This window comes from Spea bombifrons, chromosome 5, assembly GCF_027358695.1.
Source record: "Spea bombifrons isolate aSpeBom1 chromosome 5, aSpeBom1.2.pri, whole genome shotgun sequence".
Lineage (NCBI taxonomy): Eukaryota > Metazoa > Chordata > Amphibia > Anura > Pelobatidae > Spea > Spea bombifrons.
Window position 1 is genome coordinate 89,179,234 of NC_071091.1, and position 72,089 is coordinate 89,251,322.

The following is a 72,089-nucleotide window of genomic DNA, read 5'->3' on the forward strand; positions in this document are numbered from 1 at the left end:
AATTTATTAAGAAACATGCGTTTTCAACCCACCATATTACCATAATGCTAATTAACAGGTTAGAACAAGACATATAAAACAAGATCCAATGGGACATGGGTCTAAAAAGGATATACGTGCTTTCATGCATCTCAGGCTTTCTACTGGAACAATATATATATAATTAGTATTATTTTATGTGGCTTTAAGAAGTTGAGTATGCTCTGTAGTGTCTGGATGCTCAGTATGTCATGTGAAAGGATACATTCAGGCTTGTTGTTCTTAAAGGAGTTGTGTGTATGCCCTCATCAGTATGATATTACAACCCACAAACCATGACAACAAGATAAGAAAGAAAAACAGTGATTTTTTTTTATTTTTCTCCTCAGCTCGGTAAAAAAAAATTAGGAAGACAGATACTGTCTAACACTCAGCATCAAACAATGAAACTGTCAGAATAATCTCCAAACATTTCTAACAGAGACAGACAGGAAAGATAGAAATTGAATGGCAGAAGTCTGTGGCAGTGAAAGCATAGTTGGGGGATGAAGTGATGTTACACCTAGTGATGAAGTGATGTTACACCAAGTGATGAAGTGATGTTACACCAAAAGGCAGGCAGGGGAACGGAATCTATAGTCGGCATCTTTCTTTTTAAAACAAAAAAAAGATAGCTGACAAACCACGGAGAAGAAATTGGAACAGGGATGATCTAGCTTTTGTCCACTAAGTCTTGTACCTCCTAATTTTACATATGTCGACTGAAAAGAAGGTGGTTGTGTTTGATGGGGAATGGCAAAGAAACCTATGACATAACTTGGAATCGTCTAAAGTATCCAGGGATCTGGAGTAATTTTTAACCATTCAGCAGCTGTCAGGCCGGTATTTTTGGTTTTACGAAGATAATATGTTAAATAAAACTATGACTGGCGCCGTGTATTAGTGATGATGCTTGCATCTTATTTGTGTTTTGTGTTCAAATAGTGTTCAAAGTCAAAATTAAGAAATAGATATAGAATTAAAGAATTGTAAAAATATATATATATGTATATGCATAGCTACCTTGAAATGTATATTTCTTTCAGTGATATATGTGATTATAAATATTGCATTCCTTAGTTGTACAATTAAAGAAGGATCTTGATAAATCTTTTGCTTAGCATTTTTTAATCTGTTTTTACTGGGTTTGGGTATACCTTTCCTCAAAAACTCCAGAGAAGAGAAGAATATTTATCCCCCCTGGTTTATAGTCGCCTTTTTTTTTTCAATGGGCTCATTTGGCTAACATGTCAACACTTGCAGGTGCATTGTGAGGAAATTGATTTATGTTAAAGTCATGTGAATATATTTCTTAGCAATGAGTCCGTTACAGAGCACAAAATTAACAATACAGCTTTTGTTTTCTCTTTTTTAAATTTCTCATATTTCTTCCTCTCATTCTGCAAAAATGCATTCTAATCCGAGAGTGCATTCTTGTTCTTTCATTAATCCTTCTGCTCTAAATGTTTCGCATGAAAACGTAAAATCAGATGGCTTTATGGGTTCCAACTGTAAAATGGGGTCATCCTTAAACTTGTCATCTGCTGAAGTATCAAGTTCCATCCTTCACTCAATTACACAACCTCCAAAATGTGGCAGTTTGCCATTTGTTTTTCAAGTTTAAACAAACGTTTCTTCAGTTTCAGAAGCCTCATTATGTATGAGCCGAATCCAGAACTTATTTTGAGATCATGTGGGAAATGATAATACCTTTACCATACTGCATTAATTTGTTCTGCACAGTTTGAGAAGTATTAGAAAAGAATATATTGAACTATTTATAGAATAATTCACAGGCTGGAAAGGATGATGTACAAAATATTTTTTAATAAATCTCTACAGCCATATCTCCATTATCCACAACATTAGAAAAATTATTATAGGCCATGAACTTTATATGTCTAATGAAAGTAGGGCAGTTTAGATTAAACATGGTTAAGCTTAGTTAGTAAAATACTCATCCTATAATCAAGGTCATCTTTTATTCAGACCTCAGATCCAAGGTACTTGGATGGTATCACCAGGGCCAGCCTTAGGGGTGTGCGACCTGTGCGGCCGCACAGGGCGCCATGGCAACAGGGGCGCCTGCCCGGGACCTAAATGAAAACATCTGGGTTTTTTTTTTTAACTTTATTTAACATCCTCTATGTTAAATAAAGTTTTTTTTTACTTTATTTAACACGGAGGATGTTAAATAAAGTTTAAACAAAAAAAACAAACGGTGTTTTAATTTAAGTCCCGGGCAGGGGCGTCGAGCGGTCGCTCGTGAAGTTTTCAGCAACCTATCGGCGCCCCTCACTCTCCGTGACTCCGTCGCGGTGCCGGGGTTTCATGCTGAGCACCGGAATTAAGTAAGGATTGGGAGAGGGGGTAGATAGTGAGAAGGGGCAGGGGGTAGATAGTGAGAAGGGGCAGAGGGGGGAAGGCAGTGAGAAGGGGCAGATTTTTTTCCTTTCTTTCTTTTTGGGATGGGGGCGCCAGAGGAGTAGTCCGCACAGGGCGCCAGAACACTTAAGGCCGGCTCTGGGTATCGCAGTTTCATGGAAACGTCACAAGTGAGGCTAGATGGCTGTGACAGCTAAACACAGCGATGGGCATTTAAAAATATGCATATCCTTTCCTTACATAAATGTGTGAATAAATAAGTGTTTACACGTATATACAGTATGAGTGAGTGGCAGAGAGTGACTGTGCATATGAGTCTTATAGTCAGGCCTTTTCTTTCATTAAGATCAAAATTTTAGGGGGTCGTCTTATAACCAGGGTCATCTTATTATCAAGCAGATATGTTATACATTCTAAGATGGCGTTTCATATAAACTGGAAGAATGCTATCACTTTATGTGGATTATACATGATATGTGAACTATATAGAAAAGGGAACAGTATTAGCCCTACCATTTTAATGTAAAATTATATGTACATACCGTACAGTCTTTATGTATACACTTATAACATTTAAAATATACATACACATTGTGTTGTAACAGGGAATGGAGCCTCACTGTGTTGCCTAATAAGCTACAAAGGGTAACAGGCAGGACCGGGAAACTCCAAAATATTAAAGATTCAGTGACCTTTCCACACTGTTACCCCACTGATATCTACTCTTACATAAGTGCGGTGCTTGTCTGTCTGTTGGATAAATACATTTATATTTAGAGCTTCTACCCATCAAGGAGCATGTGAACTTTAATAGCCAAGAAAATATAACATAGGTATTTCCAAAACTTAATGGGAATGCTGTCTGGGTACATACTAAAGAGGGTTATCTTTGGTGTTGCTGGTATTGGTTGTTTAACAGTAAGTGAGGCTGCCTGAAAGGCCACCTCAGGACAAGCTCACCAGATACGTAACATTGACCCCTTTTTGCAACAACAGAGTAGTGACACATTAGGAAACATTGCATGCAATTTGGTAGGTGTAAGGTACCATCGATATAATATTCTTTTGTTATTGCCATACGATTCACACATTTGTTTCCATTTGAAACAATCGCCCTAATTTTCCAGAAGATCCAGAAGAAAGTTGAGATTCCGCGTTATAACATATTGTGATTGCTTTTTTTGTCCAAGGCGCATGAATACACAGTGCTCCTACTTGATGAGTGGGAACAGTGTCTCCACAGATTGTCTTTTTTTGCCTATGTCCCATTTCTGTAGGAAGCAAGTGCTGTCTTCCACTGAGCTAATCATAGGTGTGGCACCATTTTTCACAGGAAACCCCATCTATACTGGATGCCTTGACTATGCAGTAGTGCTTTGATGGGGCAAGTGCCCTGTGTTTCTCCATTGTTTTAGGGGTTAAATGAGAATATAGCTGGAGATTCCCAAAGTCATTCAGCTGGGTCATCTGTCTATGCTCTTGTGACATGTTTTCCTTTACATGATAAAAATGTACCTGCATAATTATAGGGGAAACATGTACCAGCTGGGTCATCAGTGAGTCCGATCTCATATGATGTGTTTGATGTCGGGGTCTATTACACTGAGAATCAAAAAAATAAATTCTCTAACAAAATATGGTAGCTCACCAGTGAAATCCTCTGGAGTGCCCCTAATTCTTATAACTATATGGCAGGATCTGTCTTTAAGGTCCACCAGCTTCCATTGCACTTGCATTACTTTGTCTTTCAATAAGTTTTACGTAAAACCCATTTTATTATACTTCTATAAGTCCTGCATTAGCTCCTTAAGCAACTATTTAAATGTGGCAGTAAAGTCATCCTGGTTATTGCTTTCCAGTTAGTTGGCACTACATGTGGAGTTTCGTGAGCTGACGTTTCCTGCGTCCTGTGTGCCTCCATCTTGCTCTGCTATCTCCAAGGAAGGTAGGTCTCGTTTTTTTGGGTTCTTGACTGAGAAATAACCACTAGCTGGGGCTATGCTAACAAAAGTGTAAGCAAGAATGCTAATCACCTCTGCTAGCACCAACAACAGTATGTTCTTTGGTGATGAAGTGCTACTAACAAGCATGCATCATAGTCTGTGCTGTAACCATGCCAAAATGTTTCATATGTAAGCAACCAAGAAATTAGGTTTGTGGTAGCCTGCACTTTCAAGATTGTGAATGGTTTGTTTATCATCCTTATATTCTACATTTGATCCAGGTAATTGGGAATAAAGATCTAAATTTATAGATAGGAGCTTTGATAAATAGTTGAGTCCCACATATGTTTTCCAGCCAATACTTCTAGTAGAGCAAGCTCAACTTATTCACTTATTATAGCAATTCTAAATATCTATTTTCTTTTGTAAAGCTTATTAGATAACAGCCAATGATAAGCTTTTCATGTTTCAGTCTAAAATGTATTGATTTCTATTACATTTTTGTAGAGTTCATAAAAAATGAACCCCAAATAATGCATTAGGTCACATCCACTTTTGGATGGATAAACAGACTATGTTATGTTTACTCATGTTTCCCACAATGATACTGCTAGAAAGACAACACAAAGGCTGGCGAGATTGCATTCCATAGTTTACACCGGTATTTCCACTTATCACTGGCTTTTTGTGTAACAACCATAGTATGCCAAATATTTCTGTAGCCGCTATGTCAAGTGGTCTAAGTTCCCATAACAACATTAGCATTAGGAGTTTGGTGCCCACTCTAGGGACTTTCTCAACAGCTGAAAGTTTTTCATGAGACCGTATAAAGGGCAGCAAATTATCTTGTAACATCCACAGTGGGATGAGAAGTTTCAGTCTGACTCCCATCACTTACAATTTGAAATGGTTATCTGGCGGATGTAAATTATGAATCATATATCAGTAAAATTCCTACATTACATCATACAAACCTTTTTTTAATGTATCGCACAGTAGATATATTATTGGCGAATGTTGACGGTAGAGTACTATTCATTTTTGTAGACCCTGTCTCCTTATGCACCCTTGTGTCTTCTCTGAATTAGGAATGATTAAACATTATGTCTAGGGTTGGTCCAAGGCCAAATGGCACCAGGCGTGACTACTGCAAGTTCATGTGATGCTGCATTACATGACTTCTCTGAATGCCTGCATGTGTGTGCACGAATACGAAAAAGCCATGAAAAAGGTAAGTCTGGAACCCACATCTTCTTTCTGGGCTCTACCTCTGAAACCAGGGCTGTTGTCGATTCTAATTCCTTCTGATTTATTTACCCCAGGCAGCTCCCTGAGACAACTGTTCATAGATTACTACAGAATCTGCTAATTTACAAACAGCTAAAATAATGCCTTGGGATACCATTTGATTTATCTCATCTACGTAGAATCTGTGTTTGGATTGATCCAGCGAGGTGGATTTTTTTGATCTGAAACTGTAATTTGTGTGGATTTCCACTTCCCTGAGATACTTGAGATATGTAAAGATTACAGGCACTGTATATAATACCTAAATCTTAAGAAAATATCCCTCTGCATACATGTAAAATGATCTTGATCAAAGTTATAACTAGGACATCTTGACTTTTCGCAAATAGCCCATTAATAAAGACCATTTATTATCTGCTCTATTTTTCCGGTAAATTCAGGAACTGTTTACTAGTCTATAAGTCAAGATTTATAGTAATCTCATGATATCATGTTATGATATTGTATGCATAAGACTTATTTTAAATAGTTCAAGCATTGCAGTGCCCTTTTTATGTTTCCCATGCCTGCCAATATATAAGACATATAGTGATTAAGCAATTGCGTATAGTTGTATAATTGGTTTCCAGGCCAAACAGGCACCAGCTATCCTTGTCACATAATTAGGTCCCAAGTACAAAGCTCCATTTAAGTGGCTTAGCTGAAGCCAGATTTACAGATAATGTTGCAGAGAACGCATTAAAATGTAAGAAACACCTGGCAAGGATGTCCATCAGTGCATTTTTTCGAAATAGTAGAAAGCTGCAATTTTGACACAAATGGGTCCCTTGTGGAAATAAAAAAACTTCCGTTACCTTCGTTCTTTCTGAAGACAAACGTTTTGGTAAATGAATATGCTGTTTGGTATCCAAACTCATTACTGCTTTGTAAATATAAAATGTGTCTTAATGTATACATTTTATAACCACAATATTAAAAGCATTGGGGGAACCTACACTTACAAAGATGTATGCATATACTGTATGTGTGATAGAGAATGTATACAGTGACGTATACTGACTAAGACCAACTAGGCCTTGGGCAGCAGGAATGGCGGCAGTCCCCCTGGTTCGCAACTGCGAGACATGTCACCCTCTTGGGCAGTAAAGCCCCCAGGTGTCCCGCTGCATAATAAGCCGGTTACAAAATAGAGATCTTTGATGTGTATATATACAGTATATATTAATATATATATATACTGTGTGTATATATATATATATATACTGTAAGTGTTCAATGACATACATATATCTATTTTATATACACACATACAGATATCTATTATATATATATATATATATATATATATACCTACTTCATATCTATGTATATAGGTATCAAGTCTCATTTGGATATGGGTCACGGGTTACATAACATATGTGCACAATAATAATAATAATAATAACACTATTATCCTTAACTCTTGCCTTAATAGCTACTCAAACTGATTAGCACCTCCTTAGATATATAAGCTTGTATTTGTTTTACACTTCAAATTATGTATTTGTAAAATACTCTAGTTGTTTCATATCTATTTACCAAGTTTTGATTGCCACCAACATATGGAATTCTTCATCAGATTTAGTGAGAGCTCACTCTGGACATCATAACAACAGATATTTTAAATCTCTCACCATGGGATCACCAACTAGTTGATTATCTGTCATGATTTTCTCAGCTTTCTTCTACTTGTGATTACATTTGTAGTTTTCCCAAATTGTAAAAAGACATGTGATACACTTGTATTTAGTCATTATGGAATTTATTTACTCAAGGGAAAATAAAGTGCTTTTCCTTGGAGCATTGATAACTTTGATAAGTAGGTGTCCACACTTGGCTTTTTCACATTGGCAAAACCAAAGCTGAAGATTACTATCTTGGAATTCCAGGGACATCTGCGCTTTATTGAAAAGTGAGGAAATAGTAGCTCCAATGGGCCTAATTTTCATTATGAATTTTAAAGTGTTTGGAAACTGATTGGGTTGCTTTTCATAAAACTATACTAACTAAATTATGGGGCACATCCATATACAGTGGATATAAAGAGTCTACACACCCCTGTTAAAATGCCAGGTTCTTGTGATGTTAAAGAATGAGACAAAGATAAATCATGTCAAACTTTTTCCACCTTTAATATGACCTATAACGCGAACAATTCAATTGCAAAAGAAACTGAAATCTTTGAGGAGGGGGACTCACAGTAACCTGGTTGCATAAGTGTGTACACCCTTAAACTAATACTTTGTTGAAGCACCTTTTGATTTTATTACAGCAATCTGTCTTTTGGGGTAGGAGTCTAATAGCATGGCACATGCCAATATTTGCCCAGTCTTCTTTGCAAAAATGCTCCAGTTCTGTCAGATTGCAAGGACATCTCCTGTGCACAGCCCTCTTCAGATCACCCCACAGATGTTCAATTGGATTCAGGTCTGGGCTCTGGCTGGGCCATTCCAAAACATTAATCTTCTTCTGGTGAAGCCATTCTTTTGTGGATTTGGATGTGTGCTTCAGGTCTTTGTCATGCTGAACCTCCTCTTCATCTTCAGCTTCCTAACGGACGCCTGAAGGTTTTGTGCCAAAATTGCCTGGTATTTGGAACTGTTCGTAATTCCCTCCACCCGGACTAAGGCCCCGGTTCCAGCTGAAAACAGCCCCAAAGCATGATGCTGCCACCACCATGCTTCACTGTGGGTATGGTGTTCTTTGGGTGATGTGCAGTGTTGTTTTTGCACCAAACATACCTTTTGCAACCTTGGTTTCATCAGACCATAACACATTTTCCCACGTGCTTTTGGGGGACTTGATGTTTGTTTTTGCAAACTTCAGCCGGGCTTGGATGTTTTTCTTTGTAAGAAAAGGCTTCCGTCTTGCCACCCTACCCCATAGCCCATTCATATGAAGAATACGGGAGATTGTTGTCACATGTAGCACACAGCCAGTACTTGCCAGGAAGTCCTGCAGTTCCTTTAATGTTGCAGTAGGCCTCTTGTAAGCCTCCCTGACCAGTTTTCTTCTCGTTGTTTCATCAATTTCTTGGTAATGCCTCTGTTGTGCCATATTGTTTCCACATGATGATGACTGTCTTCCATGGTATATCGAATGCTTTGGAAATTCTTCTCCTGACTGGTATCGTTCATTAATGAGATCCCTCTGATGCTTTGGAAGCTCTCTGCGGACCATGGCTTTTGCTCTGAGATGCAACTAAGCAAACGTCAAGTAAATCCTACTAGAACAGCTGAACTGTATTTGCGATTAATCCGAGTCACTTTAAATCATGGCAGGTGTGTAATGACTTCTATTTAACCTGAGTTTGAATGTGATTGGTTAATTCTGAAAACAGACACAGTCCCAGTTATAAGAGGGTGTGCACACTTATGCAACCAGGTTATTGTGATTTTTCTTTTGTCCCCTCTCCCCAAAGATTTGTTTTTGAATTTTTCATGTTATAGGTCACAGTAAAGGTGGGAAAAGTTCTTGCATGATTTATCTTTGTCTCATTCTTTAACATCACATGAACCTGGCATTTTAACAGGGGTGTGTAGACTTTTATGTTATTAGTTGATAAAAACACCTTAACATTATTTCCATGTAGGAAAATGGCTAAACTATTACACATGAGTAGCTTTAGTTCCTAAAATATAGGAGGATATTGCAGCCACACTGCCTGGGGAGCACTGATTATGATGCTCCATAGTGAGAATGGTGGTGTCAGAGAGTATGGTTGGGGGTGCGTCCCTAGGTCATCTCTGCATAGGCTGTCAATATATCATATATCTTGTTGTATATCGCTGCAAGTGCGGAGCAAAATGCCACATGACACAAAATGACAAAAAAATCAGAAAATGAACTATTGCCCTTGGGGTACTTCTGATTGTATACATGAGTATTTGTGGATAAACATAGAGACTATTGGCATAGATCCATTGCTGATCGGTATGTTTGTCATATAGACGGTTTAAATTGGGGGTGTATTGTGTTACTGATAAAAAGACTGAGGGGCACTAGTCTTACTATGTGAAAAGTGTCCAATATCACCCAAAGTAGGTATAAATAAGCCATAAGTCTTCAATGTGCTTCTATTTGCAATGGAATGCAGTTTGTGAAGTGATTATCAAGTAAATATGCAGCAATGATTGATTTCGAACACTTTTGAGCATTCATTTCCCAGTAAAACTAAGGTTACTTGAGAAACATGTGTCCTTTATTTCAGGCAATCTCCATGAACAAATCTCACTGATTCTACATTTTTCACAGACAATGGAATTTACTGGGTCTCACTTACAAATCACAGATGTGCAGTCTATGAGGAAGTCGCTCCGTAGTTACATACATGTCATGTCCTTGCTTCACGCTCCCAAGAGACATTCTATTTCATTCACTGAAAATGGCATCTCATTCATGTTCCATTTTTGTATTCATAATATCAATAACATTTCAATTTGATATGATTTATTATGTCCGAGAAAAGTCTGGCGTTATTGGCGTGCTGCTTGATTAGCAGTGATATAGCAAGGAAATTAATTAGGTTCCAATGTAACGTATTCCCATCTGCATAATTAACAGAGTTTACATTAGGGTTACTGATTTACAGATTATTCTTATTCATCATCATTATTAGTTTAAGTAATGGAACAGTAATCATGAAGGTCAGAAAATGCAGTAAAAAATATCTGTTCTTTAAATATAAATCAAGCATGGAAGTCTAATGTGTTTCATATGTAGGGTGTTTATTCAGAATAATTCAGTAATAAAATCTGAACCTTGAGGACTTGGGAACAACTGAATTAAAGTATTTTAAAAGGGGTAAAAAAAAAACCCTTTCACATATTTTTATATATTCTTAGTTGTTATATTTCATTAAAAAAAAAAACATCAAGATATTTGTTTTGAAAAACAAATTTAAACCCCATAATTTTCTCTTGTGTGTCTATCACATATATATCTATCACATATCTATCACCTAATATTGTGTAGGTCTCCTACATGGACATGGACTCCACTAGACCTCTGAAGGTGTGTTGTGGATTGGACTTATTTGTCCAGCACATCCCACAGACGCTTGATTGAATTGAGATCTAGGGAATTTGGGGGCCAAGCCAATACCTTGAACTTGTTGTTGTGTTCTTCAAACCATTTTGTGGCAAGGCTCATTATCCTGCTGAAAGAAGGCAATACCATCCGGGAATACCGTGTCCATCAAAGGCAGGTAGGTGGTAGGTATCAAAGTAACATCCACATAAATGGCACAACCCAAGGTTTCCCAGTAGAACATTGCCCAAAGCATCATACTGCCTCCGCAAGCTTGCCTTCTTCCCATAGTGAATCCTGGTGGCATGTGTTCTCCAGGTAAGCGACACACACGCACCGAGCCATCCACGTGATGTAAAGGAAAACGTGATTCATCTGACCAGGCCATCTTCTTCCATTGCTCTATGGTCCAGTTCGTATGCTGACTTGCCTATTGTAGGCACTTTCAGCAGTGGACAGGGGTCAGCATGGACACCCTGACTGGTCTGCAGCTACGTAGCACCATACGCAACAAACTGTGGTACACTGTGTGTTCTGACACTTTTTCCACCAGAACCAGCATTAACTTTTTCAGCAATTTGAGCTACAGTAGCTCGTCTGTTGGATTTGACCACACAGGCCAGTCTTTGCCCTCCACGTGCCGCAAGCCTTGGCCACCCATGACCCTGTCTCCAGTTTACCTCTTTTACTTCCTTGGATCACTTTTGATACTGACCACTGCAGACCCGGAACACCCCACAGTTTTGGAGATGCTCTGACCAAGTCCTTAACCATCACAATTTGGCCCTTGTCAAAGTCACCCAGATCCTTATGCTTGCCCATTTTTACTGCTTCTAACAACTTTGAGAACAATATGTTAATTTTAAGCCTACTATAACCTACCCACTGACAGGTGCCATGATAACATGGTGTTATGGCTGATTGGTGTGTGTGTGTGTATATATATATATATATATATATATATATATATATATATATATATATATATTTGGTCTCAACACTTCTTTTAGTCAATAATGATGTCAGGTAGAAATCAAATCTGGACCAAAAATCAAAACAATCCCTTAAAATATTGGGAAAAAAAAGAATATAAGACAATATTTACGTAAGAGTTGTTTTATAATTGGAAAACAATATAGCTGTTATAATGCCCTGTCTACAGGAGTTTGGCTATTTTTTGGCTATTTTTTTTATGTAAAAGGCGATTGTTTCCGATAAATCAATTGCGTTTAACATTGATCTGCAATTGTAGTTATTGTATTCTAAATGTTGCTGATTATTTTAAAAAATAAATGTTCTGAAGTGTTTCGATAGCTCCACACACCAAATTGCACACACAGTCCCATACACACTCAGTCCCATGCACACATTATAAAGATAATATATATATATATATATATATATCATATATCATATTTATTAGGTCATATCCCGATGCTTAGACTCATTCGGAGAGGGTCGCTCTCATATATTGGTCAGTCTGATCAATATTGTGAGGCAGCGCCCCATGAGATTTAAAATTGTGAATCTTTGAAGAAAATTCAAATCACCTTATCTGTCATCTTAGCTGTTTAGACCTAATTTGTACACTTTACTAAAGTAAAGGTGGTTAAGCTGGTTTCTTGCTCAGGGGTTTCTATAGTATTTTGCTCACAGCATTTCTTCGTATATCTATGAAACTAGGCCTTGTAGCAATCATTTATTATTAGGAATACAAAGTTGCGTCTCAATGAATATTTGTCTGCTTTACCCATTGAGCAAAACATCAAGACATCATAGTCCTTGTCTGTTTACCTCGCTTATACTCAAATACAGGAAATTTAGATGGTACATAAACACCAGTCTATGAAACTTACCGGTAAAATAAATGTATCCCATACATTGCGTTTTACTTTCAAATGTACAATGCTCATTAAATCTCTAACTCTGGAGTAAATTAATCATCATGTACGTCAAAGCTCTCTTCAAATCATCTCTTCAAGTCGGCATGTAAATGTCATTAACAATTCCGATCAACTCTTAGTAACACGAACGAACATGTGGGATGTGTGACAGAAACAAGGGTAAATCTATTGTTTGGTGCCAATAACAGCTAGAAAAATCCAATGTGTTATTCCAAATTAAATTATTATTTTTTTAAATGTATAAAGATAACGCAATGGTTTCTATGAAATGAATTTATCCTAATGCCCCATTATACTATTTTGTGGAAGATTTTGAATGGCTGAAACTCTATAACAGTGGTGTTATGGTGCAGGTGCAGAAATGATATGTTACACTCCCGGGAGAAAGTTCTGCTTACTGTAAAATATCTATCAAACTTTATAGCAGCCTGTGCTTTTTCAATGTTTTTTCTATGGGAATTTTTTCACTCATTTTCCACTCAAAATGTATTTTGCAGACATGCTGAGTTAGTATGGAATACCGTGCACACATTATACAAGAGTGCTGAAGGAATCCTGCACTATTTTTTATGAGGTCATCAACATGAGTTTAAGTAGGGCAATAGGCCAAACCTGGTTCACACATCAGTTCATTAATTCACACAGCTGTCTTGAAATTCAGAAACATGTGCTTTGGGCCATAGAGAGGGGGTTAAAGCTTTTTAGACAATATTTCAGTCTGTGGTTCATGATGACATAAAAAAGTAGGCGCAGACAACTTTAAACTCCCTGTGAACAGTGTAACTTGCAGGATACAAATACAATCAAGAGTATTAAACTATTGACTCAAGGCCGGTGCCGATTTACTGTTCAGAGCTGTCCTAGGCTTAGCCAAGGGCTGCCCCATCTCCCCTCTTATTTACCCCACCATTCTGAGCACAGGGATATGATAACACCTGAGAACATCCAGGCCCCAGCTACCCGAGCCCTCCCTATTCGGAATGCTGGTAGGCGGTCTTGCTGTTGTCATGGGTGGTCCTGCTGACCAGCTATTCCGCTGACGTTGCATGTCAGTCCAGCCCTACGGGCAGGAAAACGCCATGATTAGAGCGGAAATGGGCGGGGTATGCCGCAACACCGCTCCTGCAACCTGGAGTTTCTCAGCGGTGACCCGGAGAAGCAGGGCTTCACCCAGAGTCTCCGGGCAAATGTCATGCATAGCCTGGAAAAAGTAAACTATAGAGGGGTCATTCAGCTCCTGTGGAGCACCACCATTGAAATAGTTTAAAAAAATAAAATAAATTACAATTCTGCCATTCTGCCCCATATATGCCACTGTGCCCCATGATATGCCTTTTGACCCCCTATGTGCCACTCTGCCTCCAGAAATGCCTTATACCCCTATATGCCACTCTGGCATTTAGGGGGTTGAAATGCATATAATGGGGCAGAGTGGTATTAAGGGGGTTAAAAGGCATATCATAGAGCACTCTGCCTACAGAAATGGCACCTCCTTCCGGCTGCAGGGGAAGTTGCCTATGCGAATCGTGTAGACGTCTACCCGCTGCCCCGAGTACACACCAAGGAGTCAGAAGCACCGGTAAGTTTTGGGGGGGTTAAATGGGGGGGCATAAGACAGGACGATCCAGGTCCCCTGCAGCACTGCGGGGGATCTGGATCTTAGTCTCATAGTCAGACCTATTTGAGGTCTGATTATAAGACGACCCCGATTATAAGACAAGGGACAAATAAACCTTGTCTTATAATCAAGCAAATACGGTAATTTTTATGTACATGCGTGTTTCGTTGATGTCCCTTCAAGACCTTATAATGCTGCTGGAACGAAGGACCTTCAGATATGTTTTCTACTGCCATCTTGTGCAGAGTTCAGATATAACCACTTTAAAAAAAAATAAATAAATAATGTAATGTGCATTTTGATTTAGATTGTCCAAAAACATCTTTCAAAAATATAATTTTTCCAAAATGCTTTAAAATACATTATTGCTAAAATACATTAATAAGTGGTTAATTTAGATTTCTATTTCACATTTTTCTCAGAAATTTAAAAGTGTAATGTATAATATGCATAGACGATATTAAAATGTAGCATATCCCAATGGATGCAATAGAATGTTGCTACGCACATGAAACGTGGAATCAGGATTTAGTAACAGGTGGCACTTGATGCCCGAGTATCTAAAAGAACCCAAGATTTCCAATGGGGCATAGTTTCACAACTGTAAACATTCAGGGTTACGGCTAGGTAGGAATGCTAAGGAGCACACCAGTATGCAACTGTGGTGGTCCCAGGACCTCTCCATAGGCTGGGCTCCTATACAACTGTAATGACTGGAGTCAGACCTGATCGCCATATTTACTGATGTTACATGCAAGGTGTGTGTTTGACCAACAAAGTTGAACACTCACAAAATGTTCAGCATGACAGGTGAAAAGTTAAACCAGTCCCTCCACTCATTCTTCATACCCTCAATAATTGACTTTAAACTTCTGACCCTTGCCTAAAGAGCCCTTAACAACATAATTTACACTATATCCAATAACTGTCCTGTCTCTTCACTGCCCAGCGTTTTGGGCCTATCTTCACTTGTTATCATTTGTCCATCTCCAGGATTTTACCAATGCTGGACCTATTTCTCTGACGTTCCCTGTCCTGTTTCATCGCACGCTCCTTTACTTAGTCAAACCTTAAATGCTTGCTAAAAAATGCACTTGCTTGGGAAAAACATCTATTGTTTCCACTGTTGAGATCTCCAGGCCACTTTCTTCTACACATGACCCTCACTACAATCAAATCATCTCTACCCAAGTAGTCCCTCGCCCTCAGTAGCTGTATGATTCCCCTCAACCTCTTGTCAATTTTTAATTTTAATATTATTGATAGATTCTATATCAATTACAATATGAGAACAATTGTCACTCTATAAATAAAATGTAATTATCAGTATTAATGCTATCTGTAACAGGCCATGAAAAAAATATTAATGTATTTGGGCTCCATGTTTCTAGATGCAGCTGGATAGATTAATTTGTCATCCTCTGCAATTAAATAATTCCAAGTGTATTCCACATAATTATACATATGACCAATGATTTGTGACTATTGAATGGATCGGTTTACAAATATTAAAAATCAGGACTGTGATGACTTCTGGCTTTAGAAGGCAATATTATATATATAACTGTGACATGTTTAGTGAAATGAATAATTTCATGTATTATTATTCATGCCACTTAACTGTATCTTGCCCACAAAACAATATTGAGAAAACTGAGCCTGTAGTTAAATATACAATTTTAGTAAGACAACATTTTAGGAAAGACAGAAAGACATTGGCTTTATTGGCATCTGGAGTTCCTCCTTCATTTGTGTGGAGTCTTTAATCAAAGGTGATATCTTTTTTTGTGGCCAACATAGAAATAGAGACCTTGGTGTCCTCTTTTGATTCTGTTTGAAGAAGAGACCTCTGTACAGGGGCCCCAAAACATATGTGACTCTACATTTGTTTTCTATATTAGCCCAGTCACCTTAAGGGAAAGACTGTAATCTAGGGTGACCATATGCAATGTTTTCCAGGAGACATATAATTTTTACATATTGCTGACCAACCCAGATAAAATGCTGCCCTGTGGGATGTATAGACTTATGGAAGAGAGCCAATTAGTCAGTTATACAATTTGATACTACAGGGCAGCATTTTATTTGGGCTGGTCAGCAATATGTATAAATTATGTGTCCTGGAAAACATGGCTGATATGTTCACCCCAATGGTGAAATTTAAGAAGTCAGCATTAAAATGTAACATTTAAATGTTATCTCGTCTGATATTTTAAGGGCCATCCCCGGCAAGTTTCCCTTGCAAGATCTGGCCCTCCCTATTGCATATTTCAATCAGCAAGATGACATTAAGGAAATCTGATGGATTTAAATATATAATGGAAGGCCTACCACACTCATCAGGAAGTGCGGTATTTACAAACAAGCTGCATCTGTCACCTGATTTGCTGCCCATTCTCTGTAATAGTGCATTGACTCAGAGGCCCAACAATATTGCAGAACATGAGTAAATTTTTCCAAAGGAACATCAGGGTAAATCTATGATGGATGTTTCTTGACATTATTGTAATCTTTGTTAATACAACTAGATACCTCCTAAGAGTCTTGGATTTATCAGGAGTCCTGCAACCCCCTTGCAGCTGCCTACTGTCCTTTATTTGTGACAGTAGGGATCATAGGCCCTGAGATCATCTGATCTGGCCTAAGGAGCTGTAAAATAAATGGAGGTTTGTGCTGTTGGTTCTAACTGTACAGCGGGTGGGTGACCGCACACCAACCCTGCTCGCTCACAGGACCAGCCTCACCTCCTCTTGCCACACACCCAACACAGCTGTTCTGAGTTGGACACATGTAATGTTGGGGGGAAGCTGTTAACCTTTTCTGAGGACATAGCACATATAATAATGGCCAAAACACCCATACAATTATACGCTGCTAATGTCTGTCTAAAATGGAAGACAATGTCTCAAACTGGTCTCTCTTAGACTCTCTTATTATGTCCATCCAGTTGAATGTAGTATTTATGTTACCAGTAAGTGGTTATGTTGTAAGAAAACCAAATTCACCAATATTTGCCAAAAAGCATTTTATTGATATATTTTTTTTCACATTACAATCCACTGATTTGCATTTTGTTAAATGATAAAAATGTTTATTTTTGAAAGCATTCTTACTTTACAGCATTTTACAGCACAGTACTGCATATATCAAGAGTCCTAGTGATATGCTGCTGAATTTAAATATGGATTACAATATATTTCCATAAATCAAAATGTTGGCAGTTAATCTCTGATCTGTATTGTTATAATAAATCCACCTGGTGACATTTATGTAAAGGAGCTAATGCAGTGATGCCCCGGCCTTGGGCACCATAATTGGTTAGTCATTTTGCCATAAATGTCTTGTTATTGCCCTGAAGCAAAAAAAGTGCAATGTGAAAACCAGTAACATTTTGTATTCCATCATTTTACCATATACTTTAATAACAAATAAATAATGTTTCTTTTGCAAATAACATAGTGTACATTTCACATTGTAAATGTAGGTTATAAAACATGTAGTCTTGTGTAAGTAAGCATTTCTGCTATTTAAAGTAATATATTTCATAATTTTGAGGTACCTTTTAGACGATTAATATAGTCATAGAGTAAGATGTAGAGCTGCATACGTTTCCAAGGCTCAGAGTGAGTACACTTCAGAGTGAGTACACTTCAGAGTGAGTACACTTACATACTTACAATACAAATGGTGTCATTGTTGGGTTAAGAGGATAGACATAGACTGACAGTCTGTAGTTAACATGTGTTACTCCAAAAGACACGTGGAGGCACTGTATTATCGTACATATGGGGCTAAGCTTACATTCTAAAGTGAATTGATGAGCTAGGTAAGAACCACAGGTAACATATTACAGATTCAAAGAACTTCTACGCACTGACAACACAGTTCTTCAATGTGATGAAGAGATAACCCCTCTCCTCTGCTGTTTTTATCACTAGTTGCCGAGACTGTTTGTTCTTGAGATTAATTGATTTTAGTATACCAAGAGCCAGCAATGCCACCTAACAGATGTCACAGAAAACGTTCACATAAAACTTGCATTCATTATGTTACAAAATACATGTTTATATTATATGCCATATTCTTAAGTAAACGACTACCTATTATGAGAGACGTTTTTTGCGGACTGTAAGAAATCATTTTTATACTTTTATTTTGTTCTGCACATTTTAGGCCCGAATGCAACTTGAGTGCTAGGAACATATGGTATCAATTAAGCGACGTAGCTTAGAGGGTCTTCTGTGGAATGCCGGTGTATCATATGACTGTTCCAATAGGATTCCTTTACGTATACCCTAACCAAATGTAAAGGGGTATAAATAGGCATGACTACAAGGACAAGGTCTCTTGCTACGCTCTCACCTTCATCTCACCAAGAATATTGAGCCTACAGTACCTTTTATTACCATTTGTTCCAGCACTGGTATTGTATGAATTGATAATTTGGTATCTAATAAACCTGATTAATAAGACATAGAAGCTGTGGTCTTGATTGCTGTTTGATCACTGGAGAAATTTAGATATTCAAGACAAAGAATATTCTAACACGGACTATTGCAAAAACGCAGAGACGGGAAAACATTTGGGATCCAGTTAGTAATTCAGCACATTAATATTTGATGGTGTTGATACACTCTAGCAAACAGTTGCTGTAATTTAAACACCTTTGCATTTAACAGCCTTAACCACACAATCCCATTTACTCTCTTTGCGGTCCATTTTCTGCTTCTTCATGTTTTTGCTTTGAAAGGGATCATTAGTATCCTCTTCTTCAGCCTCTGATACAATTTCCATTTTCTGAATTATTAGCTTAATAAGTTCATGCTGCTTCTGCATGATTAACGACAGATCTTTTAACCTAAACACACACAAATAATAATCAAATAGAGGTAAAGCAGTACCTGTAAGCTGCATGGAGAGCTACATTTTCAGGAAAAACTAGAATAGAATAGTATCTAAATATAATTAAGCATTTACAATATTTTAAAAGTGGTGAACCAATAAATTAGCATTAAATGTGGATTTTTATTTTTTGTTACCTTTAACTGCACATATTATAAGAGGTAAAACTGGGAAGCGATGCGCTGCTTTCAATTTTTTTATTTTTTCATACTGAATAATGGATTATATAGATGCATATGGTTTAAAAAGTTCCACTTGTACTAAAAACCCAATTTATAACACAGAGAAATTACAGTTGTACAAGGATATAGCAAAAATGTTGAAAACATCGTCCACAAGTGTCCTGAAGGGGTTAATATAGTAACGTTTGTTCTTCATGTTAAGGGCTATGAGCTGAATTTGGCAACATGATCTGACACATACAGTAGATGCTATCTTCATCTTTTCTGCCTTATGAATTATATCAGTGGATATTTGACCATGCTAAACAGAGATAAAGAAAAAAAAAACTGCAAAGCATCCTAAAATGCAACTAAAGCCAAAAATTTATCTGCAGATGTTGTTTGTGAATCAATGTAACTTTTAAATGAAAAAAAAAACCAGACCTGTTTTTTTGCTTAAAAAGTTCCATCTCCACTGTTGTGTCACTACTAGGAATTTCTGCTTTAAAGTTCTCACAAGTGAGAAAATACTTAAGAAAAGTCTGAAAAAACAAGAAACCCAAACCGTTACATGTATTTTCTAAGATAAATAGTACCACATATGAATTATACCAATATCATGAAGCGTAATGCTGTTCAGAACATGCACAAGACTACACACATTAAAGGAACTCCTCAACACACACAGTATTCATGAATTGCCTCCCATCGATACATATTAGTTAATAAATTAATAATAAATGAATTACTGACTCAGTTGGAGTAAGTCATATGTGCTAAAGGAGCAGCAATAAAAAGATGCACTAATGTGTGCTTTGGGGGAAAGTGGCACCACAATTCATCAATAAGTAGGGGATTGATGCAGTTCACCAAGACCAAGAAATCAATCTTTTGTGCACACATGGGATGAGGGTTGGTAGGTCTATACTTACAGAGTTAAAAGCAATTCCCCAAATTCTTGGTCTGTTAGGGTACACAGTAATACCGACTTGATCTACATGCTTCAAGAACCAGTAAGGCAGCTTCTTCTCCAGATTTGTATGGAGGCTCACCTTATTGGAAAACAAACATGATCACTTCAGTTTAGAAACATCAGCCCATCTTTCCACCTGTTGCGAAAGCGTTATGTCCAGGATAGCCTAAATATACACAGTACACCCATTGTTAGTTTGACGTTGTCCAAAATGACTTGTTCTCCAGCAGGCTTCCCCTTCTGGGAACCAAAAGGCAGAGCTACACCAATGGTTGTTGGCTATATTCAAATATTAACAATAAATATTAAGAGCACAACCCAATTTAAATCATAATGTGTGTTGCTCTTCCAGGTGCCCTCAAACCACACTTTTACATCAGTAACAGCTCTCACATGGATACACTGGGTATCTAAAATCAAGACTTTTTGAAGAGTATAACCTGCATTGCTATCCTTTTCAGTGCTGCATTTCGTTGTACTTCTGCAATATCACCAACAGCCAAACCAATCTAAAATATGTAAAACACAAAAAGGAGTAGTTAGTGCAAGTCAACCAAACGTTATTTAAAAGTTGCCATATTTTCCAATATATAATATATATATATTATATTATAAAAACCCAAGTCTCAAACGCTACAAACTACATAATAAATATAGACGCGCAACCCCTTTATGTAAGCTTTTATCCCGTGTGACAAAAATACACAGAATAAAATCTGATTTGTTGGTTTATTTAACATTGCTCCAAGTCAGTTTATGTTACAAGATGACATTCCCCAGTAATCATGGCTCCTAAAATATTACTGCTGGCATTTTATATTTTATTCTATGAATGTACATTTTAATTTGTCACCAAAAACAAAACTGTCTGACTCCTTAGTTTAGTCTGTATTGTCAACCCCCGGACTCACAAGCAAGTTCATAAGGAGGATTGGAATCAGCAATGTGAACATGATGAGATGGAGGAAGGTGAAGAATGGGTATTCTATTTGGTTGTCAAGCAGAGGATGAAGAAATCCATCGTGATAGTTAATATCTCCCAGCATCATGGTGAACGTCTGCATTAATGCCAGGTAAGGGTTGCTGAAGGTTGTCTGAGAGGAAAAAAAGAAGTACAACTTATTTATATGAACATATGATACGTTATGGCAGCTCCCTTGATATAAAATACACAGAAAAGCCTCAGTCACATAGTATATTAGCGAATTGTTATTCATATCTCACTATTAAAGGCTTGTCTTTAAAAACTCAAAACATTATTCTTTACAATACATTCTTTGAAATAGAACTCTCTCTCTTTCACAGTTTTTAGCATGAATGTAGTCCAAACAAGCAGGCAGTGTAACTGTTTTGGGAATATTTCGTTTAAAGTATTGCAGAAATATGTTTTCTGGTTCTGACACAACTAGCGTGCCTAACCAATTCCCTACCCCATCCCCTCTCCCAACCACTACACAGGCATACAATAGAAGGGAGGGAATTTAATGCTCGCTCAGAAGTCTAAGGGCAAATTCCCCCGGGTGTGCTCCGAATTCTTTAAACAGGACTGGTTCAACTTGGGTTGGCTTGTTATGGAAAGAGGGATCTCAATGGGGTCACATAGCATGACGTTATGAGACTCCATGTTGGTAACATGGGTGCTATGTGCAGCCTCGTGCTCTGCCAGGGGGCTTCACCTGTGTTCCAGCCTCGTGCTCTGCCAGGGGGCTTCAGCCGAGTTCTGTCCATGTGGGCTATCCAGCTACAGCGCCCGGCCGTGGACTTTCCTAGCTCTGTGTACCCTGCCAGTTACCCATCCCCTCCAAGATCCACACACTATTCACTCCGAGATCCATACCCAATTTGCTTCGGGATGCGTACCTTATTTGCTCAAAGATCCGTGTCCAAAGTCTGTGTGCTGCCGTGCCATTGTGTAAACCAGTTCTATTTGCATATACCTGATCTGCCAGTATACTCCAATATGGACTATAGCCTACATATGCAGCCTTGTGTGTGTGTTTTCTGCGCCTACCTATCAGTCATTATGCATCATGGGGTACAGACAGAGCTCCTGGTATCCCCTGCACCTGGACTCCTCCTTGGCTCGTGTCCTGACAGCAGGGCTCAAGTCATGGTCCAAGAGTGAGGTGAGTGAGCATGTGTACATAAATATTAGGATTGGGGAGATCAGTAATGTCCCTTTTAACTGGCCAATTAAAGCTTTTAAAGGCTGTGCGAAGTCACACTTCACAGTTTCCTTTTGTCATGTGCTGCACAGCCTCAAAAACTGAAGCTCTGGGATATGACATCATATCCTGGGTTTGGCCTAAGGCAGAGGCAAAAGGTGCCAGCCCAGCTTTGATGCAGCTGCTAAGCACAGGAAATTGAGATCATTGTATAGACTGTGTTATGCTATACACTTAAGGTAATGTTTGTAAAAAGCAACCCAAAAATCATATCAATTCAATTTTTGAATTTGAATTTTCCAGAGAGTACATTAAATACCTGGAGAGACTTAATGGGTTAAAGGCAATGCAGTCCCATTTATTCAGCTCCATGGTAAGCAATACAGTCATGGTTAGCCAAGATGTGTACCTATAGTAGGGCAGGCTAAGCAATGTATGTAAATATAGTGTGTCTGGAGCCTCAATAATAATGCATCAAATAGATGCGTTTAAATAATATTTCATTGCTGGGTATGCAATGATATCAGTTAATATAAGCAACTTTATATAGGTTTGTTCATCATACACATCTTTTAAAAGATCTTGTGGGATTTGTGAAAAGTGACAGATCCGCTTTAATGAAATACAACATACCATTAAAAAAAAAGTAAAATAGCAAAGCAGAATTTGACAGTTGTTGCATACTAACCTGGGGATAGAGCAGAACAAAAAAGCTCAGCCCAAAGCCCAAAATTAGAAAAAAGAAAAGAACCACAATTCTCAGCAGAGTTCTCAAGATCTCCCAGAACATTACAATATAAATTCCACAGTTTTCAAACCTAAAAGAAATGTAGATTGTTTTACATTACAAAGCAATTCATAGAATGTTTAAATATTTAAGTTCATTTCACGTGTTCTAAACTAGAACGCAGACTATAGACGCTGTATTAATATTTTTACACCCTTTGGTCAAAAACGGTAATCCAACTCTGCTTACTCTTCTTTTAAATGCATTCAGCAGCTAGTGTTCCACATTCTTTTGCAAACACACAATCATTTTTTCATATGTGTATTTTGTGGGGATATGATGGATGGGGAACATATTATCTCCTATTGGTGACACAGTGCATCCAACTCTGATCTAACACACTTAAAGCATCGTTCCTGTAATCCTCAATAAATGTGGTAGGACTATTATTATAACACTGTACCTTTGAAGATATATTAGAAAGTTAACCCATGATGCAAATACAGCCATTGAACCGAATTGCCACTCCCAATGTCCCATGGTTAGCGTTGGCCGCCATAACGATGACACAAAAATAATGCTTGAAATATATATTGCCCAGTCTATAATATTGCTGCTGTCCATCAGGTACTTCAGTTTCTACAAATTAAGGACAAAAATATTATAATACTGTTTATTTAGAAGGTCTGTAGTAGTACGAACACATGCTATCAATTTATGTTTTTCTATGTATAAATCCCATTACACCCGTCTACAGTGTAAGTATGTGTATACGCCATGTATGGAGGATGTAGTCATTCTATACTATTGTTATTTAGTTGGCTAGCTAGTAATCTACTGAACATTAACAAACACCAGGTAAATCAGCTAAGTTGTCACAAACACTGTATGATATAAATGTTAATAAGGAACACGTATGCACATGACTAATTTATCTTTAGGGAAGCCAATGACAATTCTAATTACCCCCCCCCCCTTTGACCTTATAATATTAAGATATGTTAACATACCTGTTGAAAGATCTGTATAAGCTCTTTTATGATTCCTAAGGAACTCGTGGTAAGTACAATGCCCATGCAAACTCTTGTGAAATACCTATCCTGGAAACAATACAGTTAAATGAATTATTCATGTATTCTAAATTACAGAATAACATATACATATATATATATATATATATATATATATATATATATTAGCATCCATGCCATCTGATCTGCATAGCATAAATAAAGGTTTGTTGGTATAATTATGATTATAGTAATTTTAGAATATTTCTCTAAATATTTAAGCGGTATATTTCAAATAGTGCTAATGAAAACAATGTTAATAATATATATATGTACATACCTTCAGTTGTAATGCTCCTGGCTTTTGTGTCACATTCGCATTGAGGGATTCTGGCCTAACAGCATTCATGACCAGCAGGGTTAAAGGTATTAAGCCCAGTGAATAAAATGCCAGGTTTAGGAGATGTGCTTTAAATCCATAAGCCATCCTAATAAAAGAAGATCATTAGTGGATTTATTTGCTTACACTGTGGACCTCATTTTATCACTCACAACATAATTATTCTATCAGTTTTAAGCCAGAAAATGCAGCCCTGCTGCTACAGCTGCCCTCCTACTCCATGGTGTAACTATTCATGCCACTGCTTGAAGTTAATGGAAGCACTTACTACAAATGCATATATGGGATTCGGAAGAATCGTCCCAAGCATTTATAAAAGGGAACAACATGAACATTTTAAGGGACCACAACACAGCCATCAAGAGTGTCCCTTTAAATGTTTAAAGATGCAAACTATTGGAACGGTTACAGTCTTTAAGATGTACTGAAGAGTAAGAAGTGATACATTAGTAAACGTTTAGCATTCCACTTTCTTACTGTAGGACAAGATGTCCTTTTCTTCATGACGAAGATGGATGGATGTATAGATAAAAAATCTTTTCTTTAAACATTTTCATATCTCTACATATATGTTCATTTTACAGCACCTTTGTAAATGTAATAAACTTGTTTTAGTGATCTGTTTTTTAAATACATACCATTTCATAAGCAAATACTCTTTACAAACTGGATGAGAAAGCAGCTCTACACGGTTATGATTCACCATGGCCTAAAAAGAATACCAATTCAACTCTGAATATACTGTTTTAAATATTCAAAGTCATATTTGACATCTAGTATTTTTTGCAACAATTAAATTATAATTAAATAAGACATCACAGAAAATTCTCATACAGTGCAGTTATTTCGGTTTAACCTATCATTCTAAATAGTTTGTCTATAGGTTGCTTGTGTTTACATTTCGTCATATCTTATCAGATAGTGGGGTGTAATCAGTAATATAATATATAATGCAGTGCTTTGAAAAAGTATTTTCCCCTTCCTGGTTTCTTCTATTTTTGCACATATGTCTCACTTAAATGTTTCAGAGCATCAAGCTAATTTTAATATTAGAGAAAGATAACCCGAGTACACACAAACTGCAGTTTTTAAATTAGGATTTTCTGTATAGAAGGAAAAAGGCTACCCAACCTTACCTTCTCTTTGTGAAAAAGTAATTGCCCCTTAGTTACTAAATCAACTACTTAACCATATGTAATTGTAAAATGGGTAAATTTCACTAGACACACAGGCATGATTGCTGCCAGCCCTGATGAATGTAAACATCAATTAAAAAGAACCTGTCTTGCAATGTGAAGTAGGTAAAAAGGTCTCAAAAAGCAGCACATGATGCCACGATCTATCAGTCTGGAGAAGACTACAAAGCCATTTCTAATGCTCTGGGGCTCCAGCGAATTACGGTGAGAGCTTTTATCTACTAATGGAAAAAAACTTGGAACAGTGGTACACCTTCTCAGGAATGACCAGCCTACTAACATTCCTCCAAGAGTGCATCAACAACTCATCCAGGAGGTCAGAAAAGAACCCAGACTAATGAAAAGAACTGGTATCTATGGGAGTTGCAAGGCAACAACCACTGCTGACCAAAAAGAACTCAAAGGTTCATCTTACACTTGCCAAAAAATATCTTGATGACCTCCAAAGACTTTTGGGATAACATCCTGTGGACTGGTGAGTTAAAAGTGGAACTTATTGGAAGACATGGGTCTCATTATATCTAGCGTAAAGCTAACACAGCATTCCACAATAAGAACATCATGCCAACAGTCGAAGAAGAGATGGTGGTAGTTTTCTACCAGAAAATCCTAAAGGAGAATGTCTGGCTTTCAGTTTGTGTCCTAAAGCTCAAGAGCAGTTTGGTGATACACTTGGACCATGATCTGAAGCACACAAAAAAATCCACCTCTAAGTGGCTCAAAAAAGAAATGAAGGTTTTGGAGTGGCCTAGTCAGTGTTCTGACTTGAATCAGATTGAGATGCTGTGACATGATCCTAAAAAGCCAGTTCATACTTGAAAACACTCTAACGTGAATTAAAACAATTCTGCAAACAAGGGTGAGCCATAATTCCTCCGCAGCAATGTAGAGGACTCATTGCCAATTATCGCAAAAGTTTGTTGTGGCACATCCAGTTATTGGTTTTAGGGGCTCTTACCTTTAATAAATGGAATTGCATCATGTTTAATTACGTTGTTTTATATTAAAACTAGTTGGATGATCTTAAACATTTAAATGTGACAAATAAGCAGAAATAGAAGAAATCTGGAGGGTGCAAATACTTTTTCACAGTACCGTAGTTCCCTGAATCCATCAGCTGGAGTTTAATAAATGGCTACATTTAACATTATCAGCATGGCTATCACTTCTGTGTCAGGTAAATGATTATTTTTTTTTATTTTGGAAGAATACATATTAAAGTACTCAGAGAGCTAGGGTTACCAGCAGAGCACTTAAATATGCATTCTTCTATAGTAAGGTGTCAGGGTTACCAAACTGTTCCTTTAAAGAAAACTCAAAATATTTGTCCCTATACTTATTTAGCATATACGATTCAAAAAAACTCACATTTAATGTTGTCAAAGGTTCAAAAATCACGTCCTTCTTTGCCTTGTTAGCTTTTTGGAAGCTGAGAGGGCACTGGAGATATTTGAAGTTATATTCAATCTGAAACATTACAACACACAAGATATTTTATACACGAGTACCATAAAAACACAAAATATACTATACCAGGTAAATTATAATATCATCTAGGGCTGCAACTAACGATTATTTTAATAATCGATTAGTTGGCCGATTATTTTGTCGATTAATCGATTAATCGGATAAAAAAATACATTATTTTAAATTGAAGAAAAATTGCAATAAAAAACGTACAATTTACACTTTCATCTCTTTATTGCAATGGCCTCTCTCTATTCACCTTCTTATTTTACTGACATAATAATAAAAGCTACAAGAACCCAAACACAGTGCTTCTCAAACTAGGTTTTAATACAAAGTTATTAGTAAATATTAATTCATATGTTAACTATTTTTCATATTTAATAAAAACTGAGAAAAAAGCCTTGTTTAAATTTTTTTATTTACCAAACTGCCCCCAGTTATGCACATCAGACCCCCAGCTTGCCACTCTGCCCACATATATGCCTTATACCTCTTATATGCCAGATTCCACTGTGCCCCCTGATATGCCACTGTGCCCCTGATATGCCTTATACTGCTTATATGCCAGTGATATGCAACTGAGCCCCCTGATATACCTTTTACCCCCAGATTTGTTTTATGCCCCCTGATATGCCTAATATCCATATGCCTTATACCCCCTATATGCCCTAAAAATTCATAATACCCCCCATACACCACTATAACTCACCCATACACCACTCTGGCTCCTCCCCCTCCCAAACACCACTCTGGCTCCTCCCCCTCTCATACTCCACTCTGCCTCCTCCCCCCTCCCATACATCACTTTGGCTCCTCCCCTCCCATACATCACTTTGCCTCCTCCCCCTCCCATATACCACTCTGCCTCCTCCCCTCCCATACATCACTTTGGCTCCTCCCCCTCCCATACTCCACTCTGCCTCCTCCCATACACCACTCTGGCTCCTCCCCCTCCCATACTCCACTCTGGCTCCTCCTATAATAATAATAGTGTACATTACAAGACTATGGTAGAAACAACTATGCTATTTTTAATTTCATTTGTCTTAAATATTTTTTTTTATGAAATGAGTGGAGGTGTTTTGGGTTGTGTCATTTAAACAAAACATTACATCATTGGGCAAAGCATAGAAATATCTTAGAACTCTCGCCATACTATAATACATACAGCAAGGTACTTGACTTTATTTTCTACCCTTTCTTATTTTACCATAACTGGTGGGTTGAAGTGTTTTATAAACATATCTTGAAACTTCAGTCTTACTTAATATTAAAATAAAAATCTTACGTAATAAGTTATTACTTTTAAGGATAGTGTCAGACTATTACAAAAAACAAACCAATGAAGCGGTATACATTTTTGATAAAACTTACATAAAAATCACAACTTTTCTTGTCAACGTTCGCCTCAACCGTGCATCTGTCAAGAAGAGTCTTTAAAACAATTATAGCACAGTTATGTTAATTCCAAAAAACATCCCCACATATTATAATTCAATTGACAATACTGTGCAATTCTATCTACTGGTCTATCATGAACACCAATCTCACAAATAAAGGCTTATACCTATAAGAGAGATAATCTAAAGAAGTTTAATTGGCAGACCACTCTGAAATACTTGAGACACATAATACAATTATTATACTTTTTCTCGCATTCTTGGTTGAGTGTCATATGTTGAGCAAGGGTCAATTGGAAATGTAAGCATTAAAGTTAAAAAAAAAACCTATAGCCTTTATATCTTCTCTGGGAAATCTATAAGAATATAGTCAAAATATAGTCAGATATATAGTTTACAATTTTGGCTGTCCAGCTTTAAAACACATAGGGTTATACGTAAGATAGATGTGTGTATATATTTATATATATATATATGTGTTATATATATATATTTTTTTAAACATGTGATACCTACTTATAGCAAGATACCTACTTTTAAACTTTCTGGCAGATAAGAAACCATTTCAATAATAGGGCACTCATAGCTAGACTCAAGGGAAAATTCAGATAAAACTTCTTCCCACCTGAAAATTAGGCAAAAGTTACCAATCGCAGTAGACTGCAGGGACATCAAAAATATTCAGCAGACATTTAATGTTTAACCTATATGTTACGTATAGCTCCAACCACTCAATGCCTTCCTCCTGCTGTCAGACTACAGCTCCAAGCATTCAACTCCAGACATTCCCTGCTTTTCAAACCTTACTCCTATTGTTTGTATCATACTCCTTACCTATCGCTCTGGATTGCAGCTTGAACCACATCTTTTCTTCCATGGCGTATTGCTTCGTGAATGAAAGAGGCCCCATTTATATTCATGGTAATGGCCGCTCCACTGTCCAGGAGGAGGATCACTGCCTTGGCGTGGCCCTCTAGTGCAGCCAGGTGCAGCGCTGTATTCTTATAGAGCAAAATTCATTCATTCAGTGGATGAACAAAAGAAATTATGTGCGTATTCTACACGGGTCATCTGCATATTTAATTCCAAACCCGCATTGAAAAATTTAGTAGGTGGTGTTGTTAACATTTACATATAAAAACAAAAAATTGGACAGCAGATAAAAAAAAAAACTTTTGGCCCATCTAGTCTGCCCATTTTTCCTGATGTAAGACCTTAATCAGTCCTTGGTCTTGTCTTAGATTCAGGATAGCTATCCCATGTATGGTTAAGTTCCTTAACCACTCTATCGCTTGTGCTGGGAGGATGGTCCATTTAACTACCACTCCCTCAGTAAAGTAAAACTTCCTTAAGTTACATCTAAGCTTCTGACCATCTAGTTTTAGATTATGACCTCTTGTTCTAACAATTATCCTCCTTTGCAACAAGCTTCCGCTCCTGTACTTTGCTAAACTCACATATCCCTTTTTTCCTCCAAACTATACATACTGAGATCCCTTAGTCTTCCTGAACTTTTATCCACTCTTTCAGATCAAATCCTCTCTTCCACCTTCCATCCATTGTGTATGGTCTTGCATCGATGTCGTCTATTTATTCTGTGCTACGCTTAATTAACCATAATTAGAACTGCAGTGTCAGGGTAGCACATGGGCAATTGCTGTAAATGGAAGAATTTGTAAAAGTTGACTGGATGAACTCACAGTTCTGTACGTATTTTTTCCAAACATAAAACTTGTTCAGAAAACAGGCCACGTATGTTGAATTGTGCCGTGGAAACATGTTTGATGGCACTTAATCCAGTACTCTCCGCCAGGGGTGAATAAGTTAATGCTGCATTAGACAAATTATTTAAGTGTGCCAAATTGGAGGCTTCCAGCAACATGTTGGATCAAGACACATAACCCTGAACAAATATCTGCATTCTTGAAACTAGCTCTGCTCTGTTTAGCTCCAGACCAAGAACGTGGAATGATCACTAGTAATATGTGCTTCTGCAGATGCGTTTTATAAATAGAAAAAAGCCTAAAGTAAAGGGAAGTAAAATGCAGTTGTTCAATAATACACTGTTGGTAGGGGTGAACGTATTGCTTAAAACATACCTTTTCCTTGTCTGCTTTGTCAATTAGACCAATAGAAGTATCCAGAAGTACTTTGATTGTGCGGGTATAGCCACCAAACGCAGCATAGTGCAGAGCTGTCCAGCCGCGGTGGTCACTTAACAGGAGGAGCAAAGTATGGTTGATGTTAAATGTGGTCGGGCGGCTATCCTTTTACAAAGCACAAATTCATCAAATTCAACATGGAACATGCAACATGGAAAAGCAACATAACTATTGCCTAAAGTCCATTTTTTACCTTAAAAGAAGGGCTCCCCTTTTCAGCAGAAGAAAAACTATTTTTTCATGTCCACTTTCTGCAGCCAAATGAAGAGGTGTCATGCCTTTCTCATCTCCGTCATTGAGAAGTCGCGTATCAGACACAAACCTTAGAAGTCTCTGGCAGGTGTTAATACGGCCATAACTTCAAAGACACATGGAAAGGGTGTTACGCCATTCAAAAACTATTTATTTTATTTAAGTGTTTCTAATATAAAATAATATTTTTATTCAATACAATTGGATGTCCCAAATGAACATTCATTGTAATTCAAATCGTATGGACCCCAGAGCCCAGTGTTACCTATTTTTGTGACCACCACCAACTCGGCCTTTAGTAACTTAAAATAAACCTATTAAAACAGTCAATGATTTAGGTTTGTTTGGTTTCCTTTCAGCGCAGTTGTTTAAAGAGTATTTCCCATTAGCAACGCTGAGATCTACAACAAAACTAGCATAACACAAGAAATCCTGTCTCAACGACCTACCTCTTGTTCTGAACCTACCTTTATAAAGGCTGCTAGAGCCAATCAGCTTCCACCAAAGGAGAAAAATAACTTACAAAAATGGGAAAATACAGGGTGGAATAATGTTTATTAGCGGTCTCCTGATTTAATTGACAATTATACCTAGACCCATATCTATCATTTATTTGAAGGAACTTTTTGGACCGCTCTTTCATAAATACCTTAGAGCCAGTTCAAGTTTGAACACTGAGCTATTTAAATAAACAATTCAGATATTTCAAACATTGCTGGACTGTCTTCATTGACTTAAACTACCAATTTATTCAAGGGGAAATATTGGTAACTTTCCCTGTTTTTTTTTTTTTGCATTACCAGTATCCCTATTAAATCCAACTGCAAGATTGGGTCACGTAAATGCTTTCCTTAAACATATTTTAGTGAATAACCCCAAAATTGTCAGAAGAGAGATTCTGTATTCTTAGTGACAAAGGCCCTAATGTCACAATGGTTTGGAGACAGCGGAAATAAAATATATGGGCAGGGGGCAATAAAAGAAATATAATAGAGTAGCATTGGTGGGGTACTAAAACCATCATCAAAATACAATATGCTAAACCTGCTATGTCAAGGTAACATGGAATAGGTGTGTTGTAGGAAGCATACTGGTACAGAAACAAAGTACAGGGGATTACCAAATTTGGGTTACATTCAAGTATGAATTGTTACTTTTGGGCCCCCAATTAAATGTAAACCCTTACCATGCAGCAAAGTGCAGCGCTGATCTTTTATTTTTGCTTTTTGAATAAAGAGAAACATTGAGACCAAGCAGATTATTGATGGAGTTTGGAACGCCCTGACGGCAAGCGTAGTGGAGTGGGGTGCAGCCTTCGGAGTCTTCATCACTTACTAGTGCCTTTATGTTCTCCATCTGATTCGGATAAATAGAAATCAAAGCAAATATGTTATATAAAATGTACAATAAATGATAGCCCATAAGGTTCAAATTAATTTAAACATATATATGACGTACCTGGAGACATTCATTATTAATGTTTTTCAGGCCTCCTGGCTGTAGTACTGCCAAATGCAGGAAGTTCCTTCCATAGTTATCAGTAAGCTTTACATTTGCACCTAAAATAAAATATTACATGCAATATTATATAGCAAGGCAAAACATTTTCCTTTGAGCGTTAAATACAGCATTCTATACAGTAATGATATTTCATTTTGCTCAAATAAACTCTCTTTATCGGCAGACTTGGACGCTGCTATTGTTGTCAGTCATGATATTTTGGGAAACTTTCCCTGCTTAGACACCACGCTGAGCTGATTCCCTATGGCAATGCTGATGAAGTCTGTTCCTGCATAGATCTTCATGGGTAAGAGGGTCCCACTGGGAAATTAAAACCAAGACATTCAATTGTTTACCACAAGGCAGTATAATAAGAAGCCTGTGTGTTTGTCTGGTAGACCAAGATAAGTTACTCATAAGAAATGGAACTGTCTAAACATTAAGTAAGAAAAAAACCAATATTGTTAAAATCTTGTTTTTAATACAATACAATACTAGTTTAAAAAGTTGATTGGAATACCCTTTTAGGTACTCCCGTAGTAATAATATATATTTTTGCATCTGCTCATGCTTAAGGATCCATGATATGACATGAAGCAGTTGAGTTGCTATGAGGCTGCCTCCATTACAGAACTGTAGGAAAAAAATGAATTAAAAGAGATAGAAGGCAAAACGCATTTCTCAATTGCTATACCATGTAGTCGTACTATAATAAAGCTCAGTCTAAATCTTTTGACTGTAAATTTCTTGCCATCACCTCCTCTTTTGATCTCACACAGCAGATTAACTCCCCTGCTCATAATGATGGCCATACCCTGGACCTTATTTACTCTAGCATGTGCTTTTTCTCAAAACTTCTCTAATTACCTTTTACCCCTCTTTGACCGCCACTTCCTATCCTGCTCTCACATTGCCTCCTACTCCTCTCCAAAGAAACCTTGCCTAACCAGAGACCTTAGCTTTTTCAGTCATAAGAAATTATCAACCAATTTACTCCCTTTCCTCTCTCCCATCTCAAACATGTCATGTCCTAACCTTGCTGCCTACAACTGCACAACTGCTCTTGACAATGTAACCCCATCCACTACTTACTCCTCTCAACCCTCACGTTCAACCCTGGCACACAACAGTAACCCGTCACTTATGACGCTATTCCCATTCTGTGACTGACTTCTTGCATTACAGATTCATGCTATTCTGCTACTATTCTGCTGTCACAACCTACTTCACCTCCCTTATCTCCTCTTTGTCTCGTAACCCTAAACGTCTCTTCACTATCTTTAATTCCGTTCTTCGCCCTATCACAACTACCCCTTCCACTAACCTTCAATAATAAAATGTAAACTCTCAGATATGAAATATCAGCACTGTCCCTCTATACTCTATACTGCACGTCCCCTCCCCTTGACTCCTTACTCTTGTATTCACTAAACTCTTCTCTACATTTAACCAATTCTCTCCTGTCACAGAAAATGATGTTCATGCTCTTCTTCATTCCTCTTGGCCAACCACATGTCCCTTTTAGCCAATCCCTTCTCACTCTACCCAATCTCTGTCATCTGCCTTGGTCCCTACACTAGCTCCTATCTTCAACCTTTCCCTTTCTTCAGGATCTGTCTCATCTTCCTTCAAGCATGCTACCATAACTCCTATCTTGAAAAAGCCTTCCCTGGACCCAACTGATCTGTCCAACTACCATCTAATCTCTCTACTTCCTCTCGCCTCCGAGTTTCTTATAAGAATTGTCTAAGTTTCTCGACTCCAACTCTTTACTCGATCCTGGAGTTAAACACCCCTCCTCCCAGGGCCCTCCTCACCTGTTGTTTCTATATGTAATCTTGTTATGTTATATACTAATTGTTATCTCCTGTCTACTGTTTGTACAGCACTGCGGAATCCGATGGGGTTATATAAAACAATAAATGTTAAAATATCTTTAAGACTGACCTCATTAACAGGTCCACTTTTAATACTGTGCTCTTTCATGTGTCTGATTAGCTATCAGCAGTGGGAAGTCGATATGCTTGTTTTCCAAAGACAGAAAACAATTTCATTGATAGCTGTGTTTGCGTTAGAGAGTTAATAAGACTGGAATATATTAAAACGTTTACATGATGTTTATTTTTCTAATTTAAATGTGCATTCATTAAACTTTTAAGAGAGCTGCATTGGAACACCTCCTATGCGCTCTGATCATTTGCGCCACTGCTTGGAACGGCAAATTAGTGGTAGAAAAGCTCTCCCACTGAAATCAAAGGGAGCAGTTTCTGCGCATACTCACAGAGGGTCTCTGTTACATACCTCCGCAATGCTTGCAGAGTCAGTGCTGGGGCTAAAGTATATCACAGGGCATGAGGTTTGCTCGGCTGAACATGTCTCCCACACGGCAAATAGCAGGGGACAGGGAAGGGGCAATCGCATATGGGGACACCACGAAAATCTAAATGGACAATTGAGCTATTACATGAATTAAAGTGCCGGAGTGTCCTTATCATTTGATAATATGTCCCTGAGAGCTCTATAAAGGACAAAGGGGTATTAAAAGGGGTGGCAGATCAGATATACTGTATAATGAATGAGTCACGAATAGAGTGGTAAATGGAAAAAATATATAAAAGATAAGTCAAGAGATTAAGTATAGCTTTTAAAAAACAATGAAATCAAAGTTCGACCCTCGTAATGAAAATCATTTGGCTTTACCTTTGCAAAGCAGCAGATTGACAATATTCCAAGCAGAACATGAAGTGGCTAATAGAAGAGGTGTACGCATCTCATCATCTTCAGCGTCAATATTTGCTCCCTGTAAATAAAACAAGTATATTATGTGCAGAAAATAGATAAAGCACGTGGAGCCAGCAATTAGTCTTCAGTATCTAAAAGGAAAGATGTACGATTTCTAATGGACTATTTAGTTTTGTAAAGCACTGAAGCTACTGTGCACTTTGTAAGTCAAATATTTAGCAGTTTATTCACTGTGGTGACTTACTGAGCAATAGGGTCACTTAAACTAGCGGCATAAAGGAAGTAGGAATCTACTAGCCTGAAACAGAGACAGGAGCACAAACATTGAACTGGCCATGTTAAAAATCTCTGTACCGCAGTGTAAAGAAAAGAGCATGGATAGCTGTCCACCGCTTTCTGGCTAGTGGGCATTATATTCCTGTGCCAACAATGGAGCAGATGAGATACAATCTGCTGAAACATTAGGAATGACTTAGAAGGACCAATTCTAATGCGATCAATGAAACTGTCAAGTCAGCGGGAAGAATAACTTTGTTGGTATGGCATACTCCCCAACATTGCAGGCGTACAAATCTGGGCACCTTTGTTGGGAGGGTGTGGGTAGAGGTGAGGTGGGCCAAGAAAAGAGGCAAGAAGGGGCAAGGCACCAAAAGAGGTCTGTGCGCTTGCAGCTATTGAACAACTCCATGGGGTGTTCAGAGGAGATCAGAGGGTCTCTCCAACTGGTCCATGAACCCTACGGCCCGCAAAAGCGGTCAAATGTTGAACAATATGCAATCAGCAGTATGTTTCATGTTCATTGACTGCTCCAATTTTCACTGGAAATTAAGCAAAATAGATGAAATATGTACACTACAGCATTGCTTTGGTTAGGATACCAAGCTAGGGAACGGAATGAAGTCATATTATATTACATAAATGTAAGGACACATGTTACAGCTTAACGGGTTTACAAAAGAAAAACATTCACACCCTTGAGCCAGACCTTAATTCTATAATAATTAACAGCCTAGTGCATATGAAGCTGGATCGGTCACATAGTATGTTCAGCTATTAAAGGTGCAGTAGCCAAAATAAACATATGGTAATTCAGGAGCACAGATCACGTGAGTGTACCATTAATACATATTTGTGTATACCAAGATAAAGATTTTTAATGATTAGTTACTGAAACAAATGGCACTAGGTTACAGATAAATCTCAGAACAGTGTGTGACTGTTACTGCAAACTTTTCACAAAAATATATCAAACTTTATTAGTAAAAAGACAATTTCTCCTTTTTCTAGCTACTCAGAGATGTGCCCCAAGTAGGATTGAAAGATAAATATATAGATAATAATAGTATTAAAGATACACATGTTTAATTTCTAGGCATTTCTTGAAAAAAGATAAATGCAGAAGCTATATGGTTATATGATGCACTTACTGATTTTTGCCTGCCATAATTTAATAAAAACAAGGCGGTTAAGGCCAGATTGGGTGGATAATAAAACTAAAGTACATATCGTAAAACTTAATTAGAAAAATTGTTCTGAAACCAAGGGCTCTATTCGGTATGGGGGGAAAAAAATCAGGCATCCGGATCCTACGTAGAATCAAGTTGTCTTGTCAGATAACATTTTGACAAATGCATCATACAATAACGATGTGCAAGCTTTTAACGCGACTTTGTTGGGAGGGCGTGGGGAGGGGTGAGGAGGGCCAGGACCAGAGGCAAAAAAGGAGCAGAGCCTGGGGGAACCCACCACCCACCTTACCCATGAAGGAGCAGTAAAGGAGGTCTGTGCTTTTTGCTCCTACAAGGTAAACACTTGGTATCGTAATTTAAAATGATATTTACCATTGATATCAGATACTGTGCCAGTTCAACATGATCAAACAAAGCAGATCTGTGAAGATATGAAAATGAACAAAACATTACTGAGCAAGAAAACATTTTTTCCTTCCTCTTATATTACCAGGTGTGTCTTTGTAGCTGAAAGTAAATATTAACAATCCATATACAGCATTGTTATAATAAAATGAATTAGAATGTAATCTACTGGTAGAGGATAATACAGTGAGAGAATTTAAACACACAAGGGATAAACATAAAGCTTTCCTTACTATAGGATCTGACCGCATAGGGGGTTTAAAACCCCTTACATCAGGAAAACGGGCAGGCTAGATGGGCCGGATGGTTCTTATCGTCGTCAAATTCTATGTTTCTATCTATACTCACTAACACACACTCATGCTAACACACGAACACAGATTCATACTCATTCACACACATAAACGCTTACACATACATATTCATACCTAGCCATACACATTGATGCTCACACACCTACATGAACTTACATGTTCATGTTAACACACATACTTATACATACATTCTCATTCTAACATACACTCATACATACTCCATTCCTTACCCTCTCGTAGTGCCCCCCCCCCACCTCACTGGCAGCTTTCTCCTGGCTAATCGCACACTGTGCCAGCAGCCTTGCTTTCACCGTGGGGTCAGGTAACCTTGCATTAGTGCCTCCCCATGCAGGTCCTTAATTGTTCCCAAAGGGCCAGTCTGACCTGCACACGCCCCTGGGCTAGCCCTCCCCTGTATGGTACACCGGTAAAAAGCCAACCTGCCTTCCAACTTCATTTTTAATTTTTGTATCACGGATGAATCATATGTGTCGGGTAATCATTAATGATGTCATTATTTAAATAAGAAAAACAGAACAAGCAGTGGATGAGGTAGAACCTTCATACAGACACAAAATGCTGTATGCTGCTTGTGCGTGCATTTATTCTGAGAAGTTATACGCTTGGGTATTTTATCTTGGGGAAGGTTAATATGTCATCACCTTGCAAGGAGAACCACCTGACAGTACTGGGATACACCTAAAGAGCAAACAGGAGATAAGATGGTGACGGGATACGGTAACTACACGTGGGAGAGAATGAAAAGCATGAGAATCTACTACCGAAGTTTAAAAAACATCTATGTTTTAACAAAAGGAAGATGCAAAACTTGACAACTAAAGAGCAATACTGGAGAACAGATGTTCTGAAGTCTTTACACATTAAACATTGTATGTTTATAATAAATATATAATAAACACATCTCTGTTGCATAAGTTTCACGTCTTGCTATTTACTAAATCGTGGAATTGTGAGGACTAGATTTGTATGTGGTCTCATTTGTAAGTAAATAAGCAAATAAACAGCACAATGCCATATCTAAATCAAATTTTGAATTAAAATGATTAATTACCAGTTAAATCAAATAACAGCTCTCCACTAATTCACTATTTTTTAACAATAAGCAGAGTCAAGGGCATCTGGTAAGATCGGTTTACGATCTTAGTAACATTTATCATGATGGAGTCTGGATATATTAATAATTAGTGTATGTCACTGAGGAGGAAATATGGTGCAAAAGAACATTTCCCATCTTACTTATGAAGCGGAGTCTCATTGTTTCCATCAGGCAGATCAACAATTTTCTTATCTCCTGTATAGGATGAAATCATGAACTTGACAATCTGAGTTGCTCCTTGTGTCGCAGCGAAATGAAGTGCGGTGGCATTGTCATTCTGCAAAAATGTATAAAAATAAATTATTATACAATAATTTCCCTAATTTTTAACCAAATTGATATTTATGTTTTTATATGTTTTTGTTTACTATTATTTTGTTAATTATTAGTTTAATGTATATATATATATATACACACACATACACACACACATACGTATATGTTGCCCTCCATTAATATTGGCACCTATGGTAAATGAGCAAAGGAGGCTGTGAAAAATTGTCTATTGTTTAACCTTTTGATCTTTTTTTTTTTTTTTTTAAATACACGAATGATCCATTTCAAGTTTAATAGCAACTACCTGTTTAAGATCAACTTTAGCACCGTATGAAACCAATGCTTTCACAATTTCTAATCCTCCATTTTGAACAGCAATGTGGAGAGGGCTACTTTTTTCGTTATCTGTGTAGTTCACATTCTCCTCGATGCAGTATCCCATCTTTTCCGCTGAAATAAGTACATATACGAAGTCACTATAACATTGTACAGCTGAAGTAATGAAAGCGTTTACGTTAATCCTGAACAGAGCTACCTGTCTTCAAAACAATGTCCAAGCATTTTAAAGACCCCGAGAATGCAGCCATGTGGACCGGATAGAATCCCAGCTTATTTCTCTTACACAGCTTTGCCCCGTGACTTATCTATAGAACAAAAGAAGACATGAAACAGAAGATATTGAGGAGTTAAGGAAATGAAGCTTCAATCACAATTTATCAACCAAATCCTCTTATTTTATCTCCATTTATTATGTCCCCTCAGCCTCATCTGTTCTGTGATTGCATTATTCATTTAATGGATAAAATGGGTTTATTTACTAAAGCAGGGGTCTGCAGGAGAGCTGCAGTTTCAACTCAATTTCACTATCCATCATGAAGGGCCATCCTCAGCGAGTTTCTCCTTGGTTGGTCGTATGATGTTAAGTCAGGTTTTTGGTTTTTTTTGTCCCTGACCAACTGAAATATACATTATGGACTATGAAGGGCCTTTTAAGTCCTTCTTTCAGGAGAAATCTTTCAGGCATGGCCCTTCATGCAGCACAGTGAAACACCTGCTTTAATGTATAAACACATTTTATTGAAGAACAAAATGAGTACTGTTGCACTGAAATATTTGAGTTAATAAAAAGTTATTTTGGGTGCAGCACTTTCATGTAATTTTTTACTTTTAATTTTAATTCTATAATTCCCTAAGATTTCTTCATCATTCCTTCACATTATAGGTAACCAGCCATATGTAAACTTACTAGTAACAGCAAAGCTTCATGGTTGTCCTTGTAGCATGCTAGCATTATTGGTGTATTCCCAAGATCCCCTTCAAGATCAATATTTGTAGCAGGATGAAGAATCAATACCTAGACAAGAACATAACTCAATCATTACACACGGACATATTATTTCTAAACCAATTTTGAGATTACTGAGTAACAAATATATCAGTAGAAGGGAGCGCGTTTTTAGACATGATCAAAAAATGTATAATCAGACTGCTTTGAAACAATCTTATCCAAATGATACATTTATTAACCATGGTGATTAGGCTCACTGCTCCTTTATTTTGTATACTTGAAACAAGTGTGTATGCTAAATGACTTTTCCCCGTGAAGACGTTTGCTCTATTGTCATATATTTAAGTTAAGTAATTCACAATAAGATAGTACAATGTCAAATTGTTGACCATGTCACACTGTATATGTATATGGCCGGGGATCCTGGCTCATTCACTAATTTACAATAATCAGGAAGAAGGCTTTAATTTAATATTGCAATCTGGTCTTTAAAAAATGTAATTTTGCGATTTGAGATGCTTAGATCATGGTCAACTAGCTAGTTGCTAAGCACTTTACAGTATTTGCCTGCATTGTTCTATAACGTTTCAGCTATTCAGATATATTTAAACATAAAATGCAATATAACAGCTACTTGTCTATGTCATTTGCAGAAAAAAAGTATTAAGTGATTATGCAAGAAGAAAAATGTCAGAACTGTAGACTAAAACTCGATGGTCACATGATTTATATTTAATCAAGGAACAAGGACTGCGGTTAATAGGTGGAAAAGTATTCCAAGTTCAACTAAGAGGTTGCTGAAATACATAAGGCTATAGTGACCATAATACAAGACTAATGCCCAGAAAAGTGGACAGACTGAATAGGCTAATATGTCCAAATTCAACCAGCAATCTCAAAACTTACCATGATGCGTAGGTTGTTAATATACTTTACTATAAATATACTGTTGTATTTCGCTATGTGCTCTAATAGATTTATACAAAATGTAGTTAGACACAGTTTCTTTATGGCTTCAATGTGATCCAGCATCACATAAAAACACGATGCATGCAGTTTGTCACTGCCGACAGTAAATACCAAGGAAAAGATCATGTATTACTTTGTGCAGGGATGATTTCGTGGTTACCTCAACAATGGCGTTATAATGTAACTGGATAGCCAAGTGCAGTGGTGATAGTTTGTAGAAGTTGCACACGTTTGGGTCAGCTCCTCTGGACAGGAGTATTTTAGCACTGTCAATTTTATTTTTCTGTACGGCCCAATGGAGTGGCGTGTTTCCGGTACAATCTACGGCATTGATCACTAAAAGGAATGCAGAAAAAAAACTTTTTACGATAACCAACATGCAACACTTTTTGGTGGATATACACAAACTGGTGTATTTACTGTCTGATGCTTACGGATTGTTACTCCAGAGGCATTCTTTTGAGGCGGTTGCAAAGCAGAGTAAGGACTTGCATTCAGGCTAAAGCTACTGTTTATTGTCATGGAAATGCAAATATAGTGGTACGAATACCACAATATGGATTAAGTCATAAATAAAAAAAGCAAAAGAGCAGGCATCTTGACTTCACAAAAGGCCAGCGCTGCCATAAAGACCAACTAGGTACCTGAGAGTGATGAGATTTTTTCCTACATTAGCAAAAAAAATGGGTTAGGAGGGGAGCAACAGTAATGTAGTTTACTATAACCCTATAATGTAGTAATGTAGTCACTATAACCCTAGATAAAGGTCTGAATCATTTTAATAAACAGTAAACGCAACTTTTTCTGAAATCTATTTACAAATTTTATAAATAATTATTGCTTAGAAATGTACTGTCGTGTGAAAGAGAAAGTACACCACAATTCTATGGTTTATATATCAAGACATAATAACAATCATCTGTCCCTTAGCAGGTCTACAACCTCAGATGAACAACAACACATCACATATTATATCGTGCATTATTTATTCAACAAAAATAAAGCCAAAATGGAGAAGCGATGTGTGAAAAAACTAAGTACACCTTATGATTTAATAGATTGTAGAACCACCTTTAGCAGCAATAACTCAAATTAATCATTTCTTGTATGACTTTAATCAGTCTTTTACATCGTTGTGGAGGAATTCTGGCCCACTCTTCTTTACAACGTTTATGTACAGTTCTCTTAAGGACCTGCCACAGCATTTCCATCGGGTTGAGGTATGGACCCTGACTGGGCCATTGCAACACTTTGATTCTCTCCTTTATTAGACATTCTGTTATAGATTAGCTGGTGTGTGTGGGATCATTCCCAAATCACAACTCCACCGCAGTGCTTGACAGTTGGTATGGGGTGTTTGTGCTGATATGCTGTGTTTGATTTTCACCAAACGTGGCGCTGTGCATTATTACCAAACTCAGGCCAGGTCAGTCTGAGATGTAACACTTGGGTTTTTTGCAATTTCCCTGAGCATTGCACGGTCTGACCTTGGGGTGAATTTGCTGGGACATCTACTCCTGGGAAGATTGGCAACTGTCTTGAATTCTTTCCACCTGAATGATGGACTTTAAATTGTTTGGAAATGGCCTTATAACCCTTCCCAGATTGGTTGGCAGCAACAATTGCTTCTCTAAGATCATTGCTGATGTCTTTCCTCCTTGCATGGTGTTAACACACACCTGAATTCTCCAGGCCAGCAAATTACAAAAACATCAGCTTTTATAGAGATGGTCACACTTACTGATGATCAATTAATCAAGGGGATTTGATTAGCAGCACCTGTCTGCTACTTAGCATCTTAATTCCTATGGAAGCAGTCAGAGTGTACTTAGTTTTTCATTTTCCATTTTAGGGTTATGTTTGTTCACAGACAGTTACAATCTTTTAATGTTTTCTGCTTTGTTCATTTTGGATATTTGTTTTGAAATTTTTTTTTTTTTTTTTTTTTAAAGCAAAAGAGAGAGAAAGGGGCGCTGAGAGGTTTTCGCTTACCAAGCTGTGAGTACCCGCTCGGCACCCCTCTCTCTCTCCTCTGCGGCGAGTCTCCCTGTTCGGTCTCGGTGCCGGCTTGTAATGCTGAGTGCCGGAAAATTTCCGGCGCTCAGCATTACAAGCCGGCACCGAGACCAAACAGGGAGACTCGCCGCAGGACTGCTGAAAGGTAAGTACAAGGGGGGGGGAGGAAGGGTAGATAATGGGGGGGGGGTGGCAGGGACGGAGGGAGAGGAAGGGTAGATAAGGGGGGGGGCAGCATTTTACAATTCGCCCCAGGCGGCATTTTGCCTTGGGCCGGCCCTGGGACCTACATCACCTGTTTCACTTTCTGCAGTTACAAAGAGTGCATATACGAGCATCCAGATCCAGCACTCTTGGCTACAGACAATAGCTGCATTAATAAACAAGCAAGGTTTTCAATGAAATAAATGTCAGGGAAGCAAATCAGATTTCCTTATTGATTGCATGGCACCAATAAAGTAGTTCACTGCAGTATGAAAACTATTGCATCTTATACATGCACTACATTTGCATCTATACATCTGACAGCACATAGGCTTGGGCATTGGACATTTCTAGCTCCTTAAAGTAGCTCCCTTTTAATCTTCAAATGTTTTATTTGATGCACTTTTATAGCAGATATACATTTTCAATGTCAACGGCAAATAACAAAATACAACAATAAAATTGGTCGCTCTGTGTGTATTATTATTTAGCGTTTGAATGCATTACCGTCATCAGTAGATTCATTGATAATCATCAACATCAGTTCTAAGAAACCGTGCTTCGCAGCGTGGTGGAGTGGCGTGGCATCAGAGTCATCTCTGACAGTCAGACTTGCAGGAGTTTTCAGTATAAAGCTCCGAACACTGCAAACATTGCCTTCTGCAATAAACTAGATCAAAAAAAAAATTACAGTACATCTGGAGCCTATTCAACTCTTTAAACTTTAGCCCTATTTTAGACCACAATATTTGTGTCCTATAATCTAAATTTTGGGATGGCAAGCAGTCAGATAAGTGCAAAAGAATCCCCATCTCAAAAAAAATCGAAATGCTACAACATCTTTTCCACTCTAATATCAATGCAGAGAGTCCTTTAAATACTCTTTGCTCTAAAACTCAAGTCTCAACATTGTCTATAATGTGGGGAAGCACTTTATAGGTTGTGGTAAACAACAAGTAACATTTAGATGTGCCCTAGGGGCCACCTTACATCTCATTGAGGTAGTAGGTTGATCTGTGATCTCCCACTTTCAGACAATCTGTATGAAGATTTATCACACTTAGAGTCTACGAGTGTTTAGGCCAGTTGCAAGGAATAGGAGAACACACGTTTGTGTCCAAGTCGTCCTCTCCCCCCATAATGGGACAACCCCTACCTGCATATTAAGGTAGACACAAGGTATAAAAAAAAGCATATATTACATTTTTAAACCATTGGTCACCTGACACTTAAAATGTATTTCAGTATAATGTGGACAGGTAGGATTCTAATACAGCTCTACAGCACACATCCCAAGTGCCCTTGGTAATACATGAAATGCGCTATTTTATTACAGAGCAGTTAATGGACTATCAAGTTATGTGCGATTGTAATGCATGGTATGATGTTTGCAAAATAAGTTATTTTTGTGTTTCTGCACGCTTTGAAGCTTGGGTGAGCAGGAGGTTTTTTTTAACTAGGGATTTAAATGAATCAGCAATGATTTTTATGCAACCCTGCATTTATTATTTGTAATATGTGTTTTTACCATCATAATCGTGTTGTCCCAAAGGGCTGGCAATGAGTCATAGACTACTTGGTGGGTTTCACTCACTCAGATTTGTTTTAAATCTCACAGACTAACCAGTCCAATTATCTTGATTTCTTATTATTGAGCAGTTGAAGGTCTCTTGTGCATTATCAATGTTCCAGCTGTTTAATCTCACCATACTCTTATTGAAAACTAATTATCTCAGAAGCTTAAGATTGTAAGCTTGCGGAGCCGGGCTCTCTTCACCTAATGTATCGCTCTGTCTTAGTCTGCCAATTCTAGTCTTGTCATACCCCTTGAATATATGTATTGTATAAAGCGCTGCGTAAATTGTTTTAAATAAAAGATAATAATAATCTTGTTTTCGTCTCCGGCTACTTTGTGTGTAATGCAGTGTGTTATGATTACCCCCTTTTCTTGCAGCTACTCAGTCAGTGAACGGACAGGCCACCACTTGTCTTTTTAACAGTCTGTGTGTTTTTTCCTAGTACTCTATCCCCTTTATGTACATCTACACATTTCCTAGCCCTGTGGCCCACCTCAGCCTCAGGGCAACTGCATTTTGGCTGTACAAATCTGTATGGGGGGTTAATCACTAGGCAAAAAACATCTGTTTTGCTTAAAGCCCTGAAAACTGGACATTGTCTGCAATCTGACTCATGAAAGCTTGAGGAATATGAATCTTAGTAATTAATACTTTGATTTATAACCAACTCCTTGTTGGTTGGATGGTTTGTTAGCAATAACAATGGGACATTTATCTGTCAATGTATTGGCATTTAAATCATATTTCCACATAACTGAAACATCTACTATGTCTTTCCAAGCCAAAGTGTCGTTGCATCTCATCTCTGATCTCTAAACAACGCAGGGCCATGTTTACACTTTATCCTCAAGTAATCTTTGGACCGCTGATGCATCCTTTCTAACTTCTAATGCAACACAACTGAAAAAAGGTGAATTAGAATATCAGCTACCTTTTCTCTTTTGTTGCGGGGATATCCACAGAAGCAGAATTATTCCTGTGATCAGCAGGCCAGGGACGACCCAGAGCCCTAAGGTTACAGGCCATCTACTTCTAAACACTAGGCTTGGTAGCAGGGGCAGCAAACAAGTACCTGGTGTAGGACTTAGAAATGTCCTTGTTTTGAAAGGAAAGCTAATTTTGTCCATTAAAATAACATGAAATAGATTAGAAATACACCGCAGACTTCGTCACACAGTAGTGTGTATGTGTATAGATTATTAACAAACGTAGCAAGGCAGGCTTTGTAATTGGAGTGAATGTGTTTAATTAGGAATATTAAAATATATAAAGATAAAACACATTTCGACCTTGTGGGGAATTAATAAAATAAACCAATAAATAATAATAATAATAATAATAAATAAACCATAACAATTTGCAAAATATGAACTGGCCAAAGGAGGGGTATGAAAAGACATGCACTTTTTACATCACTACAGTGCCCAAACCCTTTTAGCACCACACAGTAAATGGGTCACAACATGCTCCTTAAAGGTGCTAGTAGCCCACCTGGCCAACATGTCCCATGCGTGGGGAGGGTCACTGCACCTGGCTGCTGGCACATGTGGCTCACCCCTGCTCCATACCTTGAATATGAGCTGCGGCTCCACCTCCTGCAGGCTGGTGTCGGACTGCAGGATCACCCCATCGTATTCACTGTCCCCCTTATCCCCCGAAGGGTTAAACATCCTCCGGATGGATTTCCTCATGTCTTCTCCTTGCAGTCGGACCCACGGTGTCTGTCGGCCGGCAGCAGCTGTAAGACACGCAGAGCAGAGGCAGTTAGACTTGCGCTTGTGACCCTTGGATAAGCGGTCAGCCCGGACAGCGGCACATTAATAACATCCATGTGCGGGGGATGATGGCCCCTTTCCCCGGGGGGCTGTCCGGTGGCGCCTCCGCCCTCCACATGCTTTCCGCTAAGTGCTAGAAACTCACAGGACTCGCTAGCGATTGTTTTCAAACGTAGGAAATGGGGTGAACTAACGGGGTGGGGTGGAGCCACTTGCCCCAAAAGCGAAAGACTCTCGTGATATTCCACGCCTAGATGCCAAGGAGTGAAAAAAAAACCTTCAGCGTGGGCTGCTTCTCCAGCGAGTACAGACAGGTCGCGAGTGGCTGTGGCTCCTCAGCAGATGTGCGTGGATTACTGTTACCTCGACTTAACCTTTCTTCCTCTTTAAAGTGATATCTAGTGATTTTGGTGACTTTCAGATGTAATTCTTGTGAGAATCCAAGATTTAACGGGATTTAATGCAACTTTGGAGTTTTATAGACTGACCAATGAAGTTGCCAGGGACTTCCTTAAATATTTATATATATATGTGAAATTAATGAATCAATGAAAATGTCTCATTTCACTTTCATGACATTTTACAGAAAAGTTATTTAAATAACAAGAGAATCTGGTTCTGGAGACAAGGGGTATGTGGTTACCCAGGGGTGTAGCATAGGCTCCTGGGGTGCAGAAGACCCACGGAGGATTCTTGGTGCTCCAGTGGATCCTTTGAAGATGACAACGAGAACATCTGCTGCTAAAGAGTTTTCTAATTATTTATTATCAGGCACATGAAAAAAGGTTTATCATCCCTGGTTTATTTAATGTGAAAAATGGCCATCTAAGGTTTATTAACATTACTGCACATAATTAAAATTTCACAAATGTGGACTGACGTAATCGTAGATAACGGAATATAAATCCACAATCAGTTACCATACATACCTTACATTTGGAGACAAGCTAGAGGGGTATCTGGTTACATTTTTTATATATAGCGCCAACAGATTCAGTAGCGCTGTTAAAGTGCTGTTATAATTTATATTTCAGCTGCGGTTTTTTAGAAGCACTTGTTGGGTTAAAGCGATAACCAGTTCAGCACTAAAATATTTGCACCAAGATACATTTTATTTATATCAAGAAGTGTACGTTGTAACATTTTTAATAAATTTTATGTTAACTATGTATGGCACAATTTGTATTACGTTTATGTAAGTTGCTTGAAGATCTTGAAGTAAACTCTACTTTCCCAAGATTTGGGCACTCTTTCTAATGAAGGTCTGCCAAACATACCCGATTTAGTAACATACACACTTTCAAGCTGTATCCTTCATTATATATTGGAGAATCAGAAGTCTTAAAATCAGACATAAAGTTCATTTCTCGGAGATATAACTTTGTGGAAGTGGCAGTTAGCCATAGGTGCACATTAAGGTCATAATATAGGGCAAAAATTAAAAAAGAGGGAAAAAAAGACTTAACATCTCCATTTATTAAACAAATATATATTAAAATAAAAAAGTGGTGGGAAATTGAATTGTCCCTGTTATGGGCTATAATCCGACCAAGGGGGAAAAGAACTCCATCAGAATCACAGGGTAGCAGAATATGGGGCAATCAGATGGTGCATTCTAATGTTTGCGATCAAAGACATATCCGTGAGCCTAACCCTGGGGTAGAAGGTCCAAGCCTGTTTTGATGAGGGAACAGGTGCCTGTGCATTCCCACCAATCTCCACCACTAGCTTCCTTGCGGTGCTCTCCTGACTTCACAGTGGAGACTCTCCAAAGAGCCTTTCCCATTAGGCAAACTGAGTGGCTGAGGGTGCTGCTCTCGGTCATGCCAAGAACAGCATATTATTGTAATACATCAATGGGAACAGTTTCCAAAAGTCAACATTCAGGACATTGTTGCACTATTGTTCTGAGTATTGCGCAATTAAGAAGGTCAGCTAAGTTGGTAGGAGACTGCTGAATGACACAATGTGGACACATAAACATGTCTTGAAAGACAAATGGTAATACAGAATGAATAAGTCGGGGTTTTATTCATCAAACTGTTGGAATATAACCCCATCGTTCTCTGTCACGTTGTCATTCAGGTGTTTATTATGTAATGTCTTACTTGTAAAGCTGAGTAATAATAAATAATAATAGTAAGTATTTTATAAATTTTCACACTGTATTGCGTTACATATATATATGGCATGCAGGCACCTTGCTATTCAGATAAGCCTCCTAGCATTAGCAAAGTATACTGAATTAGATACTTTTGTTAGTGTTAACAGCTCTTTGGCAACTTTGTGGAATTTTAAAAGTAAGTTTAGATTAAAAGCATATAAACATGTTACCTATTTCCAAAGAACAACATAAGCTTGAATTATATAGAAGCCCAATAAAGGTGAGAAAGCAGGGCCATGGTAAAGAATTGACCGGTTCTAAAATAGTGTAGTAAAGATGGGAAGATATGACTCTTCGCTTTTCCCACTAAGGGGTTGCACATATTAAGTGGCTGCAATGGCCTCACCAAAGTTATCCTTATTGAACTGACATTTATTTTAATAAAATCATGATACCGCTTTATATGTTTAACTTACGTATATATATAAAAAACACAAACTAGAGATTGTAATCAGGCCCTGACTGGCAATTTGGCACAAGCGGCTATGTGAGCACAAGAATGGAACATTAGGCCTATCATATACAGCCACCCGCCGTGCTTATGTTATTTTGCGGCCATCGGCCTTAAAGTGCCAGGGCTGCCTTATTATCGCAAGTCTGGCCCTGATTGTAACAATGACATTGACAATGACAAATGCATTTATTGTAGATAAAGTGGTGGTGGTGGATAATTTAGCCAAAGTAAAATCATCAATGAGAAGCCAGTAATTCCGATTACAGGAGAGAGAATGTTAACACTTTTTTTTCCCTCACTAGAGGAAAAACTAGAGGAGGCTCACTTTTGTCGTTTTGCCATTTAATGTACACTGTATATGTATATATCCATTATATATGGTTGTACATTCATGTTGGCTGCACACAAATCCCATGTAGCTGACAGTTAATGGCACATAATGGCAGGTAGGTTAAATGTCATAATTATATACAATTTAGAGAGAGAAAATACAGATTTACTCAAGTATGACACTCCTTTTGTACCCTTTTCTCTCTAGCACACCTAGTTTTGTGGACTACACTTGCTATAGCCAGCATTCTGGATGAGAGTCATGGGATTCTAGTCTAAAAAAGCTCACCTGCCCTTTATATATATATATATATATATGTACATAAATACATTCGTGTTTCTACGTCTAATCCCTACGTGTTATGGGGAATCAGTTATTCCTGTATGCTGGTAGCTGTTACCATGGTGTAAAGGCTGTCAATCAGCACAATAGCTGGTTAGTAGCCCCACTACACATAGAAAATGTTTTATTTCCTCGATTGCGGGGTCAGAGTACTACCAGATATGGGATTAGTGGTTGACACATTAAGTCCACACTGCCAACCACATATCCCATTCCTGGTCGGCACTGAAAGAGTTAATTACTGTCAATGTAAATAGCATTTCTGTATTCTAAACAACCAACCCTTTCACCATCACCAAGAGTAATATGCCTTATCCCTAGAAAATCATTTTCACCACAATGCTTTACAGTACCAAAGTCAGATACAAGAAAGTTTTTTTTATTTTCTTAATGAATATGTCATTACTCGATGAATTATAAGGGTAGCGTTCTTGTACACACATTTTGTAATGCGTGCTTATTTTAGTTTAGCTTAGTATAGATTGTACTTTAGAATGCTTTGTGTATTTCAATGGCACTTTTGCTGCCAATTTTGTTGCATACTAAGGGGATTCTTCCTTGTATTGTTGTGTACTTTAATGGTGTTTGTGAATGCACTGTTTCCAGCATCTTTGGCATCTAGTTTACCAGGGAATAACACTTTTCCTGCCCCTCCTCAATAGTTTAAGACATTTATCAGCTTATCTTTCTAGGCACTATCTATTCTCAGCTCTGCTAGTAACCTTTTTGTTTCTGGCAGGAATGATGTGCAGAGGCAAATAACCTGTACCATGGATGCCCTAAGGACACTAAGTGAAATGCCTGAATTGGTAGTACTAATGGTATACTGGAAATGTCATGTTTGATAATTACTGTTCTTTTAAATTAAACCCATAGTGGAATTCACATCCCTAGTTATTTGCCTTATTATACTATATGTAGACATTTAATGTCCGCACAACCTTACATTACAGACATATTGTATGTATAAGCAGCTTTTGGGGCAAATTTCTGAATGTTGAGCAATCTCCAATGGAACCAAATAACTGTTCCTGAAAGGTATTCCACAACCACCATGGTTCCTTACGCATATGCAAAGCCTTTAGACTCTCTAAAGACTGGCGACATTGGGAGTATTTAGCTTTAAAAAATAGATTTTGTTAAAGACAATACAATCCATAGGAAGGGCATTTAGGTGGCACAATATGATGGCTTAGAATAGCCACAGAGCATATAGAAAAATGCCTGCCAGGTCACACGAGGTGGGCACATAATATTTAATTTATGGGCTGGTGTAGTTTTAATGCCAGGACCTATTTGATCTCACACTGGCACAGATCATCTATAAATGTGTAATTCCCTCCAAAAATGTAATAAAAAAAGCAAATGTAAGACTTTTAATACAGGATGGTAGCAGATTGAATTGCAGGCTACACATTACAAGTTATAATAGGCTTCATTGTTATTCCTTAACCATTTCAATGGCACATGTCAAATTCATAGCATTTGCAAGTACTGTAGCCATAGTAGAATTCATATGTTTGCAGCTAAAGTTTTTTTCCACAGCCAAAAATGATTTAAATGTTATCTCACTTGTATGCGATCTCTATTGTGAAACATCCATATTAACATCCATAGTCCCTCCTAGAAGATTGTAAAGAGCCAGATGCTTATGACTGCGCATGACACATTGTTATGTTAAACACCAATGTTAATAACTCTATTTGCCTTTAATTTGCAATTTGTTCTTTTTATCATCTGCCTACCCCATTGTGTAGAAAATACACAAAAAAACAGTACACCAATGCAAGCTTTTACAACAGCTATACCTTAATCTATATATATATATATATATATATATATATATATATATATATATATATATATATATATAACCAGAGCAGATTCAGAGAAGCTGACTTAAATCTTCAGTTAAAGAATTGAATGCCTTTTAGAAATATGATGGCTATCCTAGGCCTACCCATTAGGGCCATCACCACAAATGTGGCTTTTCAGATCCCACATTTTGAGAGTTGCTTACATCCACAAATGAAGTTAGAGAGGTTGAGTGCCATTAAATTAATGAGGTAATATAATAGAGCCTACAAGCTATTTTACCATTCCACCAGGGCAATCAACAAAAAATACTGTTCTCACCATCTGGCTTATATTTCTCCTCTTTTTGTGACAGTTGATTTAAGTTAAAAATGGAAAGTATTGAGGGACATGTTTAGCTTTTTCTCCAAGAAAACATTGCATACCTGGGAAAGTTTGTGGACTTGTTTCCTTTTTCATTCTAAGTTATATATATAAAGCATTTAGTATATTATGATATGATTATGATTTAATGTATGTAAATATACGGCTTCAATTTATCTTTTAAGAACACTATATTACGTTAATTTTGTTTTGTAGTAAGATGATGTGAATAAAAGGATGGGTATTTTCAAAGGAGTGGACCTCTATTATATAGTGCAAATTAAATCTCTATCTGAAAAGTCTATACTATTGACATGGCCTTCTTTGGAATATCCTCTATTAACGGTAGCCTTCTGTCTCCTGTAGATTAACCCTTGCCTCTTCCATTCAACCATTTTAATATCCAAGCCCAAGCAGTGCAGTTGGTTTATGAGTCTTCAGTGTCAAACCCTGTACTGAAATCGAGACGGGCTATATCTACCACTACTCTCTGATTTATTATTTTACTTACCCAGTCCAAAAGAAACCAAATTATGTTAGTTTGGCAAGATCTTCCTCCAGTAAACCAATTCTGTTTCTAATCTTGCAAACCATTTACATTCAGATATGTAACAATAATTTCCTTTAGCAACTACTAACTACTAAGGTAAGACTTACTGGTCTACAGTTGAATTACTCTTCTTATGAAGCGGTACTACAATTGCCTACTTCCAATCTTCTGTAACTCCTGTCAATAGTGACCGGTTAAATACGCCTTCTATAAGTTTTGAACAACCTTTAATAACTTTGGCTGGTTTATCTGTTTTTACTTTGGAGAGTTCAAGTAGAACGTCTTACTCTATAAACACGGACACTTTACATGTCATGCTATTTCTTTTTGCTAACTGAGGTCCCTTCCATTCACGCTCCTCTGTAAAAACAAAGTACTTATTTAGGCAGTCAGACCTTTATCCTCATTTATATAACGCCCTTAATTTGTTTTTAGTCTAATTATTCATTGGAACAGACTTAGTACTATACAATAGCTTACTCACTCTTATGTTATTTAAGTAGTTAAAATGTGGATACTATAAGTTGGTTTAAACAACCCTAAAGAATACTGGATGCATCTAACAGGCAGGCCGTTTCCGGGAATAATAACTATTATCATTACATGATATCTCATTTAAAATTGCTATTATAAATAGATATTGCTTGCAAAACATGTATTACTAAATACACAGCAGTTACAAGAATTACCAGCTGAAGTGTGATGAATAAACACATATGGATATTTACATTATAACTATTATTTACTTATTGCAAATCAGAAAGGTGAATTGTGTAATCAATTTCCAAAAAAAATATTATATATGTTATATATGTTTTATTTATATAAATATATATATAGTAATTGAAAATGTATGGGCAGAAGGATTACTTAATCAACAAGCTTGCAAATATAGGCTTATGTTAATTTATTATGGATTTCAAAGAAAATACTCACTGTCAGGTAGCGTCTGCTTATTATTCAGTTCTCCAGCTGCGTGAGTAGAAGGATTTCCAGCATTATAATGTTTTGCTTCATAGATATGATCCTCTTTTATACTTCCAGGATCTTGCTCAGTCATCATTTGTGTCACTGCATGAATCATTTGTGTCAATATTCCTGCTGTTTGCTCCAAATGCCTGCTTTACAAACAAAATGGGAGGAGTAAATACATAAAAAAAAAAAAAAAACATCCGAGACGTCTTCGGAGGAAGGAGCCATTTCCATAATGACTTTTAGATGTTCTTTTTAAAGTACAAGACCTCCTGTAAATTCATGTAATGGGATATCTAAGTGTTGGCTATTTGTGTTATTCACTCATGGGGATATGTTTTATTTTCCTTCGGTAATATAATTGACTGTAAAGGTCTAATTCAAAGTATTTTTGGAACCAATTTGTCCAGTTATCATATAAATGAGCTAAATGTTTTCGGTCATTTGAAACATAAAATGTGCAATTATAATTTGTATCTCTAGTTAAAATTGTTGTTACTTATAACACATTTACACTGTACAGTTTTCGTGTCTCTTTGTGTATAAGGATCTTCGGCGCTGTGCATCCTTTGTACCCAGCCATCTATACAATGTACTGTATGTGAATATGCTTTTGCTTATGTGAACCCTACAGGTGTTCCTCTCTAAAGCAGCAATGATAGTATAGGGAAGATAATATGCAGCATAAATGCAGACATAAAGCCTACATCAAAACAGGGAATTGGTTTCTACAGATGCAAGAAGAGGACACTCTAAATAGATAAGCAAATATTGATTGAAATGTGTATTTTATTATATTATGTTCCAGGCGTAAAAAAGCATACAAACCTTGAATTTGATTGCTCATAAAAACATTCTGCCTATCTAGTATGTCCTTTTTTTTTCTGCAGTATAGAGTTAAACTTTAATCATTCCTTCATCTTATCTTATCTATTCATATTGCATGCATGTTAAAATGTCCTTCTTGTATTAACCACGAACACTTCTGCTGGGTGTCTGCTCCACTTATTTACTATTCTGAAACAAGCCAGTATTTTTTTCCCAGTACACATGATAAATGACAGTCGCCGCACTTGTATGTCCTACAGCATTGTGCTGTGCTGTGGCCTGCATAGGGTTACCCAAACGGGAACTCCATGTATATGACATATTTGTATTGTTAGTAGGATACCTAGAACATGTGCAAAGTAGTTTTTTGTTGCTTGAAGCAGAAGAACATATAGTGTTGCATTGGTGTTCATTTCCCCCCAGTATGATTTATAGGAAGTACAACCTCTTCTAGCTACGGTTGAGTGTCCTCCTTTAAAGCCAGAAGAAGCGCTGTACATGAATCCACAGTATTGTTGCACATACAGACTTACTTTTGTGACACTACATGGCTTACATAAAGACATCTGATGTCATCTGAAACATTCAAATTAACATTATTACATGAAACATAGCACACCACATCATGTGTGTCGCAATCAGTGCATCCATCTCGAAAAGGCATCCAAGTCGTAAGAACCAGCAGATAGCAGAGGATCATGGGTAGGTGTGTGAAACATCTAAATATATTTAAATTTAATATAAAGGCGACTTGCAACAAATATTACATACATATTCCATATAATGATACAAGAACAATGTGGGTAGCAGTGCCTTGCAGCTGCAGTGGGTGGTGATAGACAAAGTCATGTCCTATAATTCGGAAAAGGTCTCCTCTGTCCAAGCAAGGTATAAAGTGAGAGGGAAGCAGGAGCTTCAGGTTTGTGGAGGGTGGAGAATTAATCTCAGTAAAATGGAAATTTGAGAAGTTTTGGGGTGGTGGGGCAGTTAAAACGTACAGCAGGGGAGGAACTGGAACATAGCAAGGTATAATGTATTTACCTCTGAATCTTACACAATACATTTTATTGGTATAATTTTGCACTCATAATGATATATCAATTATTTTTAGGGAAGGACTTCTGGGCAGCTTTTGTCAAAAAACCCATCTACATGAAGTATTTTGCAATTGTCTTTTCAAATGGCCAGTATGGCAAACCTGCTTTACATTGGCATCTAACTATCTTCCAGCATCCAACGCACAATATAATTTTACTTCTGGCAGCTTCTGGACTGTTGACTCTTTTAGCCTTCTACTAAAGATTAGGTACTTTATGGGGTTTTTTTTAGATATAATATAAAAAAGTGATCATTATTAAAACTATGGTTATCTTGTGCTCCTAATTTTCTTGTGAGCATTAAACTATTTCATTTAGTAGTTTAGTCTGTTTATTTTGTGCAGTCCTAACCCTCCTGGTAACAAATTAAAGAGCCACCTAACCACAGTCCTTAAAATGCATCTCTTCTTCTTCTTTTTCTTAAATTAGGCTGTTATTTAAATTCAGCAGTAACATTGGCTACTCTCTAAACCACCAATCACTTAAATAAAAGACACAGACAGCTGCTCATAACTCTTTTTTGTTTTATTTTTGCTTCAGTGAATATAAATGTGCTTGAAAATAAAGACTCACTGGTTACAAAAATAGTTGGAAGTAGTTGGTAACAAGGATGCTCATGTGTACTTACAACTAAATTCATCTACAAGTAGTCTGCATCATAACAAGCAATTTTATTTTCATAAAGGCAGCACTACAAAAACCAGCAATCCCTGCAAGTGCTAAATTGGCAAAAATACCTATATTATAGGCAGGGGCGTAACTAGACGCCTCAGGGCCCGGGTGCGAGAATCTGTTAAGGGCCCCCCCACCCCCTCACCCCCCCCAAAAAACATGATTTTTACCCAACAATTTTTTTCCAACAAATTCAATTTACATATTGAATCATATCTGTAAAAAATTCAAAGAAAAAGGGGCGCATGTACAAAGGGCATAATCCAGGGGTGTCCAAGTTTTTTCTGCAGTGGGCCACTTCATCAGAATTGAATACGTGCGCGGGCCGCACTCATTTTTCACTGTGACAAAAAACATGGCCTTTAATAAAATATGCAGATTAAAATAAAGTAAAATGACACAAAACCTTTACTCTTCCTCTCACTGATTTCTGGGCCTAGAAAGTTTTGCGACTACAAATTCAGGATTCCCTAGATTTATTCTAGGGATGAACTAAAATGAAAATTCTGGACCAAAACATTCAGGGTTCACTTAGCCAAAACCGAAAATGACCCCCACCTTTAAAAATAATGATAAAAACTCACATTTTTAATAAAAGTAGGTAACACACAATTGGACAAAATTAGCAATATGACTTGGCATGATAGGAGTGTGATTGCTAACAGCAATCACACTCCTATCATACCCAGGCAACCAGTAAATGCTGGTACCTAGGCATGATGGGACTGTGCTCGCTGTGATTGCTGTTAGCAATCACACTCCTATCATGCCAAGTCAGCCAGTACATGCTGGTACAGGGTGGCTGTAAGTGCAGACCCCATACTGCTGGCAGCATCACTACACAAGGGGGGCAGCTGGCCAGGTTTCAGCATGTACTGGCTGACTTGGCATGATAGGAGTGTGATTGCTAACAGCAATCACAGTCCCATCATGCCTAGGTTCCAGCACTTACACATCCATGCTATCACACACACACACACTCATTTATTCATATAATCATTCATTCAGATTCATTCCCTCAATCACACACACTCATTCAAACACCCTCCCCACCCCCTTACCTACACTGCAGCTCCTCGATGCCGCTCACAGACTTCAGCAGGGGGCGCGGCCTCCCTCTGCCTTCTCTGCTAAAGCACAGAGGAAGTAGGATGTCACGTGAACTCCGCTTCCTCTGTGCAGTCCAGAAGACCCTCCCACAAGTAAGTAGCAGGGCTTGAGGTGCGGCTCGCGTAAGATCGGTTGCCCTGGCTGCCGATCTTACGCGGGCCGCACCTCGAGGCAGGGCCGGACTGGGACTGAAAAGCAGCCCTGGAAAAATTTGGAGACCAGCCCCATATAGTTTATCTCACGGTGAAGCTCTTATACCCACACGCACCCCTTATACACACCCGAGTCACACTATGTGCCATTCTTTTTATCTCATTATTTGTATTGAAATGCCAGAAAGCAAAAGTGTTAAAAGGCCCTAATAAATGAAATACATTAGACATAATGGGATCAAAACATTTACTACTGCGAACATTTTTAGATGAAAGAGTTCCATTTTATTCAGTGGAACAAAACACTGATCACATTATTCTTCACGATATTCTGGTAAGAAACTTTTATTTCTTTATTAATTCATGTAGACTATTTTTTCCATATTTAATAAAAGCTATGATTGAGACATGTTTGGTTTTTATTTCCTTTCATTTGACAACCTACCCCCGAGTTATGCACCTCTGCCCCCAGGCTTGCCACTCTGCCCCCTGATATGCCTTCTAACCCCCTATATGTCACTCTGCCTCCAGAAATGCATTATACCCCCTATATGCCACTCTGTCCCATGATATGCCTTCTAACCCCCTATATGCCACTCTGCCATATAGGGGGTTAAAAGGCATATCATGGGACAGAGTGGCATATAGTGGGTATAAGGCATTCCTGGAGGCAGAGTGGCATGAAGGGGGTTAAAAGGCATATCATGGGGCACTCTGCCTCCAGAAAAGCCTTATGCCCCCCTATATGCCACTCTGCCTCCCTGATATGCTTTATACCCTCCTATATGCCACTCTGCCCCATAATATGCCTTTTAATCCCCTATATGCCACTCTGCCTCCAGAAATGCCTTTTACTCCCTATGTCACTCTGCCTCCAGAAATGCCTTATACCCCCATATGCCACTCTGCCTCCCTGATATGCCTCAACCCTCCTATATGCCCCTCTGCCCCGTGATATGCCTTTTAACCCCCTTTTTGCCACTCCACCTCCAGATATGCCTTTTGACCCCCTATATGTCACTCTGCATCCAGAAATGCCTTATACCCCTATATGCCACTCTGTCCCATGATATGCCTTCTAACCCCCTATATGCCACTCTGCCATATAGGGGGTTAAAAGGCATATCATGGGACAGAGTGGCATATAGGGGGTATAAGGCATTTCTGGAGGCAGAGTGGCATGAAGGGGGTTAAAAGGCATATCATGGGGCACTCTGCCTCCAGAAAAGCCTTATGCCCCCTATATGCCACTCTGCCTCCCCGATATGCTTTATACCCTCCTATATGCTCCTCTGCCCCATGATATACCTTTTAACCCCCTTTATGCCACTCTGCCTCCAGATATGCCTTTTGACCCCCTATATGTCACTCTGCATCCAGAAATGCCTTATACCCCTATATGCAACTCTGGCATATAGGGGGTTAAAAGGCATATCATGGGACAGAGTGGCATATAGGGGGGTATAAGGCATTTCTGGAGGCAGAGTGGCATATAGGGGGACACACTAACATACACACACATGCCGATTTTTTTTGTTTTTAACAAATACAAAAAACATTATACAGTACAAAAAAATACATTATTTTACTCACCTTCTACTTCTCTTGACTTCCTGGTAGCTTCACACTGTGCTCCTCTATGCTGACAGGATGCCACTGACCTGACATCCGGTGCTGCAGCAGTCTGAGTGCGAGTGGGCGGAGCTTCCACCTCACGCTGCTCCCATCACTATGCAGCCATCAGGCTGCTGGGAATGTAATCTAAACGGCCGGTGCGTGCTGATGCCGCCGGCCGGAGCTACTTTAACACTTTTTTTTTTTTTATTTATATGGTAAGCTGGATCGGCTTGCCATATAAAGTAAAAAAAAAGTATTAAAGCAGAGGCGGCCGGCGGCATCAGCACGCATCGGCCGTTCAGATTACATTCCCAGCAATCTGATGGCTGCATAGTGATGGGAGCAGCGTGAGGGGTGAAAGGTCAGTGCGAGGGGGCGGAGCTTTCACCCCTCACACTGCTCCCATCACTAGACGGCCATCGCACACGGCTGCTGGGTGCTTATGCCGGCCGGCCGCATCAGCACCCAGCGGCCGCTTTGATTAGATTTCGGGCAGCCTGGGGGGCAGCTCAGCGGCTGTCTTCATGGTAAGTGTCTGCCGGCCGCCCAGCCCACGGACCTTCCGGCCCACCGGGAAATTTCCCGGTATCCCGGTGGGCCAGTCCGGCCCTGCCTCGAGGTCTCGCGGGCCGCATTTGGCTCGCGGGCCGCATGTTGGACGCCCCTGCCCGATTTCGGGCGGCCCCTTGGCTTGGGCCCCCCTGCCGCCGGGGCCCGGTCGCAGTCGCGACCCCTGCGACCCCGGTAGTTCCGCCACTGATTATAGGGATAGTCCAGCATTGCATGCAATCTCATCAACAATGTATATAGTTAAGTACTCTGTTTTAACATTGCTGTGTCATTGAGCCCTTGAGTCCTTAATTTCCATCTTTCTCATTTAGTGTACCCACAGATTATAGTTTTTAGGGTTTCCTTTTTAAACCATTTAATATGTATAGTCTATCATTCAGTTTGGAAAACATATATAAAAATTGTTTTTTTTACCTGTTATAACTTGTACACACATTCATATACTCATACAGACATCATATGACAAAAAAATCACTGCAGCTACAACTGATAACAGCACAAATTATATAAAAGCAATTTGACACCTAGGTCTCTGGGACAAAGATATACTGTTTCTCTCTCATTACCTTACAGAAACTAAACTTGCTGTCATACAGTGGAACAGCATCTAAGATTTGGGGGAAAGAATCCTGAAACTCTATCTGCTTCCGCACATTTTCTCTAAAGATGCCCAGTTTTAGGTAAACAGTCTTAGATCCAAGACTGAAAACATAAGAGTTTTTTAGGATCGACATGCAGCAGATGTCCATGTAAATGAAATTAAGTTTGTGTTACAGTGGTGGGGGATATCTCATGTCTCACTGCTACCTCCCAGATGCAATTATTTCAGAAGGCCATACCTGGGAACTGGGTCTCGGTGTGAAGGAGCAGATTCAAAGGGTCACACAGTCTGACTCATTCATACTAATGATCCTAAGACTCCTAACTAGCGCTTTCTAACAGTATGTTATGGTTGATATACCTGTTTGAGTACATGTTACTAAATTAAGTGTATCAAAGCAGGTGCCCCTTGAGCCTGCAACAACTAGGATGGCCACCTGGCCGGCACAGGCAGTAATCAGCCCTTTGAAGTTGGTGCTGGCATAAGTAAGATACTGGGAATGCAAAGCCAGTACTTTTTTGGGACAGGGGGAACAGGAAACAGGCTAGGTAATTTGCGATTGCTGATGTGTGATGGTTAGGTGTAATGGTCTGGGTGTCATATGTGTGAAAAAGAAAGAGAAAGGGAAAAAGGGAAAGAGATAGAAAAAGAGGGAAAGAAAGAGAAGAAAAAGTGAATATATGATGGAGACAGAGAAAAACAGGAAAAAGAAAAAAGAGGGACCAAGAGACAGAAGAATGAGGAAGAGGTAGAATAAAAACAGAGGAGGATAGTGAAAAAAAGGGAAATAGAAGTTGGATGGGAAGAGTGATGACTGGGTGTGATGAACGTGAGGTGTGATGGTTGGATGTTATGGGTGTGATGTGTAATGGTTGGGTAAGTGAAAAAGCACTAAAAAGCACACAATAATAATGATGATAGGAGATAGGGGTTATGCTGTACCACCGTCAATGTATGGCTCAGTATATAGTGATGGGTGTACCACAATCAGTGCCTGGCTTAGTATATAGTAGTGGAACTTGTGCCACCATCTGTATCCGGCTTACTATATGATAGGAGTTATACTTTACCACCCGCTTTTAGTGTCCGGATCACTATATAATAATTGAAGTCATGCTGTACCACTGTTTGGTAGCAACCCTAGTTCCTGGGACGATCGCCCTGGCTGGGAAGATTAAAAGATCTCCCCTCACCAGCCTTGTTCTCTGTGAGGACAAAAAACCTTTTGTAGTGATGATGAGAGGGGGCCACAGGGCATCGGAACACCTAATTCGTGGTAGCTCATCCTCTGCCACAGTCTTTCTCACTCTTCTCTCTTTTACCTTCTCTCTCATTTCTCAGTTTCTCCACAGCACCTAGTTCTGAAGTGCACTGAGGCTCCGCCCTGATGCAGAAGTGCTCCATAAGGTCAGGGAGAAGAAAAGAATGAAGACACAGAAAACACGAAGAAGGAGAAGAAGCAGAGAAAAAAGGCAGAGCTGTGTAAAAGGAGACAAAGAAGGTAGGGAAACATTGAGAGAGAGAGTGTGACAGAGAGAGTGTGACAAAAGGTAAACGAGATTGAATACAGATAACAAAAATTCGAACATTGAGCATTGGTTTTGTTTGTTTTGATTGAGCCCTTTTGACATTTGTACTGCTTAATGAAATTGGCAAATTTCATTAAAACTAGTACAAATCTGAAGGCACAAGTCATCCGTGTACACAGAGAGTGCAACATGACCTGGCACCCCCAACCCTAACAAGTTTTAAATGCGTTAACATATTGCAAGTAATAAAAGTAATAAAATATAATAAATGTCCTTATCTATCATTAAATATCATTGATTATTTCATAAAGTTTTATATATAATGTGTGATGAGCTTGCAAGAGGGTTTAATCCCACAAAAACACCTTTTTTTTCCATTTGATCAATGTACCTTAGCTATACTACTGTGACCATTCTTAATTTATACATAATTAAATTACTTTCTATAATTATAACTTTTTCTAGGTAGGCAAACTTTTCAAACTGCATTCGCATTTTTTTGTTTAATTTAAAATTCATTTAAAGTTGGCCACCATTTCTCTTGTAACTGTCCTTTTATTTCAGAATTGCAAAATTACATTTAGATACTTAACCATGAAGGAACATATTTTTGCTGAAATCTGTTTACGCAGTGTCAGCATTTCTATGTTGATCTGAAGTAAATCTATTCACTGACCTGTGAGTATTGTTTACAGCTGCAAAATATGTTAGTTAAAAGTGTGGACATAATTCAAGTCCACAGGTTTTGCACTCTTTGAAAGTCATGGGGGTGGACAATGATTATCTTTTATTATAAAGCCACTAATTGCTTTTACTTGCTTACTCTGTCGTTCATTCTTTTCATGTTTATATTTTATTGTAAACATATCAGTATAGTTTAGCTTTTTCCATAACAAAACCTGTAAACCAACGATTTGGACAAATGTATGAAAACCATGTATACTTTTAAATTTGATAAAACGATATATTTAAATAAGTATAATAAAAACTTGGCTTACTACCTATGGGAGGGCATATGAAAATTAAGGAAGTGATAGAAAGTTATAACCCAGTTACAGAAAATAAAATATGCTGTATATCCAGTATTCCTCCAGTACTTACAAATGCATGAGTGTTTCTGATTTGAAAGATGTTGATTGTACAAATAATATAGCTATAAATACAGGATGAAGCTGTTAGTGTTCTACACTCTATTGCAGCATGCCTTGTATATGAAATGCATGTATAGTGTATGACTATTATCAAGCCTCCCTCCAGTGGCTAGGTCCAAATGTCAGCAAGACCCACAATTTTAAACAAAAAATCTTGTTCATCTTTGGGTATCGCTTAAACTCTATTCTAATGTTTTCATTGTGAAGGGGAAAGAGTTGCTTAGCTGGACTATGCACCACCCTGTGGGTATTTACAAGTCAGTGACTACTCTGATAACGGGGTTTCAAACCAGAAAATGAGATTAGTGTGTATGTGTACAAGGGTACAAGGGAACATTAGCACCTCAGCTTAGAAACATATAATTTGATGAAAGAGAAGAACCATTCAGCCCGTTTAGTCTGTCCATTATTCTTGCTGTAAAGGCGTCAAACGTCACTCAGTCCTTGGTCTTGTCTTAGATTCTCTAGATCCCCTGTAAGCTCCTTTGAGCAGGGCCCTCCTCAACTGTTGTTTCTGTCAAATTGTTATGTTGTTTACATTGTTTACAGCTGCAAACTTGCACAATTTGGACATAACCACTTGTACAGGGCTACAGAATATGATGGCGCTATATAAAACAAATAATAATAACAAAAATAAAAATAGATTCAGGAGAGCTTTATGCCTATCCCATGAATGTTCAAATTTATTCACTTCTATTTCACATATCTACCAAACTCTCAGTAAAGTAAAACTTCCTTACATTAGATTCGTACGGCTATTCCTATAGGACATTTTGGCTTCATAGTGTTTCTACCTTCACCTTTAAATGGATAGTGCGCTTAATCTGAGCCAAAAACACAAAGAAACAATAATGGTGGGTTTTGATATTAATACCCAAAGTGTGTGACGCCACAATCAATGAGAAATGTGGAGGGCATGTCCGGTACCAGAGCTACAGGTGTTCATAAACCACAATAGATAATTTGGCCCATGTATTCATGTCTTCTACTCCCCAACAGAATTTTCAGCTCTCCCGTACGTTTTCTTCAGATCATTTTATCGATAGATTTTAATAAACAATCTTCAGTCAAAAAAACTTTTATTTAGAAAGTATTTTTTGCAAAGCATAAATAATTGGCACGACGGAGTGAGGAACAGGTGCCATGGTTCAACGCAAGATGAGCTCTTGGTTTATGGTGAATGTATACAACTCCCTGAAAACTCTATGGCTTCGACTACCCGGAACCCCCTTAAGGGATGCTTGCAGGAAGTCTGGCTGATGCAGCTGGCGTTCCCAATCACCTCATGGAACATCCCACTGTTTAAGGGGGAAATGGGTAGCTAGTGGGGTGTGTGGACCCAGAGACCAGAAGAACCAGCATTATCACTTCCCAGTTATTGTAATAATTCACAAAACTGAATCTAGACTGAGACTGTTTTATAAAGCATGTGTAACAAGCAGCAAGCGTAGATTGTAACTATCACAAGCTACAGTTGAATAACTGCCTAGTCAGGTAACTCTTAGCAGTAAGAAAAGGAAAATATAACTCTTCACCGGCTTAAGGACAGAGCTGTTTTTTTTATACCCTTTCTGCAGTGCTCATGTTTGGCTGTAATTTTTTCTTTCTCATTTGGTGAACCCACACAAGTTATGTATCGTTTTTTTCAGTACAAGAAGGGCTTACGATTTTTACTTGAAAAATCTTTTACTCATAAACAAAAGCTAATGAAAAGACCTGCTAAATAGATTCTACTATTTAGACATACCCAATGTTTTTATGGGTTTTTTTTGGCTTTTTTTATGCCAAGTTGCATATTGCTTTTTAAAAACCATTTTTTTTCAAATCTAGTCTTTCTGCTCTGTGTCCTATTTGGGACATTTTGAACCCGGTCAGTTCAACTTATCCCCATTAAACCATATATGTTTGAAAACCGGGGTATTTCAAATGCTAGTATTTTAACCCACCAATATATATATATATATATATATATTTGAACTTTTTTCCCCTTTTGTCTGGAGAGACCCTCTTGAGAAATTGTTTTTTAATGGGTCGCTATCTTGCAAGTTTCTCCCTATGGCGCTTGTGATCGTTGATCGTTGATCGACTCCTAACTTCTTTTAAAAAGGCGGCTGGTGCCACATGTAATATGGCGCACGTTGGCACTCCATGGATCGATAAGACAGACCCCTGCTTCAGATTTCAGTGCTACTGAATGCCTCGACATCAATCGTAGATCACTTTCTAAATCTGTTTAAAGAGTTCATGATGTACTAGGTACGTCAATGGTTGCCAACAGGATGTTTTTCTGTGACGTGCCTGGCATGTCAATTGTCTCAAGGGGTTAAAAGGCGAGATATTAATATGATGAGATATTAAATATATCTGTAATCATGATACACATATTACGTTTTTAAAGCCAGAGATGCATACTGTACTTCAAAATCTGAGGAGTGTTAATAGCATCCTGTGCCAAACTCAACAGGAACTTTAACCACACAAAGTGAGGAAAAGGGGATGTAAAATGTATACTTTTAGAACCCAACCCATTGGCTAGCATCATAAAATTATTATACTGAGACAACTCCTGGGTCTATGGTATTCTATGTGCAAACCAGTGCGTTCCAACATGAGTGCTCTGGTGTACCCTTCACCAAAAGTGCCACAAGAAGCACACTCATGTTGGACTTTCCTTGGGGCTAGGGAGAACTGCAGGCTTCTGTCTGCCTTATCTTTCTGGACAAAGTGGGATATAAAAGCACATACGACTTATAGTTTTGTAAGAAAAATTAGTCAGTCGCGCCAACATAGTATTGTAGAGGAGGTCATTATTCCACCAAATGTGCCCCTAAGGTCTTAAATCACTTTGCACGCACTATAACGAATATTTATATTCCAACTAAACCTTGTTTAATATAACTTTACAGATAATGATTCAGCTAGATGAATGGGAAGACATACATAATTAGCATTTTAGTGTATTGACTTTCTTTCTTTTATATGATTTAATCTAATAATTGCTGTGATATTGTAAACCCAATTTCCCTCAGATCATTTAGAAGCTTAAACAAGGCAATATGATTTCAGAACCAAATTCATCAGAACCAAATGTAATAGAAACATTTTACATAATATTTTTAATGTTATAAGGCTTAAAAGGGAAGACACATAGAAAAATATATTTATTCATTGAGTATAAAATACAGTGCTGAATAAAGCAACGTAGGCCAGCATGGACAAAAACATTGTATCTGCATACATTGTATCTGCCACCATTGTATGCAGTCATGTTATATTTTGAGCGTTGTTCTCTGCACAAACACCACACTAAAGTGTTTCTTTATGGCGATGCTAATGAAGTCCATTCCTTCATAGACTTCCATTAGTCAGTGTGTCCAGTTAAAATTGCCATTCTGTATACCCTTTCACACCCATATCATAGGGTACACCCACATAAAAGACAAAATAGAGGTACCTGCATTGGAAAATGATTTACACAAACAATGGACAATCAAGAACCTTAACCTACTGTCAGGGTCCATCCAGGCCGCGGAGCTGCATATCTCTGTTTTTCCCTGCCTTGCCTCAGTTCCCCTGTTTTGCTGTGGTCCACTCCTGGATTTCCGTATGCTGTCCGGAACCTCTGATTCCTGGATTCCAGTCTGCTCTTAGCTTCAGCTCTGTTTCCTTTATAAGGTGTGTCCCACCCGTTTGTTCTGTTTGTCTCAGTCTGCAGTCTAAAGGTATGTCCTTCTCGGTTCTGTGTTTGGATTCAATGTTTAGTTTATCAGTACTTTCATACGCAGGGCTTAGCGTTAGGACCCACCGTCATTGGAGTACTTTGGCGTAGTGGTGGGCTAAGCATACTATGGCCATAAGATGTGACGGAATCTCCAATTGTTATCTTTTAGTCCTAGGCTAGTTCCTGTATCCATGTGCGTCTGTCTCTTATGTACCTTTGCCCTTCTTCCCTGAATCATCTGAGGATTCTGGTTCCTCTCTCCTCTCTTCATGTCCCAGTTAATATGTCCTATCCTTGCTTAAAGGAGAAGCGTCTGAGGATTCTGGCTCCTCACTTCCCCTGTGTTCCTTGCCTTGTTCCCTGTCCTTTGTTGTGCCCTGTATCATGTATGTCTTGTATGGTTATGTTCCTTGCTCGGTCTCCCTGTTCCTTGCTCTGTCCTCCTTGCTCCTTGCTCTCTCCTTGCTTGCTACGTTTCTGTTGATACTCTGCTTAGCTTCCATACTCCCTGCCTGCAGCATCCTGCACATGATTCCAGTGCTACGTTTCATGCCTGCTCCAGGGTGCCTGCAGGATATCTCCAAGTTCTGTTTGTTTTGTCAGATCCAAGTTTTGTTCGGATTTCCACATCCATCCAAGTTTCGTTCTGCTCTGTTCTGGACTACATCAGCTGCTATGTCAGGGCGCTGGTATGTGGCTGCACAACCCTAGGTGCTCAACACCCGGGTGAGTGCGGTCGCCCTGCACCAGGCCCTGTCCTACTCCACTCCTGCGCATTACCTCCTGAACTCCATCTTTGGGCACGCTGGGTCATTACAGTCGTCTGTATTGACCCAGCTCCTGACACCTACCAAGCTATGGGCCCATTCTTCAAACATCTTAAATGTGCTAGTACTAGCTAAAAGCTCCCTTCTCAGTTGGTTCAGGGGGAGGGCTTTCTTTTTGCATCCCATGTTGTTTTTATAGTGAAAAGTTTTTCACTGGGTGTAGGTTTTTTAATTTCATTTCATTTGTGATAGGGCAAAGTTAACTGGAGGTCATCTGTAAAATCATAATGACCGATCTCTGGATGCTAGCGGGTATCAAACATTTATTCCTAACACTCATGAGGGCATATTTGCCTATGTAGTATGACTGGCCCTGATTTATTTTTTTCTCCACCAGTCACATTTTCTTTTATTTACATGACTATTTCCCTCACAGTGCCGCCTCTAATTTGTTTTTGAATAGAATTTGTGTTTAAACAATTACATTTATAAGCCAATTTCCTGCTGTTATCTAAATATTAGTGTGACTTTTTAGGGCAGTAGAGTGTTTGGAGACCCTAGAGTAAAAGAACATCAAGAGAGGAAAGAGATACAGGGATTTAGGCCCAATAAAGCAATCTTTAAAGTAGCGATGGCACTGTCACCACTTCTGCCCCTCTAGGAGCAATTCATCTCTGCCTGTCCCCATGAATCAGATACTCCAGGCACCTTCCTCTCCCCTGCTCACCATATTTACCACCTTGTTCATATATCTTGTTCTGTCCTTTTCTTTTACTATATTTTATATTGGCTTTTCAATGCCTTTGTTTTCTCTGTGGCCTTATTCATTTTATCTCATATCTTTTGTATTTCCATGTTTTCCCCTAACTTTTTTCTTATACTATGATTGAATATACACAAACACTACCAAAACCTTACACATATTGTAATAGGCCAAGCCAACCTATTTCGGAGCCTCCTTTTCATGGAGTCGGTTGGGACTGTGGCCATTACGTTTTGTACCACTGTTGCTTAGGGATCTTTTAAATCACTCAAGCAATACATTGGCTCACCGTGCTTATCTTTGGTCCCTATTGGATGTCTTTTCAGGAAATGGTTTACTTTCTGAGAAAAAATTAAGTCCATAGTCCACACACTAAACAATTAAATGTAAAAGGCACTTTAAAGCCACTAATATTTTAATCCTTCTTTTTGCATTTTCAACTCAAGTTAGGTTTATTTGTATTATTTAAGTGGACTGATTGCCTACATGACTTTTTAATGTACTCAAACAACTTATATGTTGCTTTTTGTTTTATCATTATTCCTGATAAATACAACAAATACAGTAAGATTGATTGAGCATCCACCCTCAAATATATCATTTGATCAATGGAAGCACACCGGTGCTGATGTGGCAAGCCATAATGCATTACGTCTAATAAACCAGTCTGTTACTTCAGTTTGTTTTAAAGGAGTAAAGATGCCACGACATTCAATGTTCTGAAATGACAAATGAAACAGCACATCGGTCTGTGTCTTTCTGCAGATTTATTAAGAGCTTTTGCTCTTTCTCCTTCTGCCATCTCTGTCATCAGACTTCTATCATTCATCATTTCCCTGTTTTTCATTTGATCGAGTTACATTTTGGAAGACTGAGACCTACATCATATTATCTTAGCACATCCATGATCTTTTCGGTTTCAACAACCTTATAGCACTTTAACCGTGTAACCACATTACTATGGACGAGCTCTATAATATATACTTTCTTCTATGCTTTAGATAGCTGATATCATACTAATGCTTTGATCATGCTGTTACTATCTTTCATTTGACTTGTATGTATGATAATTTCTACACGCAAATTGGATATCAGATGCATGAACAAAACCCAATTTATGTAATGTATCTCTACTTAACACTCAACTAAGAACGGATGATCATTTTGTAGCAAGACTACAAATGCATTCCGAATACATTGAAAAATCTATATGATCACAAAAGAAGTCATTCAAGCAATTCTTCCAGTTAGTTATGATTAAAGAACATGTTTTTCAGTCAATAACCATGTCTTGTTATATCACATAATGCAATATAAAGATTCCTAAGATGTTTTAGATTTTTACAAATAATATCCTGGTTCATATTGTTAATTCATATGTTTTCTGTAAATAGCTTTCAGAATAGAGTACCTACATCAATAGCAGGAAATAAGTATCTGTTCTCCCTGTTTCTTAAATCCTTTTCAGTTATTTGATGAATTCATTCTTTAGAAGTGTTATATACATTGTGTAATTAATTTTGGAGATGAAATGAAAATCATGAATTCTCTTAATGCAAAAAAAAATATACATATAAAGGGCTTCAACATAATTTACAAATGATTAATAAACGTCCTGTAATGATTTGTATCTCAGAATATTATGCATTGCTTCAAAGGAAGGATTGGGTCTTGGCAGGTTCTAGATTTTCAGTGATCTTAGAACCATTTCTCCATAAAGCCCAGACCAGTAAAAATAAGCAAAACTGTCTACTCATGGGTCCCAGGTATAATAAGTTCCAATCTTTTATGTTTGTTCATGTCTACTCATTGATCGTACCCCTGGTGCAGGCCTACACACGCGATCTTATTGTTTGTTTTCGTCCTACCCCTGGCACAGGTCTACACGCGCTATCTTATTCATTCCTTTCATTGTACTCCTGGTGCAGGCATACACACGCTCACTCATTGCCATTTCAGGTCTATTTGGGGCTGCCGCCACCCTCTATCCCCATGAAGGGGTGAGCTGGCCTAGGTAGCGGGGGGATACTGCCTCTCTGGGCCACTCCAAAATTCTCAGAAAGGGTCAGTCTGACTTGAACGTGCACACTCACAGAGGTGGAGACTCTGCTGGGTCACGTAACACAATATTACATGACCTGGGCATTTTAATCTCTATTTGTCTGCTAAACATGTATACATGAACACCATGTACCAGAAACGGGCTGAGGAAAGACCCATATACTATCAAAATACATCCATCTGCAAACTGGTAAGTAGTATAGATAACACAACAAGTCAACTTAGAGACACATAAGGTAAGGAAGTGTTAGCGTTTGTGTGACTGCAGGATGTTAGTGTGTGTGACTGTATGGTGTTAGCGCCTGTAAGTGTGAGTGTATATGCTTGTGTATGGTGTCACCGTATGGTGTTGGGGTGAGTCTAGGGTTGCCGACCCTTGGAACAGAAACGTGAACAAGAGAACATGTTACAATGACGTAATCCATGTGCATAAAGGGTGCTATCCCAGCATCATCAGATAATGGAATCACAGCCACTGCCTGTCCCAACAATATGGGGCAGAATCCGTGACAACATTTGCTTATGACAATGGAGGAGAATATGTAAATAGTGCATTAACGTATTTTGTTAAATATTTTAGCATCCAACATAGATCTTAGAAAACCATTATTCTTCTATTAATAAGTGAAAAGGTGATAAGACACTAAGAAGAAGAAGTGTATATAATTAAATTCTGCTCGCTTAATTAAGTAGACACACCCCTATATACTTTTAAAAGGAAAAAATACAGAAAACAAAAAACAATACACTGTTCTGGCGTTCACGCAGCTCTATGTATAAGAATCCTGTTGTAAAGATTAGTAGCTTTTTGAACGAACGGCAATTTGGCTCAGCTCCAAATTAAACCACGTGGCTGGCAATGTATCCATACAAAAAAAGAAAACAAACAAACAAAAACATCGGGTGTATAGTTAAAAGATCTCTAGTTTAATAGATGACAAATGAGGCTTACTTTAAAAATTGTTACTTGTTAAGGCACAAACACTCCCTCCCAGACTTCCTCTCGCTTCGGACATTGGGTTCAGCAGTCAACTAGTATTAGTCCTTAGAGCATGGAAGTATACATGAGACGATACAAATCAAAAGAACCGGGGAGGGAGTGGGTGTCAGACGCATTTCGCCCCAAGTGGACCATTCTCAAGTGCACCATTATTCTTTTATTATTTTCCTTATATTCAAGCTATAAGAATCTCTGTAAATTTTCTGATAATTTAACAATCTCGAGTGAGTGTTTATACTGCTTAAGTGATAAATTAATATCAAAAGTTAATATTTTATATAAACAACAGAATTGAATAAAACTGGAGAATCTACTGAATAAACAGAACATGTAAACACATCTATTTGCTGAAAATGTATGAAATAAACATTTTACTGGATGCCTTGGATCATTACTGCATTATTTCAGATTTTCTAAACACAACTTGCACCTGAATAAATATTGTGCAGATGTTAACATGCAAGGAAGACCATTGCTAAAGATACAAGCATTTATGGCCCGGGTTTTCCTTAAGACTAACTAAGCGTTTATTTAGAACGCAATTTTTATGAAGTGCACTGTAGGAGGTAAAAGTGGAGCTTCTTAATGGTAAACATGTCCACTCAAACAAAGCCAGTTACTTGTCAGAGCTGGGCTGATCCTTGACCAAATAATGCCTCAGGCAAGAATCATTTTTTAATCATTTAAGGCCATCCCTAGGCTGCAAAAAAATAAAAAAAATCCATCAGATGGCCAAATCAACGGTTTGGTACATATTGAGAAAAAAATGCACTGTGAGCTCTGCAACACAAAAAAGCCTAGAT

The 72,089-nt window shown here is 38.1% G+C and overlaps 1 protein-coding gene across 1 annotated transcript; it reads right to left on the minus strand.

Moving 5' to 3' along the window:
* Nucleotides 1-17,758: 17,758 nt before the first annotated feature.
* On the minus strand, nucleotides 17,759-46,709 carry TRPA1 (transient receptor potential cation channel subfamily A member 1). The gene is made up of 28 exons (XM_053466914.1): nucleotides 46,447-46,709; nucleotides 43,809-43,971; nucleotides 41,242-41,417; nucleotides 40,071-40,178; nucleotides 39,360-39,468; nucleotides 39,129-39,274; nucleotides 38,689-38,825; nucleotides 37,085-37,133; nucleotides 35,202-35,301; nucleotides 32,460-32,560; nucleotides 32,188-32,357; nucleotides 30,943-31,107; nucleotides 30,687-30,801; nucleotides 29,422-29,588; nucleotides 29,122-29,212; nucleotides 28,562-28,621; nucleotides 27,086-27,184; nucleotides 25,160-25,230; nucleotides 24,462-24,609; nucleotides 24,122-24,211; nucleotides 23,575-23,750; nucleotides 23,073-23,202; nucleotides 21,131-21,313; nucleotides 20,660-20,728; nucleotides 20,179-20,298; nucleotides 19,691-19,788; nucleotides 18,736-19,041; nucleotides 17,759-18,309 (listed from the first exon to the last, which is right to left on the minus strand). Exons 1-27 carry the CDS (start codon nucleotides 46,567-46,569, stop codon nucleotides 18,840-18,842), a joined length of 3,366 nt encoding a protein of 1,121 aa, XP_053322889.1. The 5' UTR covers nucleotides 46,570-46,709; the 3' UTR covers nucleotides 17,759-18,309; nucleotides 18,736-18,839.
* Between the last annotated feature and the right edge of the window lie 25,380 nt (nucleotides 46,710-72,089).

Bases quoted from the DNA above. Each gene is read 5' to 3' on its own strand.
- TRPA1 (XM_053466914.1), bottom strand. From the start codon at position 46,569: ATGAGGAAATCCATCCGGAGGATGTTTAACCCTTCGGGGGATAAGGGG. The intron at 43,972-46,446 runs GTATGGAGCAGG...TTTTTGATCTAG, and splicing joins AGCCGCAGCTCATATTCAAG to TTTATTGCAGAAGGCAATGT. The intron at 39,275-39,359 runs GTAGCTCTGTTC...TACTTATTTCAG, and splicing joins GGACATTGTTTTGAAGACAG to CGGAAAAGATGGGATACTGC.